Raw genomic sequence first — 72,089 nt, 5'->3', positions numbered from 1 at the left:
AACTTTCAGCCTGGGAACAACACTGATAACACTGATGTTTTTAGTTGTTGCTAAGCAATGTTTATTCCAACCAAGGACTTTCTCAGTCTCATGCATTGCCAGGGAGGAGGGGAAGCCGGGAGGAAGCAGAGACAGGACACCTGACCCAAACTAGCCAAAGGGGTATTCCATACCACAGCACGTCATGCCCAGTATATAAACCTGGGGGAGTTACCCGGAAGGCCAGATCACTGCTCAGGTCGGGCTGGTTATCGGTCAGCGGGTCATGAGCAATTTTATCGTCTCCACTTGTTATTTCACTAATCATTATTATCATTGGTGGTAGCAGTAGTGGTTTTGTATTATACCTTAGCTGCAGGACTGATCTTATCTCAACCCATGGGAGTTACATTCTTCTGATTCTCCTCCCCATCCCTCCGGGAGCGGGGGGAGGAAGAAGGGGGGGAGTGAGCGAGTGGCTGCATGGTTCCGAGGTACTGGCTGGGCTTAAACCATGACAGTTCTTTGTGGCGCCCAACGTGGGGCTTGAAGGGTTGAGATGATAACAACAGATCTGACCAGAGTGCGCCTAATCATATTTGTGATAAGCATTAATTGTTACTACTCATCACCATGTTGATTTATTGGCTCTCAGAGTTGTTGCGCTTGATCTCAGAGTTTCAGCTGGTTGTACTTTACTTACAGCCACTATTTGCTGTTTTAGTGTTTATCGGCTGGGGGGCCTGGGCTAAGGTTCTTGTTTCACTGTACTTCATGGTAATGACTTGTAACACAATAGACTCATTGATCATGAAACTAGTCTGGCTTGTGCTTCTTATGGGGCCATCACCTCTATACTTTGGGAGGTATATAATGAAATATTTTAGCAATTGCATATCTTTCTTTTTCTCCTCGGGCGGTCAAGGTACGAAGGAGGCATTCCCTTACGCCCCCCGCTCCCATACCAGGCTATTTGCAACAGCAGTTGAGAGTTCTGAAGGTTTTGGATGGCCTTTGAATACCCTTGAGACCTGCCTGCTGATTGTGCTGGGGATCAGCATGTTGGCACACATACGGAGTGTGTCTTACCCACGGCCATCCCGCCCTGGGAAAACCCTATTTCATCTGATCTCGAAAGTTAAGCAGTGTCGGGTTCAAATCTGGTCTAGGGTTAGACGACGATATAGGAGGACCACCAGGAGTTTTTCCGTGAGGCTGGACAGTCATGAGTGGCAGGGTGTGTGGGATAGTATGGGCAAGTATCTAGGCCAATGGGCCCCTCCAGTGCTTTGGAACTTCACCCCTGAACAAGTGCAACATCCGGAAAAACTAGTAAAACACTTAAACGAGGTGTGCTGTCATTCTGTTTATACCAGAGAGGGACAAATCTTGGCAACGTGCTGGGGCTTGGCCTATGCCTACAGAGCCCTGCTCAACACTGACCTTCAAAGGGAAAAAAATGTCTCTGGATCTGATGGCAAAGCAACAGCAACGCAGCCATGCCAACTACAAGCACAGCAGCTACTCAAACCCTGACCACAACAGACAATGCAGCTACTCCAAGTACAGCAGCTACATCAACCCCAGTGACAAGCACAACACCTACACACACCCTGACCACAACCAGCAACACAACTACTCCAACTTCAAATACAGCAGCTACACCAACCCCAGTGACAAGCACAACAGCTACTCAAACCGCGTCAACAGACATTGCAGCCACTCCAATCCTAGTGGCAGACACTGCAGCCACTCCAACCACAGTGACAAACACTGCAGCTAAACAGAATGGCCAATTTGTGACAATATCTGTTGCCCCTGTAAGGAAAAGCAAACGAGAAGCACAAAGAGCAACCCCTGAGGTGAAGAAAGATGAAGTCCCAATGCAATTACTACACGGAACAGGACCTGAACAAGAGTTACTACTACGTGGATCAGGGGAAGAGGAATAAGAAGAAGAGGTGACTTCCTGACCCCGGACCTCAACCGAGCTGTGGAATATGCAAAAAGATTTCACCCATCTTCCAGGGGAGCACATTGTCACCTGGTTGTTCCGATGCTGGGACAATGGGCGCGATGGTCACGAACTAGAAGGTAGGGAAGCCAAGCAGCTGGGATCACTTGCTAGGGAAGGAGGAATTGACAAATCGATTGCAAGAGGGAAGCGAGCCCTCAGCCTTTGGAGGTGGCTTCTGGCAGCTGTGAAGGAAAGGTTTCCCTACAAGGACGATATTACGAGTCGCTCAGTCTACTGGACCACGATAGAGAAAGGCATCCAGTCCCTGAGGGAATCAGCCATTCTAGAGATGATCTATTGTAGGCCGGATGCCAGGAACACATCCGTAGATCCAGATGAAGTCGAATGTACACGACCCATGGGGCAGAATCTTGCACAGAGTGCACCATCATCATATGCCCACTCATTGGCATCAATGACCTGGAATGATGGAGTATCACCAACAGTGGATGACCTGATTCGGCAACTCCGAGAGTTTGAAAACAATCTCACCCCTTCCATCATTTCAGCTGTGGAAAAATTGTCCCAGGAGTTCAAACAATTGAGAGACGATTTATCCGATCTATCCAGCTCCCCACGCGTACCAACCCATGTCTCAACTATTAACAGAAGGCACCCTACTGCTCGAGAGAGAATATATAGGAGGTACACGCCACGGGCCACCCTATGGTTTTACCTGCGGGATCACGGAGAAGACATGAGAAAGTGGGATGGAAAACCTACCTCAGCTCTGGAGCAACGGGTGCGTGAACTGAAGAGGAGAACAATGGTCAAGGATGAACCTCCCAGGAAAGCTGCTGCTCCAGTCTCTGGTGAGCAGTTTCCCAGATGGAGTGGAAGAACTGGTTTTACTCCAACTCCTGTGATAAGGAATACTAATCCCTTTCTACAAGACAGAAGTGGAGAATTTTATGATCACTATTAGAGGGGCCCTGCCTCCAGCCAGGTGGAGGAGAGGGATAATCGGGTTTACTGGATTGTGTGGATCAGATGGCCTGGCACATCAGTCCCACAGGAGTATAAGGCTCTCGTAAACACCGGTGCACAGTGTACCCTATGCCATCAAGCTATCAAGGGGTAGAACCCATTTATATTTCTGGAGTGACAGGAGGATCCCAAGAGTTGACTGTACTGGAGGCTGAAATCAGCCTGACTGGGAGGAAGTGGCAAAAGCACCCCATTGTGACTGGTCCAGGTGCTCCGTGCAACCTTGGAAAAGACTACCTAAGGAGAAGCTATTTCAAGGACCCAAAAGGGTACAGATGGGCTTTTGGTATTGCTGCCTTGGAAACACAGGAAATTAAGCAGCTTTCCACCTTGCCTGGTCTCTCAGAGGATCCTTCTGTTGTGGGGTTGCTGAAGGTCGAAGAACAACAAGTGCCAATTGCGACCACAACAGTGTACCGGCAGCAATACTGCACCAACCGAGACTCCCTGATTCCCATCCATTAGCTGATCCATAGGCTGGAGAGCCAAGGAGTGATCAGCAGGACCCGCTCACCCTTTAATAGCCCCATATGGCCAGTGTGAAAGTCTAACGGAGAGTGGAGACTAACAGAAGACTATCGTGGCCTGAACGAAGTCACACCACCATTGAGTGCTGCCGTACCGGACATGCTAGAACTTCTATATGAACTGGAGTCAAAGGCAGCCAAGTGATATGCCACAACTGATATTGCCAATGCATTTTTCTCAATTCCTTTGGCAGCAGAATGCAGGCCACAGTTTGCTTTCACTTGGAGGGGTGTCCAGTACACTTGGAACCGACTGCACCAGGGGTGGAAACACAGCCCTACCATCTGCCATGGATTGATCCAGACTGCACTGGAACAGGGGCAAGCTCCAGAACACCTGCAATACATTGATGACATCATCGTGTGGGGTGATACAGCAGAAGAAATTTTTGAGAAAGGGAGGAAGATAATCCAAATCCTGCTGAAGGCAGGTTTTCCCATAAAACGGAGCAAGGTCAAGGGACCTGCACAGGAGATTCAATTTCTGGGAATAAAATGGCAAGATGGACGTCACGAGATCACCACAGACATGATCAACAAGATAACAGCAATGTTTCCACTAACTAACAAGAAAGAAACACAAGCTTTCTTAGGTGTTGTGGGGTTCTGGAGAATGCACATCCCAAATTAGTCTGATTGTAAGCCCTCTCTGTCACGTGACCCGGAAGAAGAATGGTTTCAAATGGGGCCCTGAGCAACAACAAGCCTTTGAACAAATTAAATGAGAAATAGTTCATGCAGTAGCCCTTGGACCAGTCCAGGCCCGGCCAGATGTGAAAAATGTGCTCTATACCGCAGCCGGGGAGAATGGTCCTACCTGGAGCCTCTGGCAGAAAGCTCCAGGGGAGACTCGAGGTCGACCCCTCGGCTTTTGGAGTCGGGGATATAGTGGATCCGAGGCCAGCTATACTCCCACTGAAAAAGAGATACTGGCAGCCTATGAAGGGGTTCGAGCTGCCTCAGAAGTGATTGGCACTGAAGCACAGCTCCTCCTGGCACCCCGGTTGACTGTGCTGGGCTGGATATTCAAAGGCAGGGTCTCCTCTACACATCATGCAACCGATGCTACATGGACTAAGTCGGCCGCACAAATTACACAACAAGCTCGAATAGGAAATCCCAGTCGTCCAGGAATTCTAGAAGTCATCATGGACTGGCCAGAGGGCAAAGAGCTTGGGATGTCACCAGAGAAGGAGGTGATGCATGCTGAAGAGGCCCCACCATATAATGAACTCTCAGAAAGTGAGAAGCAATATGCCTTGTTTACTGATGGGTCCTGCCCTATTGTGGGAAAGCATCAGAGGAGGAAGGCAGCTGTGTGGAGTCCCCTATGACAAGTTGCAGAAACTGCTGAAGGAGAGGGTGAATCGAGTCAGTTTGCAGAGATGAAAGCTATCCAGCTGGCCTTGGACATTGCTGAACGAGAAAAATGGCCAGTAATTTCGCTCTACTGACTCATGGATGGTGGCAAATGCCCTGTGGGGGTGGTTGCAGCAATGGAAGCAGAGCAACTGGCAACGCAGAAGTAAACCCATCTGGGCTGCTGCACTGTGGCAAGATATCGCTGCCTGGGTGCAGAACCTGGTGGTGAAGGTACGCCACCTAGATGCTCATGTACCCAAGAGTCGGGCCACTGAGGAACACCAGAACAACCGACAGGTGGATCGAGCTGCTAAGATTGAAGTGTCTCAGAGGGACTTAGATTGGCAACATAAGGGTGAACTATTTTTAGCCTGGTGGGCCCATGACACCTCAGGCCATCAAGGCAGAGATGCAACATATAGATGGGCTGAGGTGTCGAGGGGTGGACTTAACAATGGACACTATTGCCCAGGTTATTCATGAATGTGAAACATTTGCTGCAATTAAGCAAGCCAAGCGGTTAAATCCTCTCTGGTATGGAGCACGATGGCTGAAGTACAAGTATGGGGAGGCCTGGCAGATTGACTATATCACACTCCCACCAACCCGCCAAGGCAAGCTCTATGTGCTTACCATGGTGGAAGCAACCACCGGCTGGCTGGAAACATACGCTGTGCCCCATGCCACTGCCCGGAACACTATCCTGGGCCTTGAGAAACAAGTCTTGTGGCGACACGGCACCCCAGAGAGAATTGAGTCAACCAATAGGACTCATTTCTGGAACGACCTCATAGACACTTGGGCCAAAGAGCATGGCATTGAGTGGGTATATCACATCCCCTACCATGCACCAGCCTCTGGGAAAATCGAACAGTACAATGGGCTGTTAAATACTACACTGAGAGCAATGGGTGGTGGGACTTTCAAACACTGGGATACACATTTACTTGATTGGTCAACAGTAGGGGATCTGCCAACAGGGCTGGCCCAGCCCAATCAGAACTTTTACATACTGTAGAGGGGGATAAAGTTCCTGTGGTGCACATAAAGAATTTGTTGGGGAAGATAGTCTGGGTTATTCCTGCTTCAGGTAAAGGCAAACCCACTCGTGGGGTTGCTTTTGCTCAGGGACCTGGATATACTTGGTGGGAATGCAGGAAGATGGGGAAGTCCGATGTGTACCTCAAGGGGATTTAATTTTGGGGGAAAACAGCCAATAAACTCAACTGTATGCTGTTGCCTGCTCTATAACACTTTTAGAGCCCACCAGCTAGATATCTTCACGCCGCCAGCAACTGACCCTGACTTCCCTCCAATCATCACCTCAACAAAGAATGAATTTTGAGGAAACCAGACGAGCTCAGCAGTGACCAGATGTGTTTGGCGATGTCATCAGCAGGCAATAACGCAACACTACACACCGTCCTTCCTGCCCTGAAAGACTGTTACGAGAAATGGAGCCTGACATCATGGACTGGATGAATTCAGCAATTTTGTAGGGATTGGTCCATGGACTAGGGAATGATATTTTTGTCTGTGGGTGTGGGTGTGGGTGTATATATATGTTTATATATGGTGTGTTGAGAGATCTGGGATCTGAGCATGACATGAATGGTATGGAAAAAGGGGTGGATACTGTCCTGGGTTCAGCTATAGCAGTCATTTTTCTCCTTCTTAGTAGCTGGTGCAGTGCTGTATTTTTTAACTTTCAGCCTGGGAACAACGCTGATAACACCGATGTTTTTAGTTGTTGCTACGTAATGCTTACTCCGACCAAGGACTTTCTCAGTCTCATGCTTTGCCAGGGAGGAGGGGAAGTCGGGAGGAAGCAGAGACTGGACACCTGACCCAAACTAGCCAAAGGGGTATTCCATACCACAGCATGTCACAGCTGAACCCAGGACATACTGAGAATCCTATGGAAAGGAATTCAAATCCCTTTTTACAAGAAGTGAAGATTTTTACAGCGAGGACTAGAGGGGTCCTGCCTCCAGCCAGGTAAAGGAGATGTACAACTGGGTTTACTGGACTGTGTGGATCAGATGACCTGGCGCATCAGTACCACAGGAGTATAACGCTCTCGTAAACACCGGTGCACAGTGTACCCTGATGCCATCAAGCTATCCAGGGTTAGAACTCATTTGTATTTCTGGAGTGACAGGAGGATCCCAAGAGTTGACTGTACTGGAGGCTAAAATCAGCCTAACTGAGAAGGAGTGGCAAAAGCACCCCATTGTGACTGGTCCAGATGCTCCATGCATCCTTGGCATAGACTACCTCAGGAGAAGGTATTTCAAGGACCCAGAAGGGTACCTGTGCGGTTGTATTTGGAGGACAGTGGACATGTGATGAGCCAGCCATATGAGGGCCTCTTCTAAGCATGCAGCTGCATACCAAGAAGAAGATAAGAGGAAGAAAACATCTGCAGTCGGATACATGGGAAGAACACCAGGAATTAGGTGATCCAATAAGGATACTTACCGAGCCGCGTGATTGCCTCGTGCAAGAGGGCTTTTACCAATCAAAAGGCGCGTGACCGCATGTAGAGATAGAAAACTCTGTATATAAAGGGATCGTGGGAACAATCAAGTGGCTTCTGCTTGATTCACATTGAATCGTGTAGGGTCCATTGTCGTCTCTCCTCAGTTGGTGACCCCGACGTGATCATCATACGATAGTACCGGGAGCAACCCCGAAGGAGAGGACCGGCTGGAGAGCCGAGCCAGCGGGACTGGAGTCGGGACGGATCGGAGGACGGTCCGTGAAGAAAAAGAATGTACGTTGCAACGGGACACCCTTAGAGGTGAGCAGCCGGTAATAAGAGATGGGGCAGAGTGTAACAAAGGAAGAAAGTGCGACTGTGAAACTGCTCCTACATATACTCTCTAAGAGAGGAATTAAACATGATGAGCTTGTGCTCCGAAAGTTATAAATATGGTGCCAAGAGAACTGGTTACCCCCAGATCCACAGGCCGCTTTTAAGGTCAAAACTTGGGAAAAGGTTGGGGAATGGTTATGGGATGCCGTAAGTGACAGCAACAAAGAAGCTAAGGGACTAGCAACAACTTGGAAGCTGATTCTAATGACCCTTCAAGTGATAAGGGCAGAGCGATCAGCTGCTGCTGGAGCTTTTATAGCTTTACAGCCCCCATCGTCTAAGATCAAAGTTTTCGATCGGCTCCCTGTCCCTTCCCCCGCTGCCCCATCGGCACCTCCGATAGAGGATGAGATGGATCCCCGGAAAGACGAGGGGATGGAAGTGGATGAATCCTGGTCCGTACCGCTGCCTCCTGACCCTTGTGTAGAAAAGCCACCCAGGGGAGAGCCGCCGCCCATCCCACCCAACCCGTCTCACTCCAAGAGCCAGCCATCGCTTTTTCCACCTCTCCCTCTGTCCACGCCTCCCCCACCAAGGTCTCTGTGAAAATCATCCACACTCGAGCCCCACAGGGAACCGGACTGGGCGCAGAAACTACTTTGAAAGTTGGAGGACTTGGAAAGATATAAGATCGCTCGAGAAGAACACAGGGGGGTGGGGGGAGGCGAGAGGCGAAGCTGCGGGAAGCTCCAGGGGGAGGGGGGAGGCGAGAGATGAAACTGCTAAAACTGATGGGGACCCAACACAGCGATGGAGAGAGATTATTCAGAATGCGTTAGTGAAAGAAAAAAAAAGAAAAGAAAATTGCAAAAGAATTTGAAAAAGGATAGAAAAAAGGGGGATTTGAGACAAGGAAGTACAAAATGAAATATAATCTTTTGTAAATAAGAAAATTTAGTTCTAAGTAACTTTAAGCTTGGTGGCTTTGTATATAACAACAAAACTTTCCAAACCTAAAAAAGGCCCGACCAAAAGAACACAATAAGGGTCCTTGTCTAAGATGAATCGCTGTAGCTGACATAGTTTTGGAACCTTATGACCTTCACACAAAATTTATTGTAACCAAAACAGGATTGTAACTAAGGAGTAGCTGAAACTAAGCAGATGTTCAGGAGGTGATGTAGCGAAGTTAACTGATAAGTAGAAGGACAAGGAGAAATCACTCATTTATGCCAGCAGTGTTACCGAACTAATTAAGTTGGCAAGTTCTTAGCAAGTTCTACGAATCAATTTGGCACCCCAGATGGGACCCATCTTTTATCATAATACCTTTAGTGGCAGAATATTTAGCTTGGGCTTTGTGCCAGTGTATTTTATTGCAAGTGGCGTTGCTGGATTATTCAGGTGAAGTAAAGGTGCACTATCCACCACACAAGTTTTTTAGTGTACTACATTCCTGTCAAATAGAAGAGCGACCTAGACGCTCTGCACGTCTGGTAGACGGTGCTACAGTCTTTACAGACGCAGGAGGAAGATCTCAAAAGGCTGCCATCACGTGGCAGGCCAACGGGCAATGGCATGATGTAGTTTTAACAGATTGTCAAGGCTCCACACAACATTTGGAGTTGCGAGCCATGGTAGAAGTGTTTGCTTGATGGAAGACAACACCAGTCAGTGTTGTTTGTGATTCACTGTATGTAGTAGGAGTTGTATCACGTATAGAACGAGCATTGCTGAAAGAGAGAAACGATGAGGTATTGTACAAACTATTTTGGAGGTTGTGGCTATTGCTGTCAGAAAGACAATGTGAATATTTTATCACCCATATTCGGAGTCACACAGGAATAATTGAAGGCTTAGCAGAAGGCAACCGGAGAGCCGACAAGCTGGTAGTGCCGCTATGGGCGGCTCCCTCAACGGACCGGTTCACGCAAGCCAGACGGTCTCATGACTTTTTCCACCAGTCAGCCAAAGTACTGTGCCGCCAATTCGGGCTGTCTGAATCAGATGCCCGGGGCATTGTCCAGTTGTGCCCCGATTGTCAACAGTATACCGGAGGCTTGGCTCCTGGAGTCAATCCTCATGGTACTGGACCCTTAGAAATTTGGCAAATGGATGTTTCACATGTCCCAGAATTCGGTGAACAAAAATATGTGCATGTCTGCTGGATTGTTTTTCTCTTGCAGTTTGGGCTACAGCTCAGACTGGCGAATCTAGCAAACATGTGCATTGTCACACGCGTTCGGCTATAGTGGCCCTTGGCATGCCACAAGAAATCAAAACTGACAAGGGCCTTGGCTATGTAGCTCATTCCACGCAAGCGTTTTTCCAGCTCGGGGGCATTACTCACGTGACGGGTACGCCCCATTCACCTACCGGTCAGGCTATGGTCAAACGTATGAATCAGGCATTGAAGCGTTTGCTTCAAAAACAAAAAGGGGGAGAAAGTGCTATATCACCAACAGATAGATTAAACAAAGTCCTATATGTGTTAAATTTCTTATGGTTGCCACAAGACAGCTTGGTGCCACCAATGATAAAACATGGGGCTGGTCTACAAGGAGGGTTGGAAGAAGTTAAGAGCAGACAATGCAAGGTAATGATTAAAAATGGGATAACAGGGGCCTGGGAAGGACCATTTAAGCTAATCACATGGGGAAGAGGATATGCATGTGTTGTCACAGATACAGGAACCAGATGGATACCAGCCAAGTGGGTAAAGCCATGGCAAGAAAAGTTGCATGACCCACCCAAAAACACCCCAGCACCTTAAGGACTCCATGCCTTAACTGTGGAACTTGGGAGCCTTGGAGTTTGTGTGTTTGCAAGTATTGTGGGCTCAGATGGTATTGTCGAAGTTCTAGAGCACGTGCAGGGTAGAAGGTTATCAGTCACAATGGTTCAAGGGATATGTGTCAAATGACACATTGTTTAAGTTAGAGCTCCATATTACTTGTCAACAAGGATACAACTGAGGCCCGATTGCAATGATCAGGTACAATTTTGGGATGTGCCGTCTCAAGTTATTGCCTCCTTGTTTGCACCTGGAGTAGCTGCAGCAAAAGCATGAGGAGACGTGACTGAGTTAGGGTGTTGGGCCGCAAAGCAGATAAATTTAACGTCAGAAGAACTTATGCAAATGCTTAATGATGTAGATAGCACAAGACACGCTGTTTTGCAAAATAGAGCTACAATTGATTTTTGCTTTTAGCACAGGGTCACGGGTGTGAGGATTTTGAAGGGATGTGCTGTATGAGTCTGTCTGACCGTTCGGAGCCACTTCATAAAAGTCTCAAGGAGATAAAAGACAACATGAACAAACTAACGGTGGTCAATTCAGGTTTAGATAAGTGGTTAAGGGGTTGGGGCATAACGGGATGGCTTTTAGATCTTTGTAAACAAGGCATTGTAACTTTAAGTATAATTGTGATTGTATTGTTAATCGTTCCCTGTATCTTAAAGGGAGTGTCTAACATGATTACTAATTCCTTGAAGAAAGTTTGGCTGGTTCAAAGAGAAAAAGGGGGAATTGTGGGGTTGTATTTGGAGGACAGTGGACATGTGATGAGCCAGCCATATGAGGGCCTCTTCTAGGCATGCAGCTGCATACCAAGAAAAAGATAAGAGGATGTGAACTAGCCATCAGAGAGCTTCTTCTAAACACGTAGCTGCATACCAAGAAGATAAGAGGAAGAAAACATCTGCAGTCGGATACATGGGAAGAACACCAGGAATTAGGTGATCCAATAAGGACACTTACCGAGCCGCGTGATTGCCTCGTGCAAGAGGGCTTTTACCAATCAAAAGGCGCGTGACCGCATGTAGGGATAGAAAACTCTGTATATAAAGGGATCATGGGAACAATAAAGTGGCTTCTGCTTGATTCACATTGAATCGTGTAGGGTCCATTGTCATCTCTCCTCAGGTACTGATGGGCTTTTGGTATTGCTGCCTTGGAAACACAGGAAATTAAGTGGCTGTCTACCTTGCCTGGTCTCTCAGAGGATCCTTCTATTGTGGGGTTGCTGAAAGTTGAAGAAACAGGTGAAGAGCTAAGGAGTGTTCAGCCAAACTCACTCACCCTTTAATAGCCACATATGGCCAGCACAAAAGTCATGGTCACGATCATGGATGCACGAACAGTGTGGTTTCAACACTATAAGTCTGGTCATGATTACCGATGCATGAATAGTGTGGTTTATTGAAGCAACAGAAATACAGATTCAGAATTGCCATTGATAAATTCATTTACTGCATTAGCACTAAAATTCAAAAGCTAGCTAACAATTAATTGAGCTCATTTAGGAAAACAAAATAAACCAAGTAGTAATTCATTAAATTTAGTTTCACCCAGGTATCATCCGACTTAGTTGGAGGTGCAAATCCTGCCGAAGAGGCGTCCCTGCTTTGGGGAGGAGAGAGGAGCAAACCTGTTGACTTGTCCACAACATGGAGTTGTATTCTCATCCTCCATCCTGGAGGAGTTAAAATGCCCAATTTATACTTTTAGAGAAGTGGAGGTGAGACTGTAGTCAAATTACCAACTGCTGTTACAGGCAGTGCAGGGGGTATCTGCTTTCTCACTGTGGTGTATTGTGATGTGTAAATGAGAGATAACGAGAGTCTTGACTAGGTGCTGGCCAGGCGCTGCATCCATAGGACCCAAGGGCAGAACAGAACCATGGCATGTTAGCATCACTCCCTCTTCCACCCTGTTTACACAGACCATCTGGCCTTCGTCACCCATGTCAGGGTCTTGCAGCTCATTACTCCCTTCAGTACCTCTCTCAAGGCCTCAGGCCTCATTCCCACAGATGTGATTTCAGAAATTGCTACAGCTCAGGCCTCATTCCGGCACATAGCACTTCCTGGAACACTATCCTGGGCCTTGAAAAGCAAGTCTTATGGTGACAAGGCTCCTCAGAAAGAATTGAATCAGACAACAGGACTCATTTCTGGAATATCCTCATAGAGTCTTGGGCCAAAGAGCATGGCATTGAGTGGGTATATCACATCCCCTATCATGCAACAGCCTCTGGGAAAATCAAACCATACAATGGACTGTTAAAAACTACACTGAGAGCAATGCATAGTGGGACCTTCAAGCACTGTCATAAACATTTAGCACAAGCCACTCTAGTCAACACTAGAGGATCTGTCAATCAGGCTGGCCCAGTACTGTAGAAAGGGATAAAGTTCCTGTGGTACACATAAAGAATATGCTGGGGAAAACAGTCTGGGTTATTCTTGTTTTAGGCAAAGGCAAACCCACTTGTGGGATTGCTTTTGCTCATGGACCTGGGTGTACTTGGTGGGTAAATGTAGGAAGATGGGGTCCGGTGTGTACCTCAAGGAGATTTGATTTTGGTTGAGAACAGCCAATGAATTAAATTGTATTCTGTTAACTGCTATATAACACTGTATATTATCACTTCCATGGTGGCTAGATGCCCATTACTGCACTGGGCGCCTCATGGTGTCTGTCTCTGCCGCTCTGGAGTTGGGGACCTGAACCTGACTCCCTTTCAATCACTATATTAATGAAGAATGAACTTCGATGAAACTGGATGAGCACAGCACTGATGGAATCAGAACTAGCTTCAGCATGCAACAATCCAATGCCACACACCATCTTTCCTGCCCTGAAAGACAGTTACACATGAAGTCTAAAGTGCTCCAAAATGCTCAAAAAATGCTAGCGGAGGCCTGCAGTCCCTCATAGAAGGAAAAGACTCCCTTAAACTGCCCCTACATCCTACCTATACCTGAGCCATCAGAGCATCTTTGTGACACCCCCCACTCCCCTCTCCCCGAAAGAGCTCAAAGCATGGTGGTAGAGAGGAAGGGGACAGCCTCTCCCTCTGACATGTTCCCCAGGGAAAGGTGTCACTCCTGCAACACCTTTTAATTCATTTTGGTTCTGCCCCTTGTGTGCTTTTTTGGTTTTGTCCTGGAGAGACAGATAACACCGAGAGCAACCTGCTGCCATTGGCAGCTGCCCACTTTCTATGACTTTTGCTATGATTATAGCCTGTCTTGTTCATCTAGTCCAACCCTCCCTGCAATGAGCAGGGACGTCTTCAACTAGATCAGGTTGTCCAGAACCACATCCAGCCTGGCCTTGAATGTCTCCAGGGATGGCACATCTACCACCTCTCTAGGCAACCTTTTCCAGTATTTTACCACCCTCATTGTAAAAAATTTTTTCCTCACATTCAGCCTGAATCTCCCCTCTTTTAGTTTAAAACCATTACCCCTCATCCTATCACAACAGGCCTTGTTAAAAAGTGTCTCCCCATGTTTCTTATAGGCCCCTTTTAAGAACTGAAAGGCTGCAATAAGGTCTCTTGGGAGTCTTCTCCAGGCTGAACAATCCCAACTCTCTCAGCCTTTCCTCATAGGAGAGGTGCTCCATCCCTCTGATCATTTTCGTGGCCCTCCTCTGGACCCTCTCCAACAGGTCCATATCTTTCCTGTACTGAGGACTCCGGAGCTGGATGCAGTACTCCATGTGGAGTCTCACCAGAGCAGAGTAGAGGGGCAGAATCACCTTGACTTGCTGGCCATGCTTCTTTGGATGCAGCCCAAGATACAATTATCCTTCTGGGCTGCAAGCACACACTGCCAGCTCATGTCCAATCTTTCATCCACCAGTACTCCCAAATCCTTCTCCTCAGGGGTATTCTCAATCCCTTCATCCCCCAGCCTGTATTCATTGTCCTGGCCCAGGTGCAGGAGCCTGCACTTGGCCTTGTTGAACCTCACAAGGTTCACATGGGCCCGCTTCTCAGGCTTGTCCAAGTCCCTCTGGATGGCATCCTATCCCTCAGGCATGTCAACTGCACCACTCAGCTTGGATTTCATCTGCAATCTTGATGACTGCACACTCAATCCCACTATGTCATTGATGAAGATATTAAAGAGTACTGGTCCCAATACAGACCCCTGAGGGATGCCACATGTCACTGGTGTCCATCCAGACATTGAGCCATTGACCACTACCCTCTGGATGCAACCATCCAGCCAATTCCTCATCCACCGAACAGTTCACCCATCAAATCCATATCTCTCCAATTTAGAGAGAAGGATGTTGGGGGGGACCATGTCAAAGGCTTTACAGAAGTCCAGATAGACAACATCCATAGCCCTTCTTATGTCTACTGATGTAGTTACTCCATCATAGAGATGATCTGAGAGCCAGGGTCCTTTGAAAACCTTGATATTGATCTTTAACTCTCCTTGATTTGTCTGTACTGCTTGCTGTTGCTCTCATGGAAATAGACTCTCCTGGATAGGCTTTATTATATGCCCAAGTACATGCCTGGAATGAAGCAACCCATGCATCTGGCATGAGACCACACCTTGAATACTGTGTTCAGTTTTGGGGCCCTGTATTGGATTTGTGTGGCAAGGTTTTGGCAGTGGGAGAGCTACAGGGGTGGCTTCTGTGAGAAACTGCTAGAAGCTTCCCCCATGTCTGATAGAGCCAGTGAAGAAGGAGGGAGGGGAGGTGTTCCAGGTGCCATAGCAGAGATTCCCCTGCAGCCCGTGGTGAAGACTGCGCTGAGGCGTTGTCCACCTGGAGGTCCACATGGAGGTCCACAGAGGAGCAGATATCCACCTGCAGCCCATGGATGACCCCACACCAGAGCAGGTGGATACGCCTGAAGGAGGCTGTGACCCTGTGGAGAGTCTGCACTGAAGCAGGCTTCTGGAAGGACCTGTGGACCCCATGGAGAGAGGTGCCCACACTGGAGCAGTCCATTCTGGAAGGACTGCATCCCATGGAAAGGGCATGTTGAAAGGACCCATGCTGGAGCAGTTCATGAAGAACTGCAGCCCATGGGAAGGCCCCACATTGGAGTTCGTGGAGGACTGTCTTTCATGGGAGGAACCCCCACGCTGGAGCAGGGGAAGAGTCTGAGGAGGAAGGAGCGAGAGAGTCAAGACATGATGAACTGACCGCAAACCCCATTCCCCGTCCCCCTGTGCCACTTGGGGGGGGAGGAGGTAGAGAAATTGGGAATGAAGTTGAGCCCAGGAAGAAGGGAGGGGTGGGGGTAAGGTATTTTAGGACTGTTGAAACAGGCTGCCCAGGGAAATGGTGGAGTCACCATCTGTGGAAGTATTTAAAAGATGTGTAGATGTGACACATAGAAACATGTGGTAGACTTGGCAGTGTTAGGTTAATGGTTGGTCTCGATGGTCTTAAAGGTCTTTTCCTAAGAAAAGTTACATTGGGTTGAGCATATTGATCAAAAGGCTGCTTTGTTTTCTATCATTAGTTGCATATTTGTCAGCATTCAACAGTATATTAACGATTGTATTAATTAATCTCTGAGGACATAACCTGTATGTACATATATGTACAGTATTGCGAGCCTGAGGGGTTTTACTTTTGCTGTTGCTCTTGTTGCGGACTCATGGCTGCACACAGGGGATTGGGCAAAGCTTCTGGCTCACCTGAGCAAGTACAGGCAGGAGATTGGCACTTTCACCCACCTGATTCCCAGAGCTATTACCGCTCTGTTTTCTGGATATCAAGGCCTGGGTTGGCAATAGGAGTCAGGATAAGCAAAAGCATGCCCAGTCCAAAACATAGGGACTAGAGCTGTAGAGAGGCTTCCCTGGCTTGCAGGGTGGTGGCGATGAAGGGAGGATGTGCTGATTTTGGCTAGTATAGAGTTTCTTAGTGAAAAAATGCACTAGACACATAGTTTTAAAGCAACTAGTTAATCCCACACCTTACAGTTTGTAACATTTGTCCATCTGACTTTTATCTGTCAGAGCAGTTCACGTGCTGTATGGTGTATGAGCAATTCTGTTGGCCACGTAAGGGTACATGGGCACCACCAAGGATGTTTGCAAAGGGTCCACATCCAGCTCAATGATCACAGTTTCATAGAATCAGAAAGATTTTTTTCTTATATCCAGATGAAGTTTGCCCTGAAACAAGACATACCTGTTGCCTCTGGTCTTGTCACCATGCAGCTTTGTGAAGAGAGCACCTCCACCTTCCCTCTACATACACTTTAGGTATTTGAAGGCTGTAATTAGCACTTCCCACCCTGAGCTTCCTCTTTTCTATAAACAAACTCAATTCCTTCAACCTTTCTTCATACATCAAATTCTCTAGCCCACTGTAGTTACTTTGCATAAGTCAAAGCTCAGGCACTAGTGTTATTTCCATACCCTTAACTTGCATCTGCCTCTGAAAATATTAGCTCTCTTCAATGAAACGTAGAAGTAATTTCTGAAAGATGGCCCAGTTCATGCAGCAAATGCATGTGCTGTCTGTCATGAGTGCTAGTTTTGTACCCAATAGTCTATACTCAGGTGAAAATGACAGTGGAAGTACATATGTTTTTTGGCTTCTTGAGCAGTTGCTCCAGCGTTTTTTTATGATCAGGAAGGTTTGGCCTCACAGCGGACTTGATCCTGAAAAAGCAACAGCTGCACCAGCTACTAGGAAGGAGAAAAATAACTGCTACAGCTGAACCCAGGACAGTATCCACCCCTTATTCCATACCATTCATGTCATGCTCAGATACTGGGTTTTTTTTCAGTATACCATCACTTTTTGTCTCAGAGATATATATATGCACACACACACACAAAGAGAGAGAGATATCATTCCTTAGTCCATGGACCATCCCTATAAAGTTTGCTGAATTCATTCAGTCTGCGATGTCAGGCTCCATCTCTTGTAACAGTCTTTCAGGGCAGGAGAGATGGTGTGTAGTCTTGGATTGTTGCCTGCTGACGACACCGCTGAACTCGTCTTGTTTCATCAAAATTCATTCTTTGTTGGGGTGATAACTGGAGGCAAGTCAAGGTCAGTCGATGGTGACCTGAGGACAGTTCTGCTGCTGCTGGATTTTCCCATCACTTTATTCTCTGTGATTATCATGATAGCACATAACTTGTTTTCAATGTCCAGAGTGGCGGAGATGGGCATCTACCTGATGGGCTATAGAAGTGTTATATAGCAGGCAACAGGATATAACTCAGTTCATTGGCTGTTTTCCCCCCAAATTAAATCCCCTTGAGGTACACAATGGACTTCCCCATCTTCCAGCATTACCCATCAAATATATCCGGGTCCCTGAGTAAAAGCAATCCCATGAGTGGGTTTGCCTTTACTTGAAGCAGGAATAACCCAGACTATCTTCCCCAACAAATTCTTTATGTGCACCACAGGAACTTTATCCCCCTCTACAGTACGTAAAAGTTCTGATTGGGCTGGGCCAGCCTGTTGGCAGATCCCCTAGTGTTGACCAACCAGGTGGCTTTTGGTAAATGTGTATCCCAGTGTTTGAAAGTCCCACCACCCATTGCTCTCACTCAGTGCAGTTTTTAACAGCCCATTGTACCGTTCCGTTTTCCCAGAGGCTGGTGCATGATGGGGGGGTGATATACGCACTCAATGCCATGCTCTTTGGCCCAAGTGTCTATAAGGTTGTTCCAGAAATGAGTCCCATTCTCTGTCTGACTCAATTCTCTCTGGGGTGCCGTGTCGCCACAAGACTTGTTTCTCAAGGTCCAGGACAGTGTTCCGGGCAGTGGCGTGGGGCACAGCGTATGTTTCCAGCCATCCGGTGGTTGCTTCCACCATGGTAAGCACATAGCGCTTGGCTTGGTGGGTTGGTGGAAGTGTGATATAGTCAATCTGCCAGGCCTCCCATATTTGTACTTCAGCCATCGTCCTCCATAACAGAGAGGATTTAACCACTTGACTTGCTTCAGTGCAGCACGTTTCACATTCGTGAATAACCTGGGCAATAGTGTCCATTGTTAAGTCCACCCTTCGATCATGACCCCATCGATATGTTGCATCTCTGCCTTGATGTCCTGAGGTGTCATGGGCCCATCAGGCTAAAAATAATTCACCCTTATGTTGCCAATCCAAATCCATCTGAGCCACTTCAGTCTTAGCAGCTTGATCCACCTGTTGGTTGTTCAGGTGTTCCTATGTGGCCTGACTCGTGGGTACATGAGCATCTAGGTGGTGTACCTTCACCACCAGGTTCTGCACCCAGGCAGCAATATCTTGCACCAGTGCAGCAGCCCAGATGGGTTTACCTCTGCATTCCCAGTTGCTCTGCTTCCATTGCTGCAACCACCCCCACAGGGCATTTGCCACCATCCATGAGTCAGTAGAGAGATAAAGTACTGGCCATGTTTCTCGTTCAGCAATGTCCAAGGCCAGCTGGATGGCTTTCACCTCTGCAAACTGACTCTATTCACCCTCTCCTTCAGCAGTTTGTGCAACTCGTTGCAGGGGACTCCACACAGCTGCCTTCCATCTCTGATGCTTTCCCACAATATGGCAGGACCCATCAGTAAACAAGGCATATTGCTTCTCACTTTCTGAGTTTATCATATGATGGGGCCTCTTCAGCACACATCACCTCCTCCTCTGGTGACATTCCAAAATCTTTACCCTGTGGCCTCTTGATGATGACTTCTAGAATTCCTGGACAACTGGGATTTCCTATTCAAGCTTGTCGTGTCATTAGTGCAGCGCACTTACTCCATGTAGCACCGGTTGCATGATGTGTAGAGGAGACCCTGCCTTTGAACATCCAGCCCAGCCTGGTCAATTGGGGTGCCAGGAGGAGCTGTGCTTCAGTGCCAATCACTTCTGAAGCAGCTCGAACCCCTTCATAGGCTGCCAGTATCTCTTTTTCAGTTGGATTATAGGTCCCCTCGGATCCTCTGTATCCCCGACTCCAAAAGCCGAGGCGTTGACCTCGAGTCTCCCCTGGAGCTTTCTGCCAGAGGCTCCAGGTAGGACTATTCTCTGCAGCTGCCGTGTAAAGCACATTTTTCACATCTTGCTCTGTCTGGACTGGTCCAAGGCCTGCTGCATGAATTGTCTCTGGTTTAACTTGTTCAAAGGCTTGTTGTCACTCAGGGACCCATTCGAAAATGTTCTTCTTCTGGGTCACATGATAGAGAGGGCTTACAATCAGACTGTAATTTGGGATGTGCATTCTCCAGAACCCCACAACACCTAAGAAAGCTTGTGTTTCTTTCTTGTTAGTTAGTGGAAACATTGCTGTTATCTTGTTGATCACATCTGTGGGGATCTGGCGACGTCCATCTTGCCATTTTATTCCCAAAAATTGAATCTCCCGTGCAGGTCCCTTGACCTTATTCCGTTTTATGGCAAAACCGGCCTTCAGCAGGATTTGGATTATCTTCCTCCCTTTCTCAAAAACTTCTTTCACTGTATTGCCCCGCATGATAATGTCATCAATGTACTGCAGGTGTTCTGGAGCTTGACCCTGTTCCAGTGCAGTCTGGATCAATCCATGGCAGATGGTAGGGCTGTGTTTCCACCCCTGGGGCAGTCGGTTCCAAGTGTACTGGACACCCCTCCAAGTGAAAGCAAACTGTGGCCTGCACTCTGCTGCCAAAGGGATTGAGAAAAATGCATTGGCAATATCAATTGTGGCATATCACTTGGCTGCCTTTGACTCCAGTTCATATTGAAGTTCTAGCATGTCCGGTAGGGCAGCACTCAATGGTGGTGTGACTTTATTCAGGCCACGACAGTCTTCTGTTAGTCTCCACTCTCCGTTAGACTTTCGCACTGGCCATATGGGGCTATTAAAGGGTGAGCGGGTCCTGCTGATCACTCCTTGGCTCTCCAATCTTATATTTCAGCTCATGGATGGGAATCAGGGAAACTCAGTTGGCGCGATATTGCTGCCAGTGCACTGTTGTGGTCACAATTGGCGCTTGTTGTTCTTCGACCTTCAGCAACCCCACAACAGAAGGATCCTCTGAGAGACCAGGCAAGTTAGACAGCTGCTTAATTTTCTCTGTCTCCAAGGCAGCGATACCAAAAGCCCATCTATACCCTTTTGGGTCTTTGTAGTACCCTCTCCTGAGATTATGCCAAGGATGCATGGAGCCCCTGGACCAGTCACAATGGGGTGCTTTTGCCACTTCCTCCCAGTCAGGCTGATTTCAGCCTCCAGTACAGTCATCTCTTGGGATCCTCCTGTCACTCCAGAAATATAAGTGGGTTCTACCCCTGGATAGCTTGATGGCATCAGTGTACACTGTGCACTGGTGTCTACTGGAGCCTTATACTCCTGTGGGACTGATGTGCCAGGCCATCTGGTCCACACACTATTTTGCTTTTCATGTTTCTTGGGGGGTAACTAATAATGGCCCAGCTAGGTCTGTCAGTAGAGCTATGGGACTGTTAGTCCCAGTGTCATGGGTTCTAAGCACCACGTTAGGCACCAAAAAGAACTGTTGTGGTTTAACCCCAGCCGGTAACTCAGAACCATGCAGCTGCTCACTCACAGCCCCCCTTTTTCCTCCCTCCGCTCCCAGAGGGATGCGGAGGAGAATCAAAAGAATGTAACTAACTCCCATGGGTTGAGATAAGAACAGTCCAGTAAGTAGGGTATAATACAAAACTACTACTGCTACCACCAATAATAATAATGATAAGGGAAATAACAAGGGGAGAGAAGACAATTGCTCGCCACCCGCCAACCGATGCCTGACACGAGCAGCAATCTGGGCCTTTTAGGGAACTCCCCTCACTTTATATACTGGGCATGACATGCTGTGGTATGGAATACCCCTTCGGCTAGTTTGGGTCAGGTGTCCTGTCTCTGCTTCCTCCCGGCTTCCCCTCCTCCCTGGCAGAGCATGAGACTGAGAAAATCCTTGATCAGAGTAAACATTACTTAGCAACAACTAAGAACATCGGTGTGTTATCAATCAATCAGCACTGTTCCCAGACTAAATTCGAAAACACAGCACTGCACCATCTACTAAGAAGGAGAAAAATGACTGCTACTGCTGAACCCAGTACAATCCTGTTTCTGGCAAAGAAGAAATTAACCACCCAGTTTGGTTCTTGCCCTACAGAAGCACAGGCTTGAGTTCATATTAGCAGCATTGGGTGTGCACTGTGGAAGATAACTAGAAGAGCAGCTATTTCTTTTTCCTGCTACTTCCTTTCTCCCCTTTGCCTCTGTGCCTGTATCAATGGAAAGAATAAGGGCTGGGGTGTGTGGCATTGTGATTCCAGGCAAGAGAAGAAGATTCAGAAGTTTATGAAGTTGTAGGGGTATAATGTGAAATTAGAGAATGGCACGACAACTCTGATAGCTACAAGTACTTGTAGCTATCTTGGTTGCTTTAAGAAACATTCAAGAAAAACTAAAGTCACACGTATCAACTGAACAATATATATTTAGCTTCCACCCTCAAAATACAAGAAACAAAAAAGCTGATTCTAAACTGGAAGCTTTTAGCAATGCTGTATAATAACTGCATCAGTTATTTTCCAGTTCAGAATTTGGTGGTAAACAAACTTAGCACAGTCTACCACTACAAATACACACACTCACCATTTTATGTTCTTATTCTTAAACAGTACTTTGCTTCAAGCTAAGGAACTTCTAACATAAATTCTAAGTCAAATCCAGTTTATGAAGGTACTCTTACCCCTTGACGTTGTAAAAGGAAAACATTAAGATATTTCAGAAGCCAGAATGTGAATAGGTTTTGGGTTTTTTTGCATTAACAGAGATTAAAGTTTAAGACTAGAGATGGTCATGCATGCAGTAAGCCACAGGGATAGACAGGTCATTATAGAATGACAGAGTAGTTAAGTTTGGAAGGGACCTCTTGAGATTGTCTAGTCCAAGCCCCCTACTTAAAGCACAGTCACCTACAGTAGGTGTCTGAAGGCCATGTCCAGTCAGGTTTTGAATATCTCTAAGGATGGAGACTCTACCACCTCTCTGGGCAACCTGATCCAGTGTTTGACCACTCTTACAGTTTAAAATGCTTTACATTTATATAGAATTTCCTATATTCCAGTTTGTGCCCACTGCTTCTTGTGTTCTGTCACCAGGCACCACTGAGGTTTGCTCCATTCTTTATACCCTCCCACTAGGTACTTGTACACAAGGGTAAGATCCTCCCTGAGCCTTCTCTTCTCCAGGTTGATCAGCTGCAACTCTCTCAGCCTCTTGCATGACACATGCTCCAATCCTTTAATCATCTTCATGACTGTAACAGTATTTCTAGATCTGGAACTCTGGCCAGGAAGTCAAGCTAGATGCTTTTGTACCAGCTTTGTAACTTCTTTTACAATATCTGAAAAAGGCAAAAGCAGTACTTTAACTATACCAAAGTTTTCTCCTTTTACAGGCTATTTTGTTAGTTCAACACATTGCCCTAGTCTAGACTTAGTAAATTACTATGATTTTTACTTATTTCTGTAGTGATAAGTGATTTGAAATTGAGAGGGTCAGTAGCCAAGCCACTAAGTCAAGTCATTTGCTTGGAGATGGCATTTTGTCAAAACAGAGAAGCCTCCATTTAAGTCCTTGTGGCTTTACCCTTTACTGCATGTTAACAAATAACATGAACAGAATACTTTAATTTTCTATTACACAGTGCCCCTTCCCTCCCGTAAAGTACAGCTGTCTCAAGAACATTACTACATTTTGTGTTATAAAATACATGACTTGTTGGCTGAATAACAATTGTTGCACTTAAGATATTTTAATGTACCACACTATAGGGAGTATGTTACAGCATTTCTAGATGGTTTGTCTATATTATAACAAACTATATTAATAGCTGCTAAGTTTATATCAAGTATGCAAGATGATGTAAACATCAGAATACATATGGTAATGTTCAGAACAGCCTATTCTACAGCTTTTTATAAAAAGTCTGATGCATAAGCTAACCAAGTACAGGAAATTATTTGAAGAGGCAAAAGATTTTTCAATTAATAATCTTTTGAGCTTCTAAAGCTCCTTGGTAGCAGACAGATTCTGAAATGATGCTAGTTCTAGTGAAGTGAACCACTTTAAAACATGCCTCCTGGATAGCAGAAAGAAATACTAAAAACTAAGAAAAAAAACCCAGAAAAAATGTTTAATTACTGCTTCAAAACATTTCAAAAGCAGTCAAGACAATACTAAAAAAAGGAAAAAGACAAAACCACACTGTAACAAAACTTAAGTACAGTACTCTAGAATAGCAACACATCTTTCATAAAATTTATAAATAGGGTATCACTAGTTTAGAAAACACCTAATGCCACATTTATGAAAATAAATTTAGAGGTATATCCTCTTGGAAATAAAATTTTAGAACAGTCACAGGGCAGAGAAGCTGAAACATAGGCTTATTTATTGTTACCTTTAACTTAGTAGTATTGATGGCATTGTAAATGATCAATTTGATTACTGACATCTACAAATGAAATGGTATAAAAAAAGACAACAAACCGAGGTCAGACATCATTTAAAATAAGTTAAAAGCACTTTTGAAATAAGAACATGAAATAAGACATGTATTCATTTTCATGTAGAAGGGGGGGAGGGAGCAAGCAGCTGCATGGTCCTGAGTTACTGGCTGGGCTTAAACCACGACAGTTCTTTTTGGCGCCCAAGGTGGGGCACGAAGGGTTGAGATAAAGACAGATCTGACCAGACTGTGTCTGATTGTATTTGTGATAAGCATTCATTGCTTTGGATTAATAGTCACTCGTCACAATGCTGATTTATTTGCTCTCAGAGTAGTTGCGCTTGATCTCAGAGTTTCAGCATGTCATGCCTTACTTAGAATCATAGAATAGTTAGGGTTGGAAAGGACCTTAAGATGATCTAGTTCCAACCCCCCTGCCATGGGCAGGGACACCTCGCACTAAACCATGTCACTCAAGACTCCATCCAACCTGGCCTTGAACACTGCCAGAGATGGAGCGTTCACATCTTCCTTGGGCAACCCATTCCAGTGCCTAACCACCCTCACTGTAAAGAACTTCCTCCTTATATCTAACCTGAACTTCCCCTGTTTAATTTTAAACCCATTACCCCTTGTCTTATTGCTAAAGAAGTCCCTAATGAAGAGTCCCTCTCCAGCATCCTTGTAGGCCCCCTTCGGATACTGGAAGGCTGCTATGAGGTCTCCACGCAGCCTTCTCTTCTCCAGGCTGAACAGCCCCAACTCTCTCAGCCTGTCTTCATATGGGAGGTGCTCCAGCCCTCTTATCATCCTTGTGGTCCTCCTCTGGACTTGCTCCAACAGCTCCATGTCCTTCTTATGTTGAGGACACCAGAACTGTACGCAGTACTCCAAGTGGGGTCTCACGAGAGCAGAGTAGAGGGGCAAGATCACCTCCTTTGACCTGCTGGTCACGCTTCTTTTGATTCAGCCCAGGATGCGGTTGGCTTTCTGGGCTGCGAGCGCACACTGCTGGCTCATGCTAAGTTTCTTATCAACCAACACCCCCAAGTCCTTCTCTGCAGGGCTGCTCTGAATCTCTTCTCCGCCCAGCCTGTAGCTGTGTCTGGGATTGCCCCAACCCAGGTGTAGGACCTTGCACTTCACATTGTTGAACTTCATGAGGTTGGCATTGGCCCACCTCTCCAGCATGTCAAGGTCCCTCTGGATGGCATCCCTTCCCTCCAGCCTATCAACAGAACCACACAGCTTGGTGTCATCGGCAAACTTGCTGAGGGCGCACTCAATCCCACTGTCCATGTCACCAACAAAGATGTTGAACAGGACCAGTCCCAACACTGACACCTGAGGGACACCACTCGTTACTGGTCTCCAAGTGGACATTGAGCCATTGATCACAACTCTTTGTGTGCGGCCATCCAGCCAATTCTTTCTCCACTGGGTGGTCCATCCATCAAATTGATGTCTCTCCAATTTAGAGACAAGGATGTCATGTGGGACAGTGTTGAATGCTTTGTACAAGTCCAGGTAGACAACATCACCTGCTTTGCCCCTATCCATCAGTTCAGTAGCCCCATCATAGAAGACCACCAAATTGGTCAGACAGGAAGCCATGTTGGCTGTCACCAACCACCTCGTTGTTTTTCATGTGCCTTAGCATGGTTTCAAGGAGAATCTGCTCCAAGATTTTGGCAGGAACAGAGATGAGACTGAGTGGTCTGTAGTTTCCTGGGTCTTCTACCTTCCCCTTCTTGAAAATGGGGGTTATGTTTCCCTTTTTTTCTGTCGTTGGGAACTTCACCTGACTGCCATGATTTTTCAAATATGATGGACAGTGGCTTAGCAATTTCATTCACCAGCTCCTTCAGGACCCGTGGATGGATTTCATCAGGTCCCATGGACTTGTGCACATTCAGGTTCTTAAGATGATCTCAAACCTGATCCTCTCCTGAAGTGGGCCTAAGGTCTTCATTCTCACAGTCCCTGCAGCCAGTATTTGCTGTTTTAGTGTTTATTGGCTTTGGGGCCTGGGCTAAGGTTCTTGTTTCGCTGTACTTTATGATCATTGATCATGAAACTGGTCTGGCATGCGTTCTCAGCGTGGTCATCACCTCTATACTTTGGAAGGCATATAATGGGAATTTTTAACAATTACACATCTTTTTTTTCCCTCCTCAGGGGGTCAATCTATGAAGGAGACATTCCCTCACACCCTCTGCTCCCCTACCACGCTATTTAGAGGCAGTGAGAGGCAGGAGGCTGCAGAAAGGCAGTTCCAAAGACTTGACTGGGAAGTAAGCAAGGTGGCACCAGCCTCATACCTAGAAATTAAAAGCTTCCAGTCTCAAATTGAATGTTGGTCAGAGATCACATACTCCAAAATGAAATGATCTACATGCCTAGGCCTCAGGACAAGCCTAAAGGGGACCTGACCCATGTGCATGGGTCTGCCCGTCTGCAGAAATCCTATTAACAAGGTTGTCCCCATCTTCAAAAGCCTATAAATGCCACCAGAAGTACCAGGGAAATGAAGGAATGATTACATCCCCTATTGTCACTTCATCAAACAGGAGGAGCTCCCAAGAGCCTGAAGTGCTGCAGATCTGAAAGACTATTATAGAAGTGCAGATGAGTCTTCGTGGGAAATTCCAGATGTCTCTGGAAATCATGTAATGGAAGGTCAAAAACTGGGATTTGCTTTTGGCAGTGCCTGCCTGCGGGAATTGGAAAAATCAGAAACCAAAAGGCTAATCCATCAGATTTTTGACAAAAAGCAGCTTGACACATTGAAATCTAGGCAGCCTGGGTTATTCCTGCTTCAGATAAAGGCAAACCCACTTGGATTTGGCATCAATGACCTAGAGTGAGGCAGCACCACCAACAGTGGATGAATTGAGTCGTCAGCTCTGAGAGTTCAAAGACAATCTCACCCCTTCCATCATTTCAGCTGTGGAAAAACTAACCCCTAACCTTAATCCTAAACTCAATTACCCTAACACTAAAGATAATCCCTAATCCTATCCCTAAGCATAAACCTAACCCTTAAACCGAACCCCAACTGTAATCCTAAACCATAACCCTAAACATAACCCCAACACTAACACCTAATGCCTAACTCTAATCATAGTCACCCTAAACCTACTCCTGATCCTAACCCCAACCTTAACACTAACCCACACCTCTAAGCCTAACCCTAACCTTTACCCTAAAACCTAGCCCTAATCACTGACTCAATTATATGCTGTTGCCTGCTATATAACACTTCTATAGCCCATCAGCTAGATGCCCATCTCCACCACTCTGGGCTTTGAAAAGAAGATATGTGCTGTCATGACCATCAGCAGAGAATAAAGTGATGCGAAAATCCAGCAGCAGCAGAACTGTCCTCAGGTCACCATCGACTGACCCTGACTTCCCTCCAATCATCACCCCAATAAAGAATGAACTTTGATGAAACCAGACAAGTTCAGCAGTGTTGTCAGCAGGCAACAATCCAAGACTACACACCATCTCTCCTGCCCTGAAAGACTGTTACAAGAGATGGAGCCTGACATCATGGACTGGATGAATTCAGCAAACTTTATAGGGATGGTCTATGGACTAAGGAATGATATCTCTGTGTGTGCGTGTATATATATGAGACAAAAAGCGATGGCATATTGAAAAAAAAATGGGATCTGAGCATGATGTGAATGGCATGGAATAAGGGGTGGATACTGTCCTGGGTTCAGCTGTAGCAGATATTTTTCTCATTCTTAGTAGCTGGTGCAGTGCTGTTTTTTTTACTTTAGTCTGAGAACTGTGCTGATAACACACCGATGTTTTTAGTTGCTGCTAAGTAATGCTTACCCCGATCAAGGACTTTTCAGTCTCATGCTCTGCCAGTGAGGAGGGGCAGCCGGGAGGAAGCAGAGACAGGACACCTGACCCAAAGTAGCCAAAGGGGTATTCCATACCACAGCACGTCATGCCCAGTATATAAACAGGGGGGAGTTACCCAGAAGGCCCAGATGGCTGCTCGGGTCAGGCTGGGTATTGGTCGGCAGGTGGTGAGCAATTGTATTGTGCATCACTTGTGCTTATTGTTTTTTTGTCCCTTTCCCCTCTTAGTTTTATATTCTCTCCCCTTGTTATTTCCCTTATCATTATTATTATTGGTGGTAGTAGTAGTGGTTTTGTATACTACCTTAGTTACTGGACTGTTCTTATCTCAACTTATGGGATTTACATTCTTTCGATTCTCCTCCCCATCCCTCTGGGAGCAGGGGGGAAGAAGGGGGGGGGGGGAGTGAGCGAGCGGCTGCGTGGTTCTGAGATACCGGCTGGGCCTAAACCACGACAGGGTGCTCTCCCTTACCCCTCTATCACAGTGGAGATGTCCCCTGTATCACACCAGATAGCATGAAGGCCTTACCAGTCCAGCTGCTGTCGGATCCGCTTTTGGATAAACCAGTGTATTTATACCTCTGTCCTGGTTTCGGCTGGGATAGAGTTGTTTTTTTTTTTATTTGATTACTGACATCTACAAATGAAATGGTATAAAAAAAGGCAACAAACCAAGGTCAGACATCATTTAAAGTAAGTTAAAAGCACTTTTGAAATGACATGTATACATTTTCATGTAAAGGGCTATGAAACATGAGAACAGCAAACAAGAATTCTGCATGAAATTAAAAGAGACCAAAAGAGAATGTGGGAGAAGCAAAGCAAATCCTGTTAAAAGTTAACAAGCAGTACAAGAGAGATGTTTGAACAAATGTTGGATCAAATACAAAACTATTTACCATTTAAGTCCAAGGCTGAAGTCACAAATTAATGTTCTTTAAAGTCTATTCTTAAGAATTCTATTAAATAAAGCTCAGTATTAATACTCTACACATGTAGGTCCACAGCATGTTGTAATAGCAGTTAGTACAAACTTGTATAAAGTCAATGATTTAATCATTGGTTGCTGGTGAGATAAGATCTTAAAAATTCTTTAAGAGTTTGATGGTAATATGACAGTTAACAGACACAAAAAATAATCATCCAAACCTAAAAAAATGCTGGTTTTCCCAAGGTAAAGCACTTCAGTCACTACAACTGTCAGATATGTTCCCTTGCATTAATGTAACAGAAGGCATAGACTATTAAACTACTGTTCCAATGGGACAATCAGTACAGTAATAACTATTATTTGAAGTCAGTATTTTGATTTTTCTGCTCTGTATTTACTGCAAGATGATAGATGCCAAAGAAGTAAGAAGTTACAGAAACTGTGCCCTTTAGTTCAAAGTACTGCTGTGATCACAATTAGAACTACAGCCAGTTTTGAAGACCATACTGGTTATCAAAATTGCTAATAACACCCTGACTGCCCACATTCTGTACATAACAATCTGGCCATCAGGTACTATCTCAGGTGCCCCAGATTTACAAAGGTATCTACTCAAATTCATATTTTTAAGTGTACTCAAGTTCAGTGTTTAAAACCGACTCACTGAAATTAGATCAGAAATCTGATTGTTCTCAGCAGAAACCAAGATTGACCTAATCTAATAATCTTGTAATTATGCATTCAACAAGAAGTAATTGCAATAAGTGGGACTTGCTTTTCATAAACAAAAGAATTCTTAACTTATTGAAAGTGGATTCAATTGTTTCAATTGAAGTATTCACCAGATTAATTTTTAGTAAAGCTTGCTCTAACAAATAGATGAGTCACAATATACAGCATACAACCACCCTTTTTTAAGCCATCAGCCCTCACTGATGGCTTGGAATTCGATCCCAAATTCTTGTCAATGCAATAGATATGTTTTCTAGCCACTTTTTTTTTTTTTTCTAAACACAATAGATCTCAGCACTAAAAAAGAAGCCTACAGAAGATAACAGAAGTTTTGTCTCACATGCTTCATAGAAAATGTTTGGTTATTTTTAGAAATGCTTACTGTTCACTTGAATATGTTTACAATCAATCATGAAAGATAGTGAACATTTATCAGTCGCAGGGTTCATAAGGAGTACCTGTATGTACATTGATAGGAAGTTACAGCTGCATGCAATGGTGCAAGAAACACAGATTTAAGTAGTTAATCCCATGCACCCTAAATCTAAAGTTTAGGTAATACATGTTTCTTAAAAATTACCTTTTTTCCATAAGCTTTTCTTAACAGATTAAAAAGGAGCATGGTACTTTATCAGCTGAAATAAATAGTAAGACATATCTTATACAGTTAAAATATCTTATAAATACAGTTAAAGTGTATAAGCATAAAATCCCAAACCAGATTCTTACATTAGCTTCATAAAGGGATAAAAATTAAGACAGCATTGCAACTATTCAAGTTGAACCTTGTACTCAGAAGTCCTGAACAGCAATTTCTAGATACCTCTATTTTTGAAACACTGTAGGAGACTAGTTCATTCATCTTAGAAAAGGCATATAGCATGACAAATAGATCTGTGATTTCCTGTTCTTAGAACCATTGTTCTTTCTTATTCCTGGTGTTTTAACCCATTACAAGAGGAGCTTCATTTATTGAAAGAAACACATAGCAAACTAAGGAGTAACTTATTTAACTTAATTTGTCATACATAGAATATATGGTTTGCCAGGAGAACCTCTGAAGGGAAACATGCATGAAGAACCTGTTTATTTCTGTTTATATACAGCAAAGTTTGGTTGCTGCTTTTAAGAAAAGCTATGAACTGGGAAGCTACTACGCCTAAGTTAGAAAAAGAAAGTGGGAATCACAAGTATTTGCAGCAACCACCTGCTAACTCCTAAAGGCATAGAAGTTTAGCAAACAAGTATTTGCTGAAACACCCACTAATATTCACACTAATGAATGTCTCAACCACCTGAAAGGTCAGAGCTCACAGGAGTCATACACCTGGCAGATACAACATTTTAATAGCTACTCTACAGCACCAGCTGAGTATTTGAAAAACACAAAGCACCACTTCCATTCAGACCAAAACTAGATCAGAAGTCATATCCTTTTCCTGTAATGCAACAAGTATCCACTCAACACATGCAAGTAGTTAGGAAGGCAGTTCAAACAATTCCATACAAATACTGGAGTCTACACTCCATACATTCTGGGAAAAATTATGCTTAGCAAGACACTTGCTTTGGAAGCTACAGTACTGTGTAGACATTTCTTAATCTTCACATAAAGAACTTAATTATCAGTGTGCGCTATGGTAGATACTACATTGATGGTGTTTCTGCTGACTCAGCTGTTTCAAGTGATTAGCAAATAGTACTTGGGAATCAGAAGTGGAATCAATTCTCTCCAGTCTGATTATTGTGAAAGACAGAGGCTGCTTATGTTCTTTTGATCTACTGAGTTTTACCTTCTTATATATTTTGAGACTTAGAATTACAGAATCTTAAATTCTTTTAATCTCATCTGAGAAAGTCTATGGGAATAGAACAATAAGAAAGGAAGGATTTTTCTTGTTCTGCTTCTCCCTACAGTAAAGAACACAAGGCTATGAAACAAATGCTAGAGTGATGTCTGGCCTTGTGGAAGTCTATGGTAGTTTAAGGGATCTTAGTAGTGCCAGGTTTTCACACTTCATTTTTCTTCCAAGACTGCCACCTCAAATATACAAACTGTTCCCTTTGCTAGCACAACTGTATTTATTCAACATGTATCTTTTATAAAAGGAGGAGACTGGCTGTTTACTTTCACACTCTGATGAAGCTCAATGTCTAGTGGCTAAAAATTCAAGAAAACTTGAAGAAAGGTGATGAATCCTAAAAGGAAGTCCAACCCAGTATTTTAAGCATATATCCCATATGGTTTAGTTACACCCTAGTGTTTTACACAAAATTACTTCCTTACAAATAGATGAATTAACAATCAATATTTCATTTTTAAGCTGGCTTTCCTTTTTTCTTGGGTGGACCTTTGTAACCTTTGGCCTTTCTTCGCAATTTTCTCCGATCTACAATGGGTACGTCAATTTCTGCTTCCTCAGAGCTGCTGTCAGCAGCCTGCTCTGCCACTGTCTGCGTGTACTGATCCATCTGCTCAGCAGACTCTTCTGAGTAGTCTTCCAACTGATTCTTCTGTACTTCCTGTCCAGAAGGCTGCTGAAAAGAAACACTCTCGAGTTCAACTCCTATCGAAGAGCTCTGACTCAAAGCAACAGGGGCCTCCTGTGAATTGCGTCCTGCCTCCTCATTTTGATCTTCCACTGAGGAAGCTGTTTTGGGCAATAAGTTTTCAGAAACGGATTCTTCTGCTGCTTCAATTACAATAGAGTTGGGCAGGCCATTGCCAGAGAATTCTTCCTTGGGTGCTGAAGCAGCTGCATTTTCAGTGGATGACTTCTTTTCAGATTCTTGGTGGCATTCTTCAGTACCCTCCTTCTCTATTGATGTGCTTTCTTTAGTCAGCACTTCTAAATCATTTGCATTTAAAACCTGCGGGGGGGGGGGGGGGGGGGGGGGAGGGTGCCAAAACATTCAAAGGGACAATTAATTGAAGATACAAGATGCTGAACTACTGCCTCTAGCTAGCAACCTCAGAGGCTATTTTAGCATTCAGCATGACTACATGCAGTCAACAAACCAGTCCTCTCCTCCTTTTTGCACAATACTATTTGGTGAAATGCATTTGATATCCAGAGTTGCTCTCCTATTTTCAAATTCAGATTATTCAACAGATTATTCAGATACAGTAAAAGCATTCTGAAATTAATCCTGGGGGGAAAATAAAGGTGTTTTATTTTAGACAGATGCTATTATCCTTTTGCTAGCATATAACGATCTACTTTTGTACTATAAACAAAAACCAGTAAAATCTGTGTTCTAGAAGGGTATTTTATTGTTAATTAATTGCTTGTACACTTCACCAGGGCAAAATTACCAGGCAAAGTAAGGACATGGTTTTTCACTCATATCCAACCAATATTTTAGTAAGAAAAAGCTGTTTCATTACTGCCAAGGCAAGCTGGAGCAATGTATCTTTCTTTTTGATATCACACACTTATATGCCCCACTTCTGCCTACTAAAACAGAAACATTAGTGTATTCTGTTTATGGGTTTACATCATCTGTCCTAATGTCATGGTTTAAGCCCAGCTGGCAACTAAGTACCACACAGCTGCTCACTTACTCCCCCCCCCCCGTGGGATAGGGAGGAGAACTGGAAAAAAAGTAAAACCTGTGGGTTGAGATAAGAAGAGTTTAACAATTAAAATAAGGTTAATAATATAATAATAATGATGATGATGATGAAAAGGGAAATAACAAAAAGAGAGAGGAAAAACCCCCAAACCAACAGTGATGTACAATACAATTGCTCACCACCCCAAGCAGTGATCAGCCCCTTCCAGCTAATTACCCCCCAGTTTATATACTGAGCATGATGTTCTATGAAGCATGAGACTGAAAAGGCCTTGATCAGAGTAAGCATTACTTAGCAACAACTAAACCATCAGTGTGTTATCAGCATTGTTCTCAGACTAAAGCCAAAACAAAGCACTGTACCAGCTACTAGGAAGAAAATTAACTCTATCCCAGCTGAAACCATGACACCTAATAATTGCCTCTCCCAAGAATTTCATATGATGGTAGGGGCTACTTTCTATCTGTTACTTAACAAAAGAAAAAACAGCAAGTAGTGTACACTCTGAAGGAAAGATGACTTAATATTTTGTTTCAATTCTCTCACCTCTGATACAGTGTCTTCTGAAGGTTTTGCTGGATGCTGAAGGATTAATGGAACAGACAGTATTAAGGATTCTTCTCCTTGACTCACAGACTGGAGTTTTGATTCACCACCTAGAATTTCATTTGATGTTTCCTCTTCAGCCATAAGTGAGGTCTTACCAATTTCTTCTGTTACTTCACCATTAAGAGGTTCAGATGGAGTTTCCTAAAAGTCACATTTCTAAGTCAAAATTATGCCCAACTATTGTACTCAAACACTAGTGGGTAGCTATCCAACTACTTAACTAGCATATTAGCTTGGTGTTGTCACCTGCACTAAGTTTCTGACCATGGCTTACACTGTTAGGAGCCAATATGAGTAGTTTTTATGCATCTCACAAGCATACATGCTGCAAGTCCTTCCTTGAAACCATACGTTAATCAACCCAACATAGTGTAAGATCCACTTTCTCACCAATCAGTAAAAACATAAAACCCTGGAGGTACTGCTAGGCACAGAGGGTACTCCCAGATTTTAATTCAAGAAGGTAACAAATATTTGTAGATAAAAGTTGGATTTAAAAATCGAAGCAGGCAAGCTTTAAGGGGAGAAATAGAGAGTCAACAGTAGTCACTGAAGCATAGCAGCTATTAGCTTCTTCAAAGATTTATTTATTTAATTGGAAATACCGGATCAGATCTTGACCCTACTTCAGTTCTCCACAATATCTGAGTAGGACAAATCAATTAAGAAAGTTAGGTTGATAGACAAGCTAGAAATTCACCTTAATGAAGATCCTATGATCTCTATCATTCAAAATAAGTAAAGGAATATTCCCTGATACCAATTCTATACTAGTTTTAGCTTCTCAGATATACTTCTCAACAAAGCATTGGTACAAAAATCAAAGAGTTGATAGTCATGTGGATCAAGGCAGCAAGGACCATACTTAACAAACTACAGTTGTATTCCAAACTTATCTGCTGTCACTGGGACATCCAGCTCACCTCCTTTTCCCTCCATTTCTCAGGGGGTGATGCATGTAACTCCATTTCTGATACAGATTGTTCCTCATTTTCAACAACCATTTCCTTATCATTCTCAACAGCATTCTCCTCAGGTTCTTCTACTAAGTCTTCAGAGCTTTCAAATGTGTGAGCAGGAAGCTCCAGCCTGCAGCAGGTATTAAGATATATCCTTTAAGTCTTTTAGATTAACACATAATTTTGGTGATCTCAACAGCAGGAAACTTCTTTCATGACCAATTTTAAACTGCTATATCACATACTTGCCATAGGAAATATGAATTCAGAAAACTAAATACATCTAAAACCAGCTAACTCCTAATTAGGAAAAATACATTAACTAAACAAAATTGCTGTGACAATTTAAAAAGAAGACATCTATCCCACTTCCATTTTATGTGAATGTCAGAAATGTGGTTGTTATTTTAAATTTAGAAAGCAGTAATCAATTACATATTTGGAAGCCACAAAAGGGTGAGAAAGGAAGCAACTTCTCCCAGCCTCACTGAAGAAAGAGTTTAAAATTATGGAGCTATATAAGCAAATATGCTTGTATAATCATTGAAAATACATATATTGCAAAGAGCATGACTGGAAAAGAATTCAAGGTGATAAACACATCAAGGCTGAAGAAGATTCAGTCAGCTAGAGATTAAATTAGCAAAAAGCTAAAGATGAAGCTGTGATGTATCTGGTAGGTAGTAACACCATCTCAAACATTCAGTTCTTACTTTCGAGATGATAAAACTTAGATGTACTGGAAGTATTACATACAAGCAAAGAAAAAAGTACACACAATAGATTTGCAGGAGGCTGCTTCACAATCTTATAATAAAAGCAATATTGGAGGTTTTTATCCCAGCTGCCAGTCTTGAGATGAAGGCAATCCAGAGGAGAAAGTCCCTAACAGAAGACCCTGCTGCATTTGCTAATGTGCATGGAAGGGAAGAACCGATATCCTGCCCTGTTGCCATCGGGATTCACTGTAGCTCTGCTCATGAGCATCATGTTACACATCTTGTTCAGAGGATAGTGGCACCTTGTTGACTCCACCTTGCAAGGCCCAAAATACTGATGTTCAAGAACGGGCTAGTCCTCTCACATAACGACTAACAAATTAATAGTAACAGCAAAAAATTTCTCAACCTGTGGCAGAGTCAAACCATGCCATTTGGCCTGTTCTGAACCAACTTAGGGAAGCATGCTGACAGTGCAGGACAACAATTCTCTATCTCTGTAGTTCCACAGAGCGATTTAAATGCAAAAATTAGGCTGTAGCTAGCTGAAAAACTCAGCCTCACAGGAAAAAGAAAAAACCCCAAACCAAAGCAAAAACAAAAAACAGCCAAACAAACAAAAAAACCCCACACCCTAACTTTATCTGTTTAAAGAAAGCTAATGGAACATGTTTGAGGGATTTCCTAGAAAATAATCATGTCATCTTCAGTTCCCCAAAAGAGGGTTTGTGCTTTTTGTTTGTTGAGGAGTGAGGGTTATTTTGGGTTTGTTTGTTTGTTTAAGAGAATGAGACAGAGAAAGTAGCAGTGGGTGTCTATGAGTGTACATATACCCACACATGGGAAGGGGGAGGAAGGAGCTATTAATTTATTTAAAATAGGCACAGCTCTGCTTTCTGGATGGAAGCCAAATTAGTACTTCAAGGCCCTGTCTTGTATGAACTGTTATAGAACACAAGTGGTACAATTCTTCACATCCCCACTTGACAGTTATTACACAGGATAATATTCTTTAAACTGGAGACTAGTTTGGGTTTTGTTTTTTTTTAAGGATGTAAATTTGGATATAATGGTTTTAAATCAGAATTTGTCTAAACGAAGAGTTTTCTTTGAAGACAGGTAGCTCCCTGTAACTCTTTTGTTATTAAGTGATAAGCAGTAAGCAGCTCCCAAACTAAACAGTCAGGCTTTATTTTATGCCACCATAACAAGAGGTCAGGAAGAGACCTTTCTCCACAGATCACACATAGTATTCGTGGATACATGTCCAATTATATTATTGCAAGGAACTATGCTGTATGAATACAGATGGCTTTACCTTAATGCAGACTCAGTTATAACAGAACACATCCCCTGTACATAAACCCTTAGTCCTCATCATTTTTTTGTTGTTATTCCGCTATCTACTGAGCTTTCAGAGACACCAGACATTTTGGTACTGTCGTGGTTTAAGCTTTGGCTAGTTTGGGTCAGGTGTCCTGTATCTGCTTCCTCCTGGCTTCCCGTGCCCCTCTTCACTGGCAGACCATGAGACTGAAAAGTCCTTGATCGGAGTAAGCATTACTTAGCAACAACTAAAAACATCGGCGTGTTATCAAGTGTTGTTCTCAGACTAAAGTCGAAAACACAGCACTGCACCAACTACTAAGAAGGAGAAAAATAACTGTTATGGCCAAACCCAGGACAGTATAATCACTCTTCAGGTGATGTCTCAATTTCCTTTCTCACACCAGACTTTATTTTCAGTAATTTTAAAATCAAGCACTCAGAATATGAAAAAAATGAGAATAAATATCAGTTAGCACACTGGGAGACAGTTTGTGACTGCCCAAGCAACAAAATAAGAAATAATCAATGAAATATGGTCTCCTTTACCTGTTTTCTGACACATGAAGAACATTTTCCTCATTTCCTTGGAAAGTTTCAGGTTCAGATTCCTCTTTATTTTTTCCTATCCTGGGACGTTTTAAATAACTGCTTTGTGTCTGAATGGAAATGGGAGTTATATCAGGGTCTTAGGAAAAAAAAAAAATGCAAGTGAACAAATTCAGTCTGTAAGATCTGCACATATTCCCCCCTCCCAAGTTTCATTAAAGTGACTGAGTGCAAGTAAAACATTTCACTGTGGTACTTATTTTCTGAATATACATGCATAATCTCTTTATCATGGCTCATAACAATTTTATCCAAAGACCTCAAAATGTTTGAGTTGAGCCTCAGCACCTTAGAGGAATGCATGTTTTTTATACACTTTGCAGATGAACATGCTAAGCTTGAAAGCAGTAAAAGAGTCTGCTAGTCTACTAATCCACGGTAATCAAAATACTGATGATCAAGGTTATTTTTACCTTCAGATGTGCTTGCATGGACATGTACTGATTCTGTACCTTTTTGAGAGTCAGTCTGTGAAGCAAAAGCAAGGCTAATATTATTCAAAAAACTTCTGAATTGATCGAAATACCTTCATCTCCCTACCTGTGGCTGCATCTTTCTAAAGCACTATTTCATAGTAATGACCTTATGGAAGAGCAGCTATAACCGTTCTTAAATTAAGAAACTTATATGTATGTATCTTATCGCTCAACAGATTAAAATATTTTTATCATATTTACTACAAGCTTTTTTTTTTTTTAATAAACCCAAGGGACTGTACTACAGTAGCTGTCAAAATTTGTCAGGACAGTTTTATTTTTATACTTGCATTCTATTTTGTAATCTGTCATGGTTTAACCAGGCAGGCAGCTAAACACCACACAGCTGCTCGCTTGCTCCACCCCCCTCAGTAGGATAGGGGAGAGAATTGGAAAAAATAAAATAAAATTTGTAGGTTGAGATAAAGACAGTTTAATAGGACAGAAAAAGAAGGGAATAATAATAATAATAGAATTAGAATATACAAAACAAGTGATGCACAATGCAATTGCTCACCACCCACCAACTGATGCCCATCCAGTTCCCAAGCAGCAGCCCCTGGCCAGCTTTCCCCCTAGTTTATATGCTGAGCATGATGTCATATGGTATGGAATATCCCTTTGGCCATTTTGGGTCAGCTGTCCTGGCTGTGTCTTCTCCTAGCTTGTGTTCCCCAGCTTATTCGCTGGTGGGGTGATGCGAGAAACTAAAAAGTCCTTGACTTAGCGTAAACGCTGCTTAGCAACAACTAAAACATCGGTGTGTTATCAACATTATTCTCATCCTAAATCCAAAACACAGCACTGTACCAGCTACTAGGAAGAAAATTAATTCTATCCCAGCCAAAACCAGGGCATAGTCTTATTTTTATTGTGGCACAATAAAACAAGAATAAAAAACAAAACTTAGTGATTCAGCAGTAATGCAGGTTACATGCACAGTCAACACAAGAGGCTGCTTATGTCAGAGTTCACCCTCCCTAGAGCTCTTTTGCTTCTCGTTCTTCCCCACGACCGCAGTATTTCCATTTTTTCTGCAAGTTATCCAAGGACTCAGTGGTCAAGCACTTGATAATCTGAAGTGGGTGCAAGCCTCTTTCTTAGCTGCTGTAAGTAATCTAGAACTGGCAATAACCAGCATCCAGGTGCTCTGCCACCTTTCCAGCCTCACTTCCAGTACTACCCAAGAAGGCCAGAAACAAGTGGCCATATCTACATTCTGGTGCCTGAAATAGTTTCAAGTAAGCTTTAAATACATAAGAATTTGTAGGCTAATGATAAATCATTCTAGCATCAAAACACATATAAAGAGGGAGCACTAAGTGAAAGGTGAAAATGTAATTTAGGGAATGTTTTTTTCTGGTTTGGGGGAAGTTGAGGTGTTTTATTTTGTTTAGTGGTCCAACAATTTTCAAAGCATTGCAGAACTCATTACAGATAGCGCAGGTGTCAAGAAGAGAGCTGCCAGCAATTCTACCAAGCTGTGAGAAGTTGGAGCACCTGGTATCTATCATCTTCCTCTTCTAGAAGAAGGCAAGAGAGAGGGCTTGAGTTCTTAACTCACAGTTAGAAAAATCAAAAGAACTACTAATATCTCTCTGCTGTTTTCTCCAAGTATATCCATGTAGCTCTACAACCAAAACATGCATTTTTGAGATCATTTTGCTGATATTATCATTATTGGAATCTGAATCTAGAACTCAGTGATGATGCTCTAGGCACTGTTACAAATTAAAGACAACTATGAGTTGTTGCTTCTGATCATTTAGAGACTAAAAACATCACGACTTTGCTGTCAGTTTTGCTTTGGGAAATGCTAATTTTCTAAGCTGGGAAAAGGGACCTTTGATTTACATTTCAAGTCTAAAGTGTAGATACAAAGAGCTGAGAGTACCGATTCAGTGTCCTGGGTTCAGCTATAGCAGTCATTTTTCTCCTTCTTAGTAGCTGGTGCAGTGCTGTGTTTTTTAACTTTCAGCCTGGGAACAACGCTGATAACACCAATGTTTTTAGTTGTTGCTAAGTAATGTTTATTCCGACCAAGGACTTTCTCAGGCTCATGCTTTGCCAGGGAGGAGGGGAAGCTGGGAGGAAGCAGAGACAGGACACCTGACCCAAACTAGCCAAAGGGGTATTCCATACCACGGCACGTCATGCCCAGTATATAAACCGGGGGGAGTTACCCGGAAGGCCCAGATCACTGCTTGGGTCGGGCTGGGTATCAGTCAGTGGGTGGTGAGCAACTGTATCCTCTCCCCTTGTTATTTTCCTTATCATTATTATTATTGGTGGTAGCAGCAGTAGCTTTGTATGGTACTTTAGTTACTGGACTTATCTCAACCCGTGGGAGCGGGGGGAGGAAGAAGCGGGGGGAGTGAGAGAGCGGCTGCGTGGTTCCGAGTTACCGGCTGGGCTCAAACCACGACATTCAGCCATTATTTCCCATTTTTAAAGCATTGACTTCTATGAAAGCATGGTCATGTCAATACTACAGACAGTCCTGAAGCACACAAATCCATCCTCACTGTATTTTGAGCTACAAGTTTTTCTCAAGCACATTCTGTGTGGCCTCAGAAGACAAATGAGGAACAGCTTAATAATATTCTAGACACAAATATGTTCATGACCACATAGCCATATGTAGCTGAATTCTGTTTGAGGTTTCAAATACATAGAAAGCAAGCTGTGGTCCTCTTTTATATAGTCAATGTATAGCTCTGAATGCTAACTGGACACTCTCCATTGTATTGAACTGTGATGTGAATGTGCACTTCTATAAACACTTTTCCTCATTCTCTCCCCTCTTACGATGACTCTACTGTTCAACAACCTTTCTAGACATTTTAATCTCAGAGTCAATTGAAAAATTCTCCTTCTCTAAGCTGTTAGAAAACAGCTCAAATTACTAGATCCTGACAGGTGTGACAGACCCCTCTACATTCATGGAACACCCCCCCCCCAAAAAAAAGTGTATTTTTAACCCCAGCTTCCTCATCGGTGTTACATCAGTGGGAAGCATAACAAACACCCAAAAAGTAACAAAAGCATTTGTCTTTTATATATAGTGCAGACTTGAGCCAATTCAATTATAATGAGATGGACAAAAAGCATTTCTTATATTTTATGCTTTTTTATCATGGGTTCTGTCAGACTGGCTGCCACTTAGACAAAGAGATATGAAAAGTACAAGCTCTCTGCATAACTCAGGACTGTTCTTTGAGAACTTGAAACAGAAATATCAAGCATGTATAACATACAGTTGATCAAACATACTAATCTGCTGCAAACCTACATTTTTTAATTTCAGAAATGTATACTTTTGTAGAAATTAAAAATATTTACTGGATATATAGAACAGGCAATTAAAGTCAGAAGAATAGAACAAGATACGTTGTATGATTATAGAAAACTCTTAAAAGCTCTCAAGCCTTTTTAATATATGGGAAACAGTTTGTGTACCTACATTTAGCTCAGTCTTTCGTCCACTTGCTTCAGATTCTGCTGCAGACTGTTGAAAATAATCCTCTTGGAAACTTGCATTTTCTTTCTGAGAGACCTCTGCTGTTAAGATTTAGAAGAGGAAAAGGGAAAAGGAAAATTATAGTACCTTTATATAACAACTAATCATTCCAAACATGATCTCACTGATCTCAGGACAAATAAAAATCTTTCTGCTAGTTTCCATGGGCAATGTTCACACAAGTCACTGTTGAAGAAACACTCTACAGTACAACTTCTACAAAGTGTCAGAAAACAAAACAAAGCATCCATACCTGTAATTTTGAGCTTTTCCCTTTGCAATACAGTGGTGATAGGTGTTCTCTGGAACCAATGTCCTGCTCCCTCCACTTCCCACAAAAGATCGTGATCCCCAGGGTACTTCTCAAAATAGTGCTTACAAGCTGAAAAAACATAAGAAAAACCACACTACTATATATACTATATACACTATATACTTGTCTGTACCTCAGTTTTTGAAGTTTATCTGAAATCAAATTCATTTGCAATCTTTCATCATACACATAAACCACAACAAAGAACTGTTCAACAAAACAGTCCAGTCTGAAATAAATATATTACTTTACTTAGTCATCCTTCTCAATAAATCCTTTCTTCAGGTTTAAGCGCTTTCCATTATTAACTTAACTTAAACTGCAAACAAAGATAGATGGGATTTTTTTCTTCTTCTCTAAGCACCCACTTTGGAGTTTTACAACTTCACTGGTCATTGTCTCTACTAATCACAAGACCCAACCAGGATGGAAGGGCTCTTAGACAGAGGATGTAGTCAAGTGATTTTTGTCACCTTGCGTTATTATAGGCACTTGTGAAAAGCACTCTTTGGGAACACGAACACTTTGCAATTGCATGGTTTATCATCCACTTACTGTTCACTTTTGAAATATTTTCTTCTCTGTTGTCCCTCCACCTCTTTTCTCTCAATACACAAACTAAACATCCATGTGGAGAGAAATGTTTTGATATTATTTTGTAGTAGCTACCAGGAAAACTATAATTTTTCACCTGATTCACTAGTGATTCATATTCTCAGTGGACAAGATCCCTGCTGTATCATTCCTTGGCCAGAGAAATGGATTAGTCATTAAATTCCGCTCAAGACATTTTGCTGGTTGAAGCCTAAGAAACCAGGTCTAGACAGATCCAAGAGCAGACAGTGGTACTTGGAAAAGCACAAAACTTCCAGTGCCTAAGTAAGAAGGCTAGATGAAAATGTTAACAGAAGGAAGCCTGACAGATGGCCCAATAATAGGCCTTGAGAAACTGGACAAAGAAAATGCTTCTTCCCTGAACACAGTCCCAAACAGCATAATTTCTAAAATGTGTATCATTTCCTAGCTGACATAACCCTCTTGGCTTGTTAATGGAAGAGCCATAAGTGTTTTCCTTATACATTAGAACTGTGCTTTCTTATACTCAAGTTAAAACATAGCCTAGTATGTCCACTTGACCAGAAGTTCTGAGAAAGCATGAATTAAATGACCTTGTGAGGCTCAGGAGTGAGCAAGAAAAAGGTGCTACAAAGAAGATATATGTTAGGATATCATACACAAAAACACCTCAGCCCACTCTGGAGGCTGGGGGCAGGAGGGCGGAATATACCGGTTATCTGCACAGTAGCAGAAATCCAACACAGATCCAATAATCTAACCTCACACAGAGGATTAAAATCTAATCAGGAAATACTTCACCATCTTCAACAAATCAGGATTTTTAATCTTCACTGAAGAGCAGGATATTTAATACAAAAACTGAGGATGCAGCCACAAACATGGAGCTTGAAAAACAGCACTCATTTGGACATGCAAAGAAAGCACAAAGAAGATCAGAAGAATAAATCAAAGAGCTTGCCTATGTGCATGAAGGATGACAGTGGGTATCGTAGGCCAAGAGTGTCTTCAGTAAAGGAATCCACAAAGTCTTCCAACATGATTAGCCCAAAGTCTTTCCCACGATGTTTCTTTCTTATAAACATTGTGTCTAGCACTGGCAGCTGATAACTCTGAGTATGAGAAGAGCTACAAATACTTCCTGAAATAATAGGAGGGGGGGGAAATCCATCAGTACTTCAGCATTGACATGTTGCCACATGGATTTCAGCATATTCAAATAAAGACCTTTATAATCTATAAAAAAAAAAATCAAACTATATGTCACATAAATATATAAAGTTATAAAAGTAAATAATTGCTATAGGACGTTTATTGGCTCTTTCAGCAGGCTTCATAATGTTGCCAAGATATACCATAGATTAATATTTTAGAGTCTGACAAAGCAGTCCAGTAGTACCAGAAAAGAATAGCAGACATAGAAAGTCTCACTTTGAAATCTCACTATACAATTCCATAGGAAAAACATACTAAAAATGAAGAAAAAAAAAAAAGCTTTCAGGTATACCTCATTTCTACATTTTTAAATCTATTTTGTAGAATATGAAGAAATCTAAAACCTTTCTTATATTACTAAAAACATATGCATTTAAGCCAGAATTTTAACTGCAATCTGACTTCTTATGAATTCAAGAAAATGCCAACTCCCTAGGACTTCAAGGCTTGTAAAGTCTACTAAACAATATTCTTCAACTAAGCTCCCTATCTCCCTCCTTCTAACCCCCTCAAATCCCACAATACACAAGTGTTTTACCTGTAAGTTTAGCAGAATAGAAACCAATAGCCTCTCCTTTTTTCCACATGATCTTAGCATAGTCTTTGCTACCGTGACAGAGAAATGGGACTTCATTTCTTTCTATTTCTTTTTTCCGATAGATAATTCGATTCAGAACATAGAGAACCACCCTCTCTCCAACAGACTTCACCTAAAGAAACACAGAAAAACATTTTAGAAGAGTGGTCAGTTTAGTTGATACTCACACATCAGGGACCTTATTTTTCAAAGTCACCAGCTAACACAGCTGCAGATGGAGTCAGGAAAAGCTCTAAGTGCTAAAGCAGGATGAAGCTCTGGGGTTTGAGGCCTAGGAGATGCTCTGAAGCCATAGCAATAGGTTAAGTATAAAGCGTTACCATAGACAAAAGATATTTCACGACTTCAGTGTCTCTCCCAATACAATGGGTAAAAGCTGAGAGAAGTGCTGGGAGTGGGGTAGTGGGGGGAATGTTTTGATTTTAACTCAAAACTATTTTTGGATTTAAGAAACATTTACCATATATAATAGTATGCCAGCCTCAGATTTCCCACGTTAGCAGGTAATTGGAGTCCTACAAAGAAGAAATTATGAGCCTCAAGGGATAGCAGGACTTGGCACGCTCAGTCGCTACTGAAAGAGTGGCAAGACAACAGGACATGATGCAGTGGGAGAACTAGTTAGAACAGTTTCCGTGGCATGAAACAAGGAATTCAGTATCCTTTGTTCTGCAGGGTTCCCTTTACATCTGAAATTTAAGTTCACCACTATCCTACACATGGTGAAGGAAGAATGGAGAAACCACTTTCCCTTCCCAGTGCCCAAAGTCTCAGCTACCAGAGGAGATACTGCTTGAACTCGGGGAAAAAAGAGAATGTATCACCTGTGGAAGAAGGGGCTGTCACCCCATGAGAAGTACAAGAATGCTGTTAGGTTATGATGGGAGAAAATTAGAAAGGCAAAGGCGCAGAAGGAACTAAATCTGGCCACTGCCATAAAAGATAATAAAAAATACTTTAACAAATATATTAATAATAAAAGGAAGGCCAAGGAGTACCTCCATCCTTTACTGGATACTAGGGGAAACCTAGTGACCAAGGATGAGGAAAAGGCTGAGATACTTAATGCTGCCTTTGCCTCAGTCTTTAGCAGTCAAACCAACCATCCTCAGGGTATTCAGTTCCCTGAGTTGAATGGCAGAGATGGGGAACTGATTGAGGTCCCCATGATTCAGGAAGAAAATAGTGACCTCCTGCTCCACTTAGACGTACAGAAGTCTATGAGGCTGGATGGGTTATACCCAAGAGTGCTGAAGGAGCTGGCAGAAGAGCTTGCCAAGCCATTCTTCATCATTTCTCACCAGTCCTTGTCTAGTGTGCAGGTCCCAGAGGATTGGAGGTTTGTCGATGTGACACTTCTCTACAAAAGGGCAAGAAGGAGGACCCCAGAAACTACAGGCCTGTCAGCCTGACCTCAGTGCCAGGGAAGGTCATGGAGCAGATCATCCTGAGATCAAAAGCACTTGCAGGTAAACAGGGGGATCAGGCCCAGTCAGCATGGGTTCATGAAGGGCAGGTTCTACTTGACCAACCTGATCTCCTTCTACAACAAGGTAACCTGCCTGGTTGATGAGGAAAAGGCTGTAGATATTGACTGTTTGGACTTTAGTAAAGCATTTGACACTGTCTCCCACAGCATTCTCCTGGAGAAAGCAGCTGCTCATGGCCTGGATAGGTGTATTCTTTGCTGGGTTGAAAACTGGCTGGATGTCTGTCCTGGGTTCAGGTATGGCAGTCATTTTTCTCCTTCTTAGTAGCTGGTGCAGTGCTGTGTTTTTTAACTTTCAGCCTGGGAACAACGCTGATAACACCGATGTTTTTAGTTGTTGCTAAGTAATGTTTATTCCGACCAAGGACTTTCTCAGTCTCATGCTTTGCCAGGGAGGAGGGGAAGCCGGGAGGAAGCAGAGACAGGACACCTGACCCAAACTAGCCAAAGGGGTATTCCATACCACAGCACATCATGCCCAGTATATAAACCGGGGGGAGTTACCCGGAAGGCCCAGATCACTGCTCGGGTCGGGCTGGGTATCGGTTGGCGGCTGGTGAGCAATTGTATTGTGCATCACTTGTGTTTATTGTTTTCTTTCCCTTTTCCCCTCTTAGTTTTATATTCTCTCCCCTCTTTATTTCCCTTATTATTATTGTTGGCAGTAGTAGTGGTTTTGTATTATACCTTAGTTACTGAACTGTTCTTATCTCAACCCATGGGATTTACATTCTTTCGATTCTCCTCCCCATCCCCCCAGGAGCAGGGGGGGAAGAAGGAGGGGGGCAAGTGAGCAATTGGCTGCATGGTTCTGAGTTACTGGCTGGGCTTTAACCATGACAGGACCTTATTACTCTCTACAGCTACCTGAAAGGAGGTTGTAGTGAGGTAGGTTTCAGTGTCTTCTCCCAAGTAACTAGTGATAGGACAAGAGGAAACGGCATCAAGCTGTGCTGGGGAGGTTTAGATTAGATATCAGGAAAAATTTCTTCACCAAAAGGGTGATCAGGTATTGGAACAGGCTTCCCAGGGAAGTGGTAGAATCCCTTCCATCCCTGAAAGTGTTTAAAAAAACGTGTAGATGAGGGTCTTAGTGACATGGTTTAGTGGTGGACTTGACCGTCCTGGGGTAAAGGTTGGACTTACTGATCTTAAAGGTCTTTTCCAACCTAGTTGATTCTACTATTCTACCCTACCCAGTAAAATATTCAGCTTTCCTGATTTACTCACCATCCTATCATTATGAAGCACACGTAGAATCATAGAATCATAGAATAGTTAGGGTTGGAAAGGACCTTAAGATCATCGAGTTCCAACTCCCCTGCTATGGGCAGGGACACCTCACACTAGACCATGTCACCCAAGGCCCTGTCCACCCTGGCCTTAAACACTTCCAGGGCTGGACCATTTACAATTTCTTTGGGCAACCTGTTTCAGTGCCTCGCCACCCTCACAGTAAAGAACTTCTTCCTTATATCTAACCTGAACTTCCCGTTTAAGTTTAAACCCATTACCCCTTTTGCTATCACTAGAGTCCCTGATGAAGAGTTCCTCCCCAGCATCCTTGTAGCCCCCTTCAGATATTGAAAGGCTGCTGAGAGGTCTCCACACAGCCTTCTCTTCTCCAGGCTGAACAGCCCCAATTTTCTCAGTGTCGTGGTTTGAGCCCAGCCAGTAACTCAGAACCACACAGCCGCTTGCTCACTCCCCCCCTTCTTCCTCCCCCTGCTCCTGGAGGGATGGGGAGGAGAATCGGAAGAATGTAACTCCCACGGGTTGAGATAAGAGCAGTCCCGCAACTAAGGTATAATACAAACCACTACTGCTACCACCAATGATAATAATGATTAGTCAAATAACAAGGGGAGAGGATACAATTGCTCACCAGCCGCCGACCGATACCCAGCCCGACCCGAGCAGTGATCTGGGCATTCCGGGTAACTCCCCCTGGTTTATATACTGGGCATGACGTGCTGTGGTATGGAATACCCCTTTTGCCAGTTTGGGTCAGGTGTCCTGTCTCTGTTTCCTCCCGGCTTCCCCTCCTCCCTGGCAAAGCATGAGACTGAGAAAGTCCTTGGTTGGAATAAACATTACTTAGCAACAACTAAAAACATCGGTGTTATCAGCGTTGTTCCCAGGCTGAAAGTTAAAAAACACAGCACTGCACCAGCTACTAAGAAGGAGAAAAATGACTGCTATAGTTGAACCCAGGACACTCAGCCTGTCTTCATACAGGAGGTGCTCCAGCCCCCTTATCATCCTCATGGCCCTCTTCTAGACTTGCTCCAACAGCTCCATGTCCTTCTTACGTTGAGGACACCAGAACTGCACATAGTACTCCAAGTGGGATCTCATGAGAGCAGAGTAGAGGGGCAGGATCACCTTGTTCGACCGGCTGGTCATGCTCCTCTTACTGCAGCCCAGGATATGGATGGCTTTCTGGGCTGCGAGCGCACTTCACCGCCAACCCTGTAGCTGTGCCTGGGATTGCCCTGACCCAGGTGTACGACCTTGCACTTTGCATTGTTGATCTTCATGAGGTTGGTATTGGCCCACCTCTCAAGCATGTCAAGGTCTATTTCCTCTATTCCTATTGACCTTGCTTTTGACATGAGACAGCTAACTCATTTCTGAATGAAATGAAAACATGTAACATCTCACACACTAGCTATTTGCCATAACTTGCCATTATCTCGAAAGATAAAAATAATTGCTAGGTTAATGTTGAAGCCATTACCTGCTGAAGCCCCTCTCTAGAAGGGAGAGATGTTCTCACAATGTCATCAATTGACCACCACTGGTCAGCAAGATACAGGGCTACAGCTTCAAAGAAACAAGGGGAAATAACAAGTTAGTGATTCTTACCATTCTAAAAAGAAACATATTCATTAAAACTGCTAAACAATTAGGAATAACACTGTAGTAACCAAGTTAAGCATCTTCTAGATGGTATTATGTTAATTAATTAATAAATTAAATTCTCCAAGGCAAGTCTGGGGTTTGTCCACAATGGTAATTGGTGAGTGATCTCCCTTTCCTTATGTCAACCCACAAGCCTTTCATAGTATTTTTCTCCCCTATCCAGTTGAGGAAGGGGAGTGATAGAGTGGCTTGGTGGGCACCTAGTGTCCAGTCAAGGTCAACCCACCACAAATGTTCCCTAGTCCAAAACTTGTTTGAAAACTGAGAATAATAAAACCAAATGCAGATTTTATGCAGCATGACATACAGGAACTGTGTCACTGTGCTGTATCCCCTCCTTCCACTAAGAACCAGGCCTGCCAAGAAGAGTCTCATTCATATATGTATTTTAGTTTTGGGCTGTTAATGGGTATTGATATTGAAACTGTGCAAGTTTTAGGGAGCCAGAATCTAAAAAGGCTGATGGCCCTTTGATGAGCAACCAGGAAGAGTTTGATCCATGGGTATTTGTGGCAAACTTAGCAATCATATACATGGCATTATATGGAAAGAGAAGGAAACGTGAAGGACTGGAAAGGAAGGGAAAAAGGGAGGAAAGAAAAAACAAAAACAAAACAAAAAATAGTGAGCTGTCACCTTGGCCAGAGCTATGTTAGGACCTGAAGGTAAAGAAATACTTACACTTGATTCTGATCAATCATTGCTAATAAAAAGCATCTAAATTCATGGGCAAATAAATAGATTCTATGAATGATCAATAAATTCCTTTTGTAGAGGTGAGGTGTACATACAGCGATCAAGATACACATCATGTGCTTGGACTGTACTCCCACCTGGAGTACTGCATACAGTTCTGGTGTCCTCAACATAAGAAGGACATGGAGCTGTTGGAGCAAGTCCAGAGGAGGGCCACAAGGATGATAAGGGGGCTGGAGCACCTCCCGTACGAAGACAGGCTGAGAAAGCTGGGGCTGTTCAGCCTGGAGAAGAGAAGGCTGCGTGGTGACCTCATAGCAGCCTTCCAGTATCTGAAGGGGGCTACAAGGATGCTGGGGAGGGACTCTTCATCAGGGACTCTAGTGATAGGACAAGGGGTAATGGGTTTAAACTTAAACAGGGGAAGTTCAGGTTAGATATAAGGAAGAAGTTCTTTACTGTGAGGGTGGCGAGGCACTGAAACAGGTTGCCCAAAGAAATTGTAAATGGTCCAGCCCTGGAAGTGTTTAAGGCCAGGTTGGACAGAGCCTTGGGTGACATGGTCTAGTGTGAGGCGTCCCTGCCCATGGCAGGGGGGTTGAAACTAGATGATCTTAAGGTCCTTTCCAACCCTAACCATTCTATGATTCTATGATTCAGATGAGCACCATGTTATTTTGTTACATATCTTTTGATTTCAGTGGGTCTAGTTCTACTCTGATTAGCAAGCAATGTTTTATCACTTGTGTATATGAATCCACAACAAGAATAGTATGAGAACAAGAAGGCAGTGAACAACAAATGCAAAAGTGGCAAAGTTATGAGCTACACTAGCATGGAATGAAGAAGGGCCTGGTTACATGTATTTGTCACAGAAAAAGAAACAGCAACACACACAGAGATTAGAATCTTAAAATGAAACCTGTGAGAGAGTCCTCTGGTGCAAACAAAGCAAGAACTTTGTGTGTCTGCTCTCCACCGTAAAGAGGAACAAAGCCCACAGTTGACAAGCAAATAGGAATCTGAAACAAGAATGTACAGTACTTCAGTAGACTCTTGCTAATACAGCATTAGTAAAATATACAGAGAACGTTTAGCAGGCTAAGCAAGACAAATGCTGAAAACCAAGTACTTAACAGTTAACTGTAAAACACAAGTGTCAGACCTTGGCCCTTACTTTAGACATTTTCTTCCTTAAGACAGACTACATTATAGAGAGCTCTGACTCAAGTTTTGGCAGATTTAGCTACAGCAATTTATACTGTTACAGTTCTTTGCTGTCAGCAGTTTGCATTTATGTGCACGACTGAAGTAAGGTGTGCAAAGAGCCAGCAGTATGTTCACTTCATCTTCCCCAGCTACACAAGCTGTCAAAGCTGACAGAAGAATGAAGGCATGCAGGCACAGAAACAAACTGGCACAGTGAAATTGCTGTTTGTTAACATGAGCCCTAACATGTCAAGTTGGAAGGTTGGATTCAAAAGGGTTTTCTTCCCTTAAATTGCACACATTTTACAAATTCCAAATTTGCCTGTTTGACTTTCCCTCAGGAACAACATGAGAAGGGTCAAATCAATCCACCTTTCAAGAGTTGAGGACCTTTGTGAAAATGCATTTTGATATTTAAATTTGCATGTCTTCAATATTTAATTAATGCATTAAAACTAGACAGGCATTAATGGTGTGGTAAATAGACTTGCTTACCCAATTTAAGAAGATTCTGATATGCTATGCCACAAATAATAATGTTAATACAGGCAAATATTTAGGTATACAGCACCTGCAGAAATGCAGGAAATTACTTGAGACTCTGCTTCTGCCAAGGAATCTGCAGCACTGACCTTTTGTTCCCACAATCATCTCAGCTCACTTATTTTTCATTAAAGTTACACAGCATTGTTTTTATTGGTACTAGTTCTGTTAGAAATGCTCATCTACACAGAACCAACATTGACTAATCACTCAATGTGTTTAAAACATGAAGTGTCACAGCCAGTCTCTACTAGAACTCCCATCAACAGCAGAGAATATTTCAGATAAAAAGAATCACTACCAGAATTGGTGAAACTTGCTGATCAAGAATTGAACCCAACCATGAAGATCACTGAAGGACTAAGATACAAAGACAGACAGCTTCAGTAAATCATGAACTCCTTAGTTATGACAGATTTTTGTGACTATGTGAGTTAGTGTTTTCAGGAAAGAGTTTGACTCATCAGTTGAGATTTTAAGGGTTGGGTTTTATTGGTTGGTTTTTTTTTTTAATTACTTAATGCATACACATCCATTGCCTAGAAGCAGCAAATAGTCATTGATGCCCAAATTTAAAACCAATTACAGAATGAAAAAAAACCAAGTAGAGTTTAACACACAAACAGGAATTTGGAAAATATAAAACCTTTGCTAAAATAATGATTTAATCCAATAGTTATGGACTGGATATTTAAAATATTTTAAATCTACAAGCATATCAAGAAAAATGGGACTAAGGTATTTGCTGGTTCTTACTTTGCTATGGTCTGGCAGTGACAAGAATTCAGGACAATTTGGATCCCCACACCGAAGGTCAGACAAGTAGTCCTCTGCAGAGTTCTCCAAGTCCTCATGACTGTAGCTGTTCAACATATCCACTGGAAATGCCATAATCTTGAGAAATAAGCAACATAATTACTGCAGGAAGTTTGAAAGATACAATGCACAGTTTATCACATATTCCTACTAAACATATAACTGTGTTGAATACCTCCTTCTGCTATACTCTAGAGCTCTCTATGTCCAAGCCAGAAAGGAGAAATGCTCCAGGCATTTAATTAGGATGGTGCCTATTAACACCCAGTCTATAAAATGATACATGAACCCAATCATAAAATCATAAAATCATAGAATCATAGAACAGTTAGGGTTGGAAAGGACCTTAAGATCATCTAGTTCCAACCCGCCTGCCATGGGCAGGGACGCCTCACACTAGACCATGTCGCGCAAGGCTCTGTCCAACCTGGCCTTGAACACTGCCAGGGATAGACCATTTACCACTTCTTTGGGTGTCCTGGGTTTGGCTGTAACAGTTATTTTTCTCCTTAGTGGCTGGTGCAATGCTCTGTTTTCGACTTCAGCCGGAGAAAATGCTGAAAACACACCGATGTTGTTAGTTGCTGCTAAGCAATGCTTACTCCAATCAAGGACTTGTCAGTCTCATGCTCTGCCAGTGAGGAGGGACACGGGAAGCCGGGAGGAAGCAGAGACAAGACACCTGACCCAAAGTAGCCAAAGGGGTATTTCATATGACAGCAAGTCATGTCCAATATATAAACTGGGGGGGAGTTACCCAGAAGGCCCAGATCGCTGCTTGGGTCGGGCTGGATATCGGTTGGCAGGTGGTGAGCAATTGTAATTTACCTCATCTGTGTTTATTCTTTTCATTTTCCCCTTTTAGTTTTATACTCTCTCCCTTTGTTATTTCCCTTATCATTATTATGGTAGTAGTGGTAGTTTTGTATGGTACCTTAGTTACTGGACTGCTCTTATCTCAAAGCATGGGATTTATATTCTTTCAATTCCCCACCCCATCCCTCCGGGAGCGGGGGGAGGAAGAAGGGAGGAAGTGAAGGAGCGGCTGCATGGTTCTGAGTTAACGGCTGGGCTTAAACCACAACATGGGGCAAACTGTTTCAGTGCCTCACCACCCTCATGGTAAAGAACTTGTCCTTATATCTAACCTGAACTTCTCCTGTTTAAGTTTAAACCCATTACCCCTTGTCCCATCACTAGAGTCCCTGATGAAGAGTCCCTCTCCAGCATCCTTATAGGCCCCCTTCAGATACTGGAAGGCTGCTATGAGGTCTCCACGCAGCCTTCTCTTCTCCAGGCTCAACAGCCCCAACTCTCTCAGCCTGTCTTCATACGGGAGGTGCTCCAGCCCCCTTATCATCCTTGTGGCCCTCCTTTAGACTTACTCCAACACCTCCATGTCCTTCTTATGTTGAGGACACCAGAACTGTACGCAGTACTCCAAATGAGGTCTCCCAAGAGCAGAGTAGAGGGGCAGGATCACCTCCTTCGACCTGCTGGTGACATTCCTTTTGCTGCAGCCCAGGATATGGTTGGGTTTCTGGGCTGCGAGTACACGCTGCCGGCTCATGTTCAGTTTCTCATGAACCAACACCCCCAAGTCCTTCTCTGCAGGGCTGCTCTGAATCTCTTCTCTGCCCAACCTGTAGCAGTGCCTGGGATTGCCCCGACCCAGGTGTAGGACCTTGCACTTCACATGGTTGAACTTCATGAGGTTGGCATTGGCCCACCTCACAAGTGTGTCAAGGTCCCTCTGGATGGCATCCCTTCCCTCCAGCGCATCAACCGAACCACATAACTTAGTGTTGCTGGCAAACGTGCTGAGGGCGCATCAATCCCACTGCACATGTCACTGACAAAGATGTTGAACAGGACCGGTCCCAACACCGATCCCTGAGGGACACCACTCATTACCCGCCTCCAGGTGGACACTGAGCTGTTGACCAGAACTCTCTGTGTGTGGCCATCCAGCCAATTCTTTATCCACTGGATGGTCCATCGATCAAATTGATGTCCCTCCAGTTTAGAGACAAGGATGTTGTGTGGGACAGTGTCGAACACTTTGCACAAGTCCAGGTAGACAACGTCACCTGCTTTGCCCCTATCCATCAGTTCAGCAGCCCCATCATAGAAGGCCACCAAATTGGTCAGACAGGATTTGCCCTTAGTGAATCCATGTAGGCTGTCATCAACCACCTCATTGTCTTTCATGTGCCTTAGCATGCTTTCCAGGAGAATCTGCTCCAAGATTTTTCCAGGCACAGAGGTGAGACTGACTGGTCTGTAGTTCCCTGGGTCGTCCACTTTCCCCTTCTTGAAAATGGGTTTTATGTTTCCATTTTTCCAGTCATTGGAAACTTCACCTGACTGCCATGATGTTTCAAATATGATGGACAGTGGCTTAGCAACTTCATTCACCAGCTCCTTCAGGACCCACGGATGGATTTCATCAGGTCCCATGGACTTGTGCACATTCAGGTTCTTAAGATGGTCTCAAACCTAATCCTCTCCTGCAGTGGGCCTAAGGTCTTCATTCTCACAGGGTTCTTTCAAGGGCATTGAAAGGATTTTCAAGATCTTTAACATTTCCAGGATCTACTTCTACTGTAAATAGCCTGGTGGGGGAGCAGAGGGTGTGAAGAAATATCTCCTTCATAGGTTGACGCCCCGAGGGATGTAAAAAAAAGATGTGTAATTATTAAAAATTCCCATTACATGCCTCCCATAGTTTAGAGGTGATGACCATGGTGAGAACACATACCAGCCCAGTTTCATGATCAAGAAGTCTACTGTATTAGAAGTCATTACCATGAAGTACAGTAAAAGAGAACCTTACCTCAGGCCCCAAAGCCGATAAAAGATGAAACAGAAAATAGTGGCTGCAAGTAAGGTATGACATGCTGATACTCTGAGACCAAGCGCAACAACTCCAAGAGCAAATAAATCAACACTGTGATGAGTGACAATCTGAAACAATGAATACTTATCACACTCTGCTCAGATCTGTCATTATCTCAGCACTTCGAGTCCCACATTGAGCACCAAAAAGAAATGTCATGGTTTCAGTCCAGATGGTAATTCAGAATCATGCAGCCTCTCAGTCACTCCTACCCCCCGTCCCGTCCCTTTTTCCCCACCCTGCTCCCAGAGGGATGGGAAGGAGAATCGGAAGAATGTAAACCCCACGGGTTGAGATAAGAACAGTCCAGTAACTAAGGTATAATACTAGACTACTACTACCACCACAAATAATAATAATGATAAGGAAAATAACAAAGTGAGAGAATATAATTGCTCACCACCCGCCGACCGATACCCAGCCCGACCTGAGCAGCGATCGAGGCCTTCCGGGTAACTCCCCCCCAGTTTGTATACTGGGCATGACGTCCTGTGGTATGGAATGCCCCTTCGGCTACGCTGGGTCAGGTGTCCTGGCTCCGTTTCCTCCCGGCTAACCCTCCTCCCTGGCAAAGCATGAGACTGAGAAAGTCCTTGGTCAGAGTAAACATTACTTAGCAACAACTAAAAACATCGGTGTTATCAGCATTGTTCCCAGGCTGAAAGCCAAAAACACAGCACTGCACCAGCTACTAAGGAGAAAAATGACTGCTAGAGCTGAATCCAGGAGAATATCAACCCTTTATTCCATACCATTCACGCCAGGCTCAGTCCAGTATTTTAAAATATAGAGTTGCTTTTGTCTCATATATATATACACATATATATAAACACACACACACACAAAGAGAGAGATATCATTCCTTAGTCCATGGACCAATCCCTATAAAGCTGCTGAATTCATCCAGTCCGTGATGTCAGGCTCCATCTTTTGTAACAGTCCTTCAGGACTGGAAAGACGGTATGTAGTGTTGCATTGTTGCTTGCTGATGACACGGCTGAACTCATCTGGTCACTGATGAGCTCGTCTGGTTTCATCCAAGTACATTCTTGGTTGGGGTGATGATCGGAGGGAAGTCAGGGTCACTTGCTGGTGACCTGAAGACATCTAGCTGGTGGGTTATAAAAGTGTAATATAATAGGCAACAGCATGCAATTGAGTTCATTGGCTGTTTTCCCCCAAAATCAAATCCCCTTGAGGTACACATCGGACTTCCCCATTTTCTCACATTAACCAACAGGTATATCCCGGTTCCTGAGCAAAAGCAACCCCACGAGTGGGTTTGCCTTTACCTGAAGCAGGAATAACCCAGACTGTCTTCCCCAACAAATTCTTTATGTGCACCACAGGAACTTTATCCCCCTCTATGGTATGTAAAAGTCCTGACTGGGCAGATCCCCTAGTGTTGACCAACCAGGTGGCTTTTGGTACATGTGTATCCCAGTGTTTGAAAGTCCCACCACCCATTGCTCTCAGGGTAGTTTTTAACAGCCCATTGTACGGTTTGATTTTCCCAGAGGCTGGTGCATGGTAGGGGATGAGACATACCTACTTAATGCCATGCTCTTTGGCCCAAGTGTCTATGAGGTTGTTCCGGAAATGAGTCCCATTATCTGACTCAATTCTTCTGGGGTGCCGTGACACCACAAGATTTTTTTCTCAAGGCACAGGATAGCATTCCGGGCAGTGGCGTGGGGCACAGCGTATGTTTCCAGCCAGCCGGTGGTTGCTTCCACCATGGTAAGCACATGGCGCTTGCCTTGGCGGGTCAGTGTGAATGTGATATAGTCAATTTGCCAGGCCTCCCCATATTTGTACTTCAGCCATTGTCCTCCATACCAGAGAGGCTTTAACCACTTGGCTTGCTTAATTGCAGCACATGTTTCACATTCGTGAATAACCTGGGCAATAGTGTCCATTGTTAAGTCCACCCCTCGACACCTCAGCCCATCTATATGTTGCATCTCTGCCTTGATGGCCTGAGGTGTCATGGGCCCACCAGGCTAAAAATAATTCACCCTTATGTTGCCAATCTAAGTCCATCTGAGCCACTTCAATCTTAGCAGCTTGATCCACCTGTTGGTTGTTCAGGTGTTCCTATGTGGCCTGAGTCGTGGGTACATGAGCATCTAGGTGGTGTACCTTCACCACCAGGTTCTGCACCCGGGCAGCGATATCTTGCCACAGTGCAGCAGCCCAGATGGGTTTACTTCTTCATTGCCAGTTGCTCTGCTTCCATTGCTGCAACCACCCCCACAGGGCATTTGCCACCATCCATGAGTCAGTAGAGAGATAAAGTACTGGCCATGTTTCTTGTTCAGCAATGTCCAAGGCCAGCTGGATGGCTTTCACCTCTGCAAACTGACTCTATTCACCCTCTCCTTCAGCAGTTTCTGCAACTTGTTGCAGGGGACTCCACACAGCTGCCTTCCATCTCCAATGCTTTCCCACAATAGGGCAGGACCCATCAGTAAACAAGGCATATTGCTTTTCACTCTCTGACAGTTCATTATATGGTGGGGCCTCTTCAGCACACATCACCTCCTCTTCTGGTGACATCCCCAAATCTTTACCCTCTGGCCAGTCCATGATGACTTCTAGAATTCCTGGACGACTGGGATTTCCTATTCGAGCTCGTTGTGTAATTAGTGCGGCCCACTTACTCCAGGTGGCATCAGTTGCACGATGTGTAGAGGAGACCCTGTCTTTGGACATCCAGCCCAGCATGGGCAACTAGGGTGCCAGGAAGAGCTGTGCTTCAGTTCCAATCACTTCTGAAGCAGCTCGAACCCCTTCATAGGCCGCCAGTATCTCTTTTTCAGTGGGAGTATAGCTGGCCTCGGATCCTCTGTATGCCTGACTCTGAAAGCGGAGGGGTCGACCTCGAGTCTCCCCTGGAGCTTTCTGCCAGAGGCTCCAGGTAGGACCATTCTCCCCGGCTGCAGTATAGAGCACATTTTTCACATCTGGCCTGGCCTGGACTCGTCCAAGGGCTACTGCATGAACTATTTCTTGTTTAATTTGTTCAAAGGCTTGTTGTTGCTCAGGGCCCCATGTGAAATCATTCTTCTTCCGGGTCACATGATATAGAGGGCTTACAATCAGACTGTAATTTGGGATGTGCATTCTCCAGAACCTCACAACGCCTAAAAAAGCTTGTGTATATTTCCTATTAGTTGGTGGAGACATTACTATTAACATATTGATTACATCTCTGGGGATCTGGTGACGTCCATCTTGACATTTAAATCCCAAAAATTGAATCTCCTGTGCAGGTCCCTTGACCTTACACCTTTTATGGCAAAACCAGCCATCAGAGCGATTTGGAGTATTTTCATCCCTTTCTCAAAACCTCTACTGCTATATCGCCCCACACGATGATGTCATCAATGTATTGCAGGTGTTCTGGAGCTTGCCCCTGTTCCAGTGCAGTCTGGATCAATCCATGGCAGACGGTAGGGCTGTGTTTCCACCCCTGGGGCAGTTGATTCCATTTATACTGGACGCCCCTCCAAGTAAAAGCAAACTGTGGCCTGCACTCTGCTGCCAAAGGAATTGTGAAAAATGCATTGGCAATATCATTTGTGGCATCCCACTTGGCTGCCTTTGACTCCAGTTCATATAGAAGTTCTAGCATGTCCGGTACGGTAGCACTCAATGGTGGTGTGACTTCGTTCAGGCCACGATAGTCTACTGTTAGTCTCCACTCTCCATTAGACTTTCGCACTGGCCATATGGGGCTCTTAAAGAGTGAGTGGGTCCTTCTGATCACTCCTTGGCTCTCCAGTCTTATATTTCAGCTCATGGATGGGAATCAGGGAGTTTCGGTTGCTGTGATATTGCCGCTGGTGTACTGTTGTGGTTGTGATTGGCGCTTGTTGTTCTTCGACCTTCAGCAACCCCACAACAGAAGGATCCTCTGAGAGACCAGGCAGGCTGGACAGCTGCTTAATTTCCTCTGTCTTACTCCAATCAAGGACTTGTCAGTCTCATGCTCTGCCAGGGAGGAGGGGCTCGGGAAGCAGGGAGGAAGCAGAGACAGGACACCTGACCCAAACTAGCCAAAGGGGTATTCCATACCACAGCACATCATGCCCAGTATATAAACTGGGGGGAGTTAGCCAAAAGGCCCAGATTGCTGCTCGGGTCAGGCTGGGTATCGGTCAGTGAGTGGTGAGCAATTGTATTATGCATAACTTGTATATTGTTTTCTTTTCCTTTTCCACATTTATAGTCTCTCCCCTTGTTATTTCCCTTATCAATATTATTATTGGTGGTAGTAGTGGTAGTTTTGTATGGTACCTTAGTTACTGGACTGTTCTTTTATCAACCTGTGGGATTTATGTTCTTTCGATTCTACTCCCCATCCCTCCGGGAGCAGGGGGAGGAAGAAGGCAGGGGGAGTGAGTGAGTGACTGCATGGTTCTGAGTTACCGGCTGGGCTTAAACCATGACAAACTGATATTGTCATGTGTCCTGAGTGCAGTTATAGCAATCATTTCTCTCCTTCTTAGTAGCTGGTGCAGTGCTGTGTTTTTGATTTTCAGTCTGGGAACAGTGCTAATAACACACCGATGTTTTTAGTTGTTGCTAAGTACTGTTTACTCCGACTAAGGACTTTGTCAGTCTCATACTCTGCCAGGGAGGAGGGGGTAGTCAGGAGGAAGCAGAGACAGGACACCTGACCCAAAGTAGCCAAAGAGGTATTCCATACCACAGTACGTCATGCCCAGTAGATAAACCGGGGGGAGTTACCCGGAAGGCCCAGATCACTGCTCAGGTCGGGCTGGGTAACGGTCAGCCGGTGGTGAGCAATTGTATTCTCTCCCTTTGTTATTCCCCTTATTGTTATTATTATTGGTTGTGGTGGTAGTAGTAATAGTTTTGCATTGTACCTTAGTTACTGGACTGCTCTTATCTCAGCTCGTGGGAGTTACATTCTTTTGATTCTCCTCCCCATCCCTCTGGGAACGGGGGGAGGAAGAAGGGGGGAGTGAGCAAGCGGCTGTGTGGTTCTCAAATACCAGCTGGGCTTAAACCACAAGAGTTCTTCGTGGCGCCGAACATGGGGCTCAAAGGATTGAGATAACGAATGATCTGAGCAGAGCTTGTCTAATTGCATTTGTGATAAGCATTGATTGTTTCGGATTAATAGTCACTTGTCACAATGCTGATTTATTGGCTCTCAGAGTTGTTGCGCTTGATGTCAGTTTCAGCATGTCGTAACTTACTTAGAGAAAGCATTTGCTGTTTTAGTGTTTATCGGCTGGGGGGCCTGGGCTAAGGTTCTTGTTTCACTGTACTTCATGGTAATGACTTGTAATACAATAGACTCATTGATCATGAAACTGGTCTGGCTTGCGCTCCCAGCATGGTCATCACCTCTATACTTTGGGAGGTATATAATGGAATATTTTAGCAAATAATACATATATTTTTTTCTCCTTGGAGGGTCAAGCTACAAAGGAGACATTCCCTTACACCCCCCACTCCCCCACCAGACTATTTACAACAGCATTTGAGAGTTCTGAAGGTTTTGGATGGCCTTTGAATACCCTTGAGACCTGCCTGCTGATTGTGCTGGGGATTAGCATGTTAGCACATATAGAGAGTGTGTTTTACCCATGGCCATCCCACCCTGAGAATGACCTATTTCATCTGATCTCGAAAGTTAAGCAGCATCGGGTTCGAGTCTGGTCTAGGGTTAGACGATGATATAGGAGGACCACCAGGAGATTTTCCCTGAGGCTGGACAGTCATGAGAGGCAGGACATGTGGGAGAGTATGGGCAAGTATCTAGACCAATGGGCCCCTCCAGTGCTTTGAAATTTCACCACTGAACAAGTGCAATATCCAGAAAAACTAGTAAAACACTTAAACCAGGTGCGCTGTCGTCCTGTTTATACCAGAGAGGGACAAATCATGGCAATGTGCTGGGGCTTGGCCTCTGCCTACAGAGCCCTGCTCAACAGTATCTAGCGCCTTCAAAGGGAAAATGATTTCTCTGGATCTGATGGCAAAGCAACAGACAACGCAGCTACTCCAACTCCAAGCACCGCAGCTACACCAACTCCAGCGACGAGTACAGCAGCTATTCTAACTTTGACAGCAACAGCCAACGCAGTTACTGGTGCTACTCAACCACCTAGCACAGCATCTGCACCAACCCCAACAACAGATACTGCAGCTACTCCAACCCCGGTGTAAGACACTGTAGCCAATCCCAACCCTGGTGACAGACACTGTAGCTAATCCAAATGACCAATCTGTGCCAATATCGGATGCCCCAGTAAGCAAGGGGAAAAGCAAACAAGAGACATGAAGAGCAACCTGTGCAGTGAAGAAAGATGAAGACCCAATGCGCATACTACAGGAGACAGCATCTGAACAAAAGTTATGAGTACGTGAATCAGAGGAAGAGGAGGAAGAAGAAGACGACGTGACTTCTCGACCCCGGACCTCAACCGTGCTGCGGAATATGTGAAAAGATTTCACCCGTCTTCCAGGGGAGCACATCGTCACCTGGCTGCTCCAGTACTGGAACAATGGGGCCGATGGTGACAAACTAGGAAGTAGGCTCTCGGCAGCTGTGAAGGAAAGGTTTCCCTACAAGGACGATATTATGAGTCGCTTAGCCAACTGGACCACGATAGAGAGAGGCATCCAGTCCCTGAGGGAATCAGCCATTCTAGAGATGATCTATCGTAGGCCGGATGCCAGGAACACATCCGTAGATCCAGATGAAGTCGAATGTACATGACCCATGTGGCGGAAACTTACACGGAGTGCACCATCATCATGTGCCCACTCATTGGCATCAACGACCTGGAATGATGTAACACCAACAACAGTGGATGAACTGATTCGTCAACTCCGAGAGTTCGAAGACAATCTCACCCCTTCCATCATTTCAGCTGTGGAAACACTGTCCCAGGAGTTCAAACAATTGAGAGACGATTTATCCGATCTATCCAGCTCCCCACGTGTAACAGCCCATGTCTCAGCTATTAACAGAAGGCGCCCTACTGCTCGAGAAAGAAAATATAGGAGGTACACGCCATGGGCCACCCTATGGTTTTACCTGTGGTATCACGGAGAAGACATGAGAAAGTGGGATGGAAAACCTACCTCAGTTCTGGAGGAACGGGTGCGTGAACTGAAGAGGAGAACAACGGTCAAGGATGATCCTCCCATGAAAGTTGCTGCTCCAGTCTCTGGTGAGCAGTTTCCCAGATGGAGTGGAAGAGCTGATTTTACTCCAGCTCCTGTGATAAGGAATACTAATCACTTTCTACAAGACAGAAGTCGAGAAACCTATGATCACTATTAGAGGGGCCCTGCCTCCAGCCAGGTGGAAGAGAGGGACAATTGGGTTTACTGGACTGTGTGGATCAGATGGCCTGGCACATCAGTCCGACAGGAGTATAAGGCTATAGTAGATACTGGTGCACAGTGTACCCTGATGCCATCAAGCTATCAAGGGGTGGAACCCATTTATATTTCTGGAGTGACAGGAGGATCCCAAGAGTTGACTGTACTGGAGGCTAAAATCAGCCTCAGTGGGAATAAGTGGCAAAAGCACTCCATCGTGACTGGTCCAGGGGCTTCATGCATCCTTGGCATAGATTATCTCAGGAGAGGGTACTTCAAAGACCCAAAAGGGTATAGATGGGTTTTTGGTATTGCTGCCTTGGAGACAGAGGAAATTAAGCAGCTGTCCACCTTGCCCGGTCTCTCAGAGGATCCTTCTGTTGTGGGGTTGCTGAAGGTCGAAGAACAACAAGCGCCAATCACAACCACAACAGTACACCAGCGGCAATATCACAGCAACCGAAACTCCCTGATTCCCATCCATGAGCTGAAATATAAGACTGGAGAGCCAAGGAGTGATCAGAAGGACCCACTCACTCTTTAAGAGCCCCATATGGCCAGTGCGAAAGTCTAATGGAGAGTGGAGACTAACAGTAGACTATCGTGGCCTGAGTGAAGTCACACCACCATTGAGTGCTGCCGTACCGGACATGCTAGAACTTCTATATGAACTGGAGTCAAAGGCAGCCAAGTGATATGCCACAACTGATATTGCCAATGCATTGTTCTCAATTCCTTTGGCAGCAGAATGCAGGCCACAGTTTGCTTTCACTTGGAGGGGCGTCCAGTATAAATGGAATCAACTGCCCCAGGGGTGGAAACACAGCCCTACCATCTGCCATGGATTGATCCAGACTGCACTGGAACAGGGGCAAGCTCCAGAACACCTGCAATACATTGATGACATCATCGTGTGGGGTGATACAGCAGAAGAAGCTTTTGAGAAAGGGATGAAAATACTCCAAATCGCTCTGATGGCTGGTTTTGCCATAAAAGGTGTAAGGTCAAGGGACCTGCACAGGAGATTCAATTTTTGGGAATAAAATGGCAAGATGGACATCACCAGATCCCCAGAGACATAATCAATATGATAATAGTAATGTCTCCACCAACTAGTAGGAAAGAAAAACAAGCTTTTTTGGCGTTGTGAGTTTCTGGAGAACGCACATCCCAAATTACAGTCTGATTGCAAGCCCTCTATATCATGTGACCCGGAAGAAGAATGATTTCACATGGGGCCCTGAGCAACAAGAAGCCTTTGAGTAAATTAAGCGAGAGATAGTTCATGCAGTAACCCTTGGACCAGTCCGGGCCGGGCCAGATGTGAAAAATGTGCTCTATACCGCAGCCGGGGAGAATGGTCCTACCTGGAGCCTCTGGCAGAAAGCTCCAGGGGAGACTCGAGGTCGACTCCTTCGCTTTTGGAGTTGATAATTGCACTGGCTTCAGCTATAGCAGTCATTTTTCTCCTTCTTAGCAGCTGGTGCAGTGCTGTGTTTTCGATTTATTCTGGGAACAGTGCTGATAACACACCGATGGTTTTAGTTCTTCCAAAGTAATTTTTACTTTGATCAAGGACTTTGTGAGTCTCATGCTCTGCCAGGGAGGAAGGGAAGCCAGAAGGAAGCAGAGACAGGACACCTGACCCAAAGTAGCCAATCTCCCCAGGAGTAACTTGTGCCCATTACCCCTTGTCTTTTCCATGTGATTCCTTGTAAAAAGGGAGTCTCCATCTTCTTTGTAGCCACCCTTTAAATACTGGAACATGGTGATAAGGTCTCCCCTGAGCCTTCTTGTCTCTAGGCTGAACAAACCCAGTTATCTCAGCCTTTCCTCTAAGGCAGTCTTCCTAGTCCTTTGATCATCTTTTTGGCCCTTTTCTGGTCACTTTTGCCCTTCTCAATATTATGCAACCAATATGCGAGAAATGGCACATACTTTTTTTAGGAACAGCTGAAGCACCAGAGGATAACAGAGATCAATTCAAGGAACACCAATGTGAGAAACTATGGACTAGGATATTGTTTATTAAGATTTATGTTAAGCCCAATGTAAAGGTTAGGCAACAAAGATGTGAAATCGCTTATGCAAACAGAAACCCGGACACTGCTTGAGTAAGATAAGATAACCACAATCGCGAGATAACCGCCAGACTTCCAGGAACCGACAGAAACAGGACAAACAACCCCAGATAAGGACATGTGAATGAGGGGTCAACTATGGGATAAAGGAGAAAGACTTCTTATTTCGGCCTCAACGACCACCAGGAGGTAGAAAACGACCCCCTAACAACAACTGAAGCATGCGCAGAGTACCTCCACTACTTCATGAACACGGAAGTAAAGATGTATAAAAAGGGACTGTTTGAACTGCTCAGCACGGCAGTGGCGGAGCGCAGACTCCCCTGTCGTCCAGCGCTGTTTTTGCTCATATTCTACTTGCTATAATTAATAAAATTTTAATTGGATTATGATCCGTTGTGGTCACAATTTATGACACCAACAAAACCCAGATTTAACAGGATGAGTGAACCCACTCCTGTGCAACTGAGGCAGTTCCTTATTCACAAAATCTTCATTACTGTAAGCATTAAGATAAAAAAATCTATATTTTTAAACTTTTTTTATTTGTTTAAATAAATGGGAAATTGATTTAATTATAAATTATAGCTGCAACCTCTATTTCATCTTAGAAATGCATGTAGGAAAGATGCACAGTCCATGCAGCTTCCATGCCACACAAGGATTTCAGCAGGCTGGTTGCCCCCCTGCAGACCCTCAATACTAACTGACACGAAATAACAGAAAGATAAGAAGCCAAAAGCTATATTGCTTCTTACAGCATGTTACAGGGCTTAAACACAACTTGGGGTGCCTTTTTCTTAGGGGAACTGAAACCTAAGTGGTTAGGCTCCCAGTCAAGGATTTAAAGGCATCAGGCTGAATTTACAGGTCTAGCACAGACTGTTGAGGAAATTATGCCACCTGCCAGGAATTATGACACTGTAAACACCCTTGGCCCGTGTTGAGGGAATTACGCCACTGTCAACAGGGCTCAGCCTTAGGTTCCTGCTTGAAGAAGATGACTTGCCAATCTGCTGAGTAAATAAGTGGTTTATTTATCCAACATGCAGAGCAGCTCAAGCTGGGTGCCTCTGAAGAGGAACCCTGAACAAAGAAATCTCTGGGCAATTATACCCTTACAATCTAAGGTCCACACATCTCATGACAGTTCGGATGAACAGTAATATTAGGACCTGGGGTCTTCTCATTCTTCATTGGGTCCCTTCATTGTCTCTAAGTGGGCTGTTTGTTCTCTTATCTCAAATATTGCTGCTTCAACTGACAATTGTAGCGGCCTTCCTTGGTTCCTTATCTTCCAGCTCAAACTGGCTCTGGGGCCTTTTACTTAGCTAGGTAAAAGTTCAACAAATCTGGGTGAAAGTTCACAGCTTGTGGCCTAAGGCTTCAGCAAATGTAGCTACTAATGCTAAGCAAGTTATGCTAAGCAAGTTCTAAGTAGTATACCAAATTGCACAACACAGACATGTTACTTGATCTGCTTGAACTCCTCATCTATAAAATGGGAATAATGACTACCTCAGAGAGGCCAGTATGAGAAATACTTTACCGAGATTACGAGATAGATACTCAAACACAAACTGTATCAAAACTTTACAAGTACTGGAAGTAAATAATTACTTACACAGCATGATTTAATTGCACAGCTCATCTCCCTTTAAAAATCACAAACAACCCACCAAAGACTTTTCAATATAACTCATGCAGATAAACATGCATGGTATAACAAATATATGCAAAACTAAATCAACAGCTACATAGCAGGTGATCAGTCTTCAGATTTGTCGTGGTTTAAGCCCAGCTGGTAACTCAGAACCACGCAGCCACTCGCTCACTCCCCCTTCTTCTTTCACCCCCACTCCTGGAGGGATGGGGAGGAGAATCGAAAGAATGTAAATCCCACGGGTTGAGATAAGAACAGTCAAGTAACTAAGGTACAACACAAAACTACTACTACCACCACCAATAATAATAATGATAAGGGAAATAACAAGGGGAGAGAATACAATTGTTCACCACCCGCCAACCGATACCCAGCCTGACCTGAGCAGCGATCTGGGCCTTCTGGCTAACTCCCCCCCAGTTTATATACTGGGCATGACGTGTTGTGGTATGGAATACCCCTTTGGCCAGTTTGGGTCAGGTGTCCTGTCTCTGCTTCCTCCTGGCTTCTTGTGTCCCTCCTCACTGGCAGAGCATGAGACTGAAAAGTCCTTGATTGGGGCAAGCATTACTTAGCAACAACTACAAACATCGGTGTGTTATCAATCAGCACTGTTCTCAGACTAAAGTCAAAAACACAGCACTGCACCAGCTACTAAGAAGGAGAAAAATGACTGCTACTGCTGACCCCAGGACAAGATTTAAATTTGTGTTTAAAAATAAATAAGAATAAATTTTAAATAGTTTTCATTAAAATTTGGAGTTATGAGAACAGCTATGACCTGCAGAATATTTCTGCTAAACCAGGACACCTAACCCAGCCCCAGCCCTTAGTATATACACAGGGAGTCCAGTCCTGTGATGAAGTACTGGCCTACTCTGACAAAAAGTAAACTGTAGTAGTGCCTGACCTAAGGTTTAATCTATTGAAACAAGTGCTGAAGTACTAGATCACAGAACTCCTCAAGGACTGCAATGCATTTCCTTGAACCAAGTTCTATCTTCAAATTACAATCCTACTATGATCTGCCAGACTACCTACCCTTGGGGTAGCACTGTAAGAAACAACATAAATTACAAACTAAGTCTATATCTCCATATATACCCTAGCTGCTGATGTTACAGAGAAAACCAAGCCACAGGACTAAGGAAGTCCCAAGCTATGCTCCAGAAACAGATCTGACAATGCACCAAACAAGCAATCATCTTCTCAATCAGAGCAGCAGGAACATCATTTCTGGCTTGCTCTGTTAGTTTTCCTCCTTGCAACATCCAATTGCTGGCTTGGTGAAAGCTGTGAAGCCACATAAAAGTTGGAGGAAAGTATGGCTTTTTTTAATAAGCAGTATTTTTAGCTTTCTACCTTCAACGAGACATCTGCCACTTCTAAAACTGTGAAAATTTTTAAGTTCTACTAACACTGTAACCTTAAATCTTAAACTAACAATAGTGTGTGTGCCTTTAACATAGTAGAATAGGCCAAACTGTTCTAACTTACTAACACGTAGAGAGAAAGGAATGTTTGGCTGATGGGGTAGGGAACATCATGGGACTGATAACAACTAAGGAGACAGTAAATAAGACCAAGGATGCCAGCCTTCAAGACAGCAGAGTGGTGCCCAGCGTGGAGTGAGACTGGAACAGAACAGAAGCAAGGACATACCAACTGCTAACTCAGCACTAGGACCTTGCGAGCGTGCGTAAGCACTGAGGTCATTCAGTAAACACAGTGAGGAAGACTATCGACGATCACCAAAGACTCCCACTCAGCAAGAAAGTGCATGCATAATTAGGATGCAAATATTATAATTAGTTCCTGGAAAAGCTGTGAATATGCATAACTATGCTAAACATATAGCCGCTGCCGGCAAGTATCGGGTGCGCTCACCTTTGCGAAATGATTTGCATGTGCGACCAGCACTGCAATAAAGAATGCTGCTTTCTAAAACTCAAAATTGAGTCTTACAGAGTTTCTCCGAACAACTTTTACAGTAACAACACTAATTCTATTAACAGCTAACTTAAATATTTCTTTGCTTAGACTACCAGCTGTCATATACACAAAACAATTTCATAATTTTTGTTTCTTCTTTATTCAACACCAAATACTGTAAATGTGATGTTGGGGTGTCTGGTTTTAGATGTATTGAGCATTTGAACTTTTTTTCCTGTCTCTATCCAAATACAGTCTGAAGCAAATAAGTAAAAAAATTGTTTAACCTTTTCTGATAAAAAAAAAGGAAATTTAAAACTTATGCTAAGTTAATTCATCATTTATATACCTAAAGAGAGTAACTATATGGTTTATTATAAGTCTTGCAGTTTGAAATACATAGACAAAACCTGTCCCATAATTAACAACTTAAATTCCTATTGTAAAAATACTTTTACGTGTTATAAATATCACCATATCTTTTAAAACTCTTTATTTTAAGAAATGCGGCAGGAGGGCTGGGAGACCTCCATGGATGGATAAGGAGCTGCTGAGGAAACTTGGAGGGAAAAAAGAAGCTTATAGAAGGTGGAAGTGAGGACAGGCAGCCTGGGAAGAATACAGGGATATTGTCCAGGAAGCTAGGGACCAGGTCAGGAAAGCTAAGGCCCAGTTAGAATTAAATCTGGCAAGGGATGTGAAAGATAACAGGAAAGGATTCTATAGGTACGTAGCAAATAAAAGACAGACTAGGGACAACGTGGGCCCTCTCCGGAAGCTATCAGGAGAACTGGCTACCCTGGATTTGGAGAAGGCTGAGGTTCTTAATGACTTCTTTGCCTCAGTCTTCACTGGCAAATGCTCTGACCACACTGCCCAAGTCTTGGAAGGCAGATGCAGGGACTGTGAGAATGAAGACCTTAGGCCCACTGCAGGAGAGGATCAGGTTCGAGACCATCTTAAGAACCTGAACGTGCACAAGTCCATGGGACCTGATGAAATCCATCTGCGGGTTCTGAAGGAGCTGGTGAATGAAGTTGCTAAGCCACTGTCCATCATATTTGAAAAATCCTGGCAGTCAGGTGAAGTTCCCGATGACTGGAAGAAGGGTAATATAACCCCCATTTTCAAGAAGGGGAAGGTGGAAGACCCGGGGAACTATAGACCAGTCAGCCTCACCTCTGTGCCTGGCAAAATCTTGGAGCAGATTCTCCTGGAAAGCATGCTCTGGGACATGAAAAACAACGAGGTGGTTGGTGACAGCCAACATGGCTTCACTAAGGGGAAATCCTGCCTGACCAATTTGGTGGCCTTCTATGATGGGGCCACAAAATCGATGGACGGGGGCAAAGCAGTTGACATCATCTACCTGGACTTGTGTTTGCATTTGACACTGTCCCGCACAACATCCTTGTCTCTAAATTGGAGAGGCATCAATTTGATGGATGGACCACTCGGTGGATAAAGAATTGGCTGGATGGCCACATGCAAAGAATTGTGGTCAATGGCTCAATGTCCAATTGGAGACCAGTAATGAGTGGTGTCCCACAGGGATCGGTGTTGAGACAACATCTTCGTCGGCAACATGGACAGTGGGATTGAATGTGCCCTCAGCAAGTTTGCCGATGACACCAAGCTGTGTGGTTCGGTTGATACGCTGGAGGGAAGGCATGCCATCCAGAGGGACCTTGACACGCTTGTGAGGTGGGCCAATGCCAACCTCATGAAGTTCAACCAAGCCAAGTGCAAGGTCCTACACCTGGGTTGGGGCAATCCCAGGCACTGCTACAGGTTGGGGAGAGAAGGGATTCAGAGCAGCCCTGCAGAGAAGGACTTGGGCATGTGGGTGGATGAGAAAACATGAGCTGGCAGTGTGCACTTGCTGCCCAGAAAGCCAACCATATCCTGGGCTGCATCAAAAGAAGCATGACCAGCAGGTCAAAGGAGGTGATCTTGCCCCTCTGCTCTCATGAGACCCCACTTGGAGTACTATGTGCAGTTCTGGTGTCCTCAACATAAGAAGAACATGGAGCTGTTGGAGCAAGTCCAGAGGAGGGCCATGAGGATGATAAGGGGGCTGGAGCACCTCCCGTATGAAGACAGGCTGAGAGAGTTGGGGCTGTTGAGCCTGGAGAAGAGAAGGCTGCGTGGTGACCTCATAGCAGCCTTCCAGTATCTGAAGGGGGCCTACAAGGATGCTGGGGAGGGACTCTTCATCAGGGACTCTAGTGATAGGACAAGGGGTAATGGGTTCAAACTTAAACAGGGGAAGTTTAGGTTAGATATAAGGAAGAAGTTTTTTACTGTGAGGGTGGTGAGGCACTGGAATGGGTTGCCCAAGGAAGTTGTGAATGCTCCATCCCTGGCAGTGTTCAAGGCCAGGTTGGACGGATTCTTGGGTGACATGGTTTAGCGTGTGGTGTCCCTGACCATGGCAGGGGGGTTGGAACTAGATCATCTTAAGGTCTCACCACCCTCATAGTGAAGAATTTTTTTCCTTATATCTAATCTAAATCTACTCTCTTTCATTTTAAAGCCATTACCCCCTTGTCCTACCACTACATGCGCTTGTAAAAAGACCCCCTGCAGCTTTCTTCTAGGACCCCTTTAGGCACTGTAAAGATGCTATAAGGTCTCCCTGAAGCTTTCTCTTCTCCAGGCTGAACAAGCAAACTCTATCAAGCAGTCTTCATAGCAGAGGAGCTCCAGCCCTCTGATCATCTTTGTGGCCCTCCTCTGCGCTCGCTCAAACAGGTCCACATCTTTATGTTGGGGGCCCCAGAGCTGAATGCAGTAATCCAGGTTGGGTCTCACAAAAGCAGAGTAGAGGGGGATAATGACCTCCATTGACCTGATGGTCATGCTTCTTTTGATGTAGCCCAGGATACAGTTGGCTTTCTGTGCTGCAAGTGCACACTGCCTGGTCATGCTGAGCTTCTCATTGACCAACACCCCTAAGTGTTTCTCTTCAGGGCTGCTCTCAGCCCATTCTCTACCAGTAGAGAAAATCATAAATCCATCTAGTGATTTCAGAAATAACATCAATACAGAAAGCTCTTCTCTTGACCTACTTACAAAAACCCCACCTGTCCTGGTTTCAGCTGGGATAGTTAATTTTCTTCCTAGCAGCTGGTACAGTGCTGTGTTTTGGATTTAGTATGAGAATAATGTTGATAACACACTGATGTTTTAGTCACTGCTAAGCAGTTTTTACACTGTCAAGGACTTTTCAGTCTCTCATGCTCTGCCAGTGAGGAGGTGCACAAGAAGCTGGGAGGGATTAGAGACAGGACACCTGACCCAAAGTAGCCAAAGGGGTATTCCATACCACAGCATGTCATGCCCAGTATATAAACTGGGGGGAGCTAGCTGGAAGGAGCCAATCGTTGCTCAGGGATGAGCTGGGCATCGAGTGGTGAGCAATTGTATTGTGCATCACTTGCAGTTTGTTTTTCACGGTGGGGGAGGTTTATTCCTTCCTCTCTTTATTTCCTATTATTATTATTACTATTACTATTATATTTTACTTTTATTTCAATTATTAAACTGTTCTTATCTCAAACCACGGGTTTTTACATTTTTTCCAATTCTCCTCCCCATCCCACTGGGGAGTGGGGATGGAGGGAGCAAGCAGCTGCATGGTACTGAGTTGCCAGCTGGGCTTAAACCGCAACCGTCCTTTTTGGTGACAATGTGGGGCACGAAGGTTTGTTGAGGGGTTGCTGAAGGTTGAAGAACAACAGTGCACCAGTGAAAATATTGCACCAACTGAGACTCCCTGATAACTATTCATAAACTGATCCATAGACTGGAGAGCCAAGGAGTGATCAGCAGGGCCTGCTCACCCTTTAAAAGCCCCATATGGCCAGTGCAAAAGTCTAATGGAGAGTGGAGACTAACAGTAGACTATCGTGGCCTGAACGAAGTCACACCACCATTGAGTGCTGCCATACCAGACATGCTAGAACTTCAATATGAACTGGAGTCAAAGGCAGCCAAGTGGGATGCCACAATTGACATTGCCAATGCATTTTTCTCAATCCCTTTATCAGCAGAATGCAGGCCAGAGTTTGCTTTTACTTGGAGGGGCGTCCAGTACACTTGGAACCAACTGCCCCAGGGGTGGAAACACAGCCCTACCATCTGCCACGGACTGATCTAGACTGCACTGGAACAGGGGCAAGCTCCAGAACACCTGCAGTACATTGATGACATCATCGTGTGGGGTGATACAGCGGAAGAAGTTTTTGAGAAAGGGAGGAAAATAAACCAAATCCTGCTTGAAGGCCCGTTTTGCCATAAAATAGAGTAAGGTCAAGGGACCTGCACAGGAGATTCAATTTTTGGGAATAAAATGGCAAGATGGACGTCGCCAGATTGCAACAGATGCAATCAACAAAATAACAGCAATGTCTCAACCAACTAACAAGAAAGAAACACAAGCTTTCTTAGGTGTTGTGGGGGACTGGAGAATGCACATCCCAA

The 72,089-nt window shown here is 44.1% G+C and overlaps 1 protein-coding gene across 1 annotated transcript; it reads right to left on the bottom strand.

Annotated features, from left to right (window-relative positions):
- Positions 1 to 31,802: 31,802 nt before the first annotated feature.
- On the bottom strand, positions 31,803 to 51,758 carry LOC115619194 (soluble lamin-associated protein of 75 kDa-like). Its single transcript, XM_030511238.1, has 13 exons — positions 51,599 to 51,758; positions 50,013 to 50,112; positions 48,210 to 48,295; positions 43,921 to 44,092; positions 43,129 to 43,308; positions 41,532 to 41,660; positions 41,222 to 41,319; positions 37,696 to 37,750; positions 37,223 to 37,361; positions 34,593 to 34,758; positions 33,607 to 33,810; positions 33,517 to 33,519; positions 31,803 to 32,354 (listed from the first exon to the last, which is right to left on the bottom strand). The coding sequence occupies exons 1-13, from the start codon at positions 51,731 to 51,733 to the stop codon at positions 31,803 to 31,805; spliced, it is 2,019 nt and encodes a 672-aa protein (XP_030367098.1). The 5' UTR covers positions 51,734 to 51,758.
- Between the last annotated feature and the right edge of the window lie 20,331 nt (positions 51,759 to 72,089).

Source organism: Strigops habroptila, chromosome W (genome assembly GCF_004027225.2).
Source record: "Strigops habroptila isolate Jane chromosome W, bStrHab1.2.pri, whole genome shotgun sequence".
In the NCBI taxonomy this organism is placed as follows: Eukaryota; Metazoa; Chordata; class Aves; order Psittaciformes; family Psittacidae; genus Strigops; species Strigops habroptila.
The sequence above is the reverse complement of the archived record's forward strand: the minus strand, read 5'-3'. Positions and strand labels throughout refer to the sequence as shown.

Excerpts from the sequence above, each read along its gene's own strand:
- LOC115619194 (XM_030511238.1), bottom strand. The coding sequence starts at position 51,733 with ATGGCATTTCCAGTGGATATGTTGAACAGCTACAGTCATGAGGACTTG. Across the intron at positions 41,320-41,531 it reads GGAAAAGCTCAAAATTACAG|CAGAGGTCTCTCAGAAAGAA; the intron begins GTATGGATGCTT and ends AAATCTTAACAG. Across the intron at positions 34,759-37,222 it reads CTTCATGTGTCAGAAAACAG|GCTGGAGCTTCCTGCTCACA; the intron begins GTAAAGGAGACC and ends TACCTGCTGCAG.